The 69,040-nt window shown below is 52.3% G+C and overlaps 3 protein-coding genes across 7 annotated transcripts in view; 1 reads left to right on the top strand and 2 right to left on the bottom strand.

The window, feature by feature from the left end:
* Samd14 (sterile alpha motif domain containing 14) overlaps positions 1-3,658 on the top strand; it is a 15,383-nt gene extending 11,725 nt beyond the window's left edge. For both annotated transcript variants that reach the window (XM_075991029.1, XM_075991030.1), the window contains 3 exons: positions 1,058-1,177; positions 1,259-1,414; positions 2,133-3,658. In XM_075991029.1, the coding sequence (XP_075847144.1) occupies positions 1,058-1,177; positions 1,259-1,414; positions 2,133-2,288 (432 nt within the window). In that variant the 3' untranslated portion in view covers positions 2,289-3,658. The remainder of the gene's footprint in view (positions 1-1,057; positions 1,178-1,258; positions 1,415-2,132) is intronic.
* Positions 3,659-3,851: 193 nt separating this feature from the next.
* Pdk2 (pyruvate dehydrogenase kinase 2) lies at positions 3,852-18,020 on the bottom strand. 3 transcript variants are annotated; one of them, XM_075991027.1, is made up of 11 exons: positions 17,745-18,020; positions 15,969-16,110; positions 9,056-9,127; positions 8,525-8,709; positions 7,611-7,700; positions 7,349-7,426; positions 6,387-6,463; positions 6,189-6,287; positions 5,987-6,094; positions 5,448-5,561; positions 3,852-4,933 (listed from the first exon to the last, which is right to left on the bottom strand). In XM_075991027.1, exons 1-11 carry the CDS (start codon positions 17,860-17,862, stop codon positions 4,793-4,795), a joined length of 1,224 nt encoding a protein of 407 aa, XP_075847142.1. In that variant the 5' UTR covers positions 17,863-18,020; the 3' UTR covers positions 3,852-4,792. The 3 variants fall into 3 exon arrangements, with proteins under 3 accessions (XP_075847142.1, XP_075847139.1, XP_075847141.1); XM_075991024.1 differs by having other exon boundaries at positions 17,728-18,008; XM_075991026.1 differs by lacking the exon at positions 17,745-18,020 and adding an exon at positions 17,342-17,519.
* A 2,950-nt stretch (positions 18,021-20,970) lies between these two features.
* Positions 20,971-51,495, bottom strand: Itga3 (integrin subunit alpha 3). 2 transcript variants are annotated; one of them, XM_075991023.1, is made up of 26 exons: positions 50,826-51,477; positions 43,381-43,508; positions 42,905-42,984; positions 40,684-40,933; positions 38,830-38,916; positions 38,238-38,445; positions 37,618-37,814; positions 36,127-36,215; positions 35,887-36,023; positions 35,641-35,727; positions 34,699-34,766; positions 34,463-34,599; positions 33,780-33,929; positions 33,595-33,692; positions 33,208-33,355; positions 32,923-32,991; positions 32,320-32,399; positions 32,163-32,240; positions 30,707-30,809; positions 30,363-30,545; positions 30,078-30,200; positions 29,314-29,427; positions 28,225-28,323; positions 23,417-23,542; positions 22,915-23,057; positions 20,977-22,249 (listed from the first exon to the last, which is right to left on the bottom strand). In XM_075991023.1, exons 1-25 carry the CDS (start codon positions 51,017-51,019, stop codon positions 22,947-22,949), a joined length of 3,144 nt encoding a protein of 1,047 aa, XP_075847138.1. In that variant the 5' UTR covers positions 51,020-51,477; the 3' UTR covers positions 20,977-22,249; positions 22,915-22,946. The 2 variants fall into 2 exon arrangements, with proteins under 2 accessions (XP_075847137.1, XP_075847138.1); XM_075991022.1 differs by lacking the exon at positions 22,915-23,057 and having other exon boundaries at positions 20,971-22,249; positions 50,826-51,495.
* Between the last annotated feature and the right edge of the window lie 17,545 nt (positions 51,496-69,040).

Below are 69,040 nucleotides of genomic sequence, written 5' to 3'. Positions count from 1 at the left end.
GGGTCATAACAAGGGCATATTTCATCAGGGCTTGGACTGGGACAGAGGTTTTTTTGGGACCTTCACGTTGCTCCATAGAGCCTCCTACTCATTCACGACTTCCATCTTCTCTCTTGGTTTTGTTCATTCATTGGCTCATGCATTCATGACCGTCCACACTGCTTTCCTGCTCTCAGCGCTCCTGTGGGAACACTGAGCCCCCACTGCTCACTCCGTCCCAGGGCCCCTTGTTTCTTACTGTTCTGCCTGAGTCAGATCTGGACTGCAACATCAAGAGCTGGCCTCCTGCATGGTGGGAAGTTCTGGAGCTAGAGAGATGGGCAGGACCCGTGCCTAGAGCTCTGAAAGCTTCAGACCCCAGGAAATGAGAACCATCCACACCAGCAATACTAAAGTCCCCTTACATTCCCAGACTGCTAAATACTTCACAGAGCCCAGGATACATGTGTGCCTTTAACTGTGAAGCAGGCAAGGCAGGCGTTAGTATCTGCACTGTACAGATGGGCAGATGAGGTCCAGAGAAAAGGGACTTGCCCACAGATGTGTATGGTGCCAGGGCTTAGGAGAATCATCAATCATGGGGTTCAGGGGAGAGACCCTTCTGATATGCAGCTTTGTTCTTTAGCTACCCCTACATCCTCCCTCAGCCCCTCCCTTTGTGCTGGTCCCAGGGGACACACATTGAGTGAAACACAAGTCCTCCCAGAGACCCAAGGCCACTAAGGGTACCCGCCAGTCAGGATGCAAGAGGCCTAGGAGAGGCACACATGACACAGCCTTGGGGGAATCCTGGAGGGCCGTCCGAAGGCAGCAGCACCTAGCCTCCTCCACTCCTGTTAATTATTCTGCCCAACTTAACGCTAGTGCCATGTCCTCTAGGTAGCCAGCTCCCCCCTAGAGGGCTCGGGTCTCAGTCGGGTCACAGCCTCTGTCTGGCTGCTTAGTTCTGGGCTCATGATCAGGAGCATGGACCAACTGCTGGTGGCTAGTCCAGTATTTCAGCTCGGGAGTGGCAGGGGGTGAACTTGCGCCTCAGCACACATCCCTCTCTGTTCAGGAATCCACCCTGAGTGATGACTCCACACCTCCCAGCAGCAGCCCCAAGATCCCCAGTGGTCCTCGGCAGGAGACCAAGTGCTCCTATCCTTACCACACGTTGTCCCAGTCTTCAGATGAGGTGAGCCAAGCTAGGCCTTGTTCCTGCTGGGGACCTGGCCAAGAGACTGGGCTCCCTTAACCCTCCCCATCTCTACCACAGTTCCTGGACGAGTCCCTCCCTACTATACAACACTGGACTAGCCAGCAGGTGGGCCAGTGGCTGTGCAGCCTCAACCTGGAACAGTACGCCGCTGAGTTTGCTGCCCGACAGGTGGATGGGCCGCAGCTCCTGCAGCTGGATGGGAGCAAACTGAAGGTAGGTCGGAGTGCAAGGTTAGCAAGATTGAGGTAGCCTTAAAGCATAAGGACCGCCCCCCCTTTGTCCTGACTTTTGGCCTACTTGTCTCCTGAACTGATCTGGGATTGCCTCTGTCTGGCCACTGACCTGGCTTCTGACCTCTATGCAAGGGTCTGGTCCAGTCTTTGCAGTGTAGTTATGATGCCCCAGTCTGACTTAAACTCAAATCCATCACTTCCATTTGACCTTCTAGTTCCAGTCCGAGTGTTCAGGCTGACCTCACCCTTTGGACTACCATCCAGTGTTGGAAAGCCAGGCCTCTTTCCTGGCCAGCTCCATGCCATGTTCAGTCTCAAAGCCTGGTGACAGGAGCGTGCTAAGGCTACAGTGAAGAGAGGTGGTTTCCAACGCTTGGACATTCCTGGGTTTCAAGACCAATCCCATAGCAAGTGAGGAGAGACCTTGCCGCCTTGCAGTAGGACCTTGAGCAAATCATTCTCCATCTTGAGGACATCAGGAGATTGGGTAGGGTCATGGCACCTAGGTTGAGGATCCAGAGTCAAGGATGGGGCACAAATGGCTTAGTGCCATTGTAATCTCTATGGCCACTTGCAACCCATTCCTCTTAGCTAATCCCTAGGCAAAGGCCATACTTGGGAGCACACTCGAGGGGCTGCAGGGAGTGTATGGGAGGAGTGTTCTGGGCCTCTTTCCTTCACTCTGGGTTTCTTCCCAGAGCCTGGGGCTTAGCAACTCGCATGACCGGGCACTGGTGAAGCGGAAGTTGAAGGAGCTGGCAGCGGCTGCTGAGAAGGAACGGAAGGCACAGGAGAAGACTGCACGGCAGCGGGAGAAGCTGCGGCGCCGTGAGCATGAGGCCAAGAAGAGCTAGGAATGGCTGGCGGGGCTGGAACCCCGGCGCACTTGCAGCCACCTGCACGGGCCTCACCAGGGAAGTCGGGTCTAGGCACCAGGTTCTTGGGGCACATGACCCCTCTCACCCTGTTTGGACCAAGTCCTCTGGAGGGAGATCCCAGGGAGAAGGCCCAGTAATAAACCCAGTTTCGAGGACTTGTTTGGCATAGAGTTCCAGGGGGAAGCAGGTGGCAGATGATGAGGGCAGAGGCCAGGAATGCAGCAAATCTGGAGCCCAGAGGAACCTGGTTCAAGCAGAACCTCTTCCCTCTGGTTACAGTGGTACTGAACAAGGAAGTAAGCTGGCAGGAGAGGCCCTCCATGACCAGGATTCCTAGGCTTAGAGAGAAGCCTGGGCATCCCGACAGGAGACAGGGCTGTGTCTCCTCAGCTCTTGAAGGTGGCTGTGTGGTGGGAGAGCAGTTCTCAGAGAGGCCGGTGGGCACTGCAGTAGTGGCACTCAGGGTAGATTCTCAGACACCTCCTCAACGGAGAGAAGAGCGGGCAGTGGAGGGTAAGCTGGCCTCTGTAAGGACTGCAGAGCGGGGACAAGGGGGTTCTTCTCTTTCCCCTTCACTACCCTGTAGGTTCTAGTGGGCGGGGCGACACTGCTCCTCTCCCACTGGGTCACAGAACTAGAATCCACTTCTTCACAGAGTGATTCAGCCTCCTCTGGGGACAGGATAAATGGAGGCTGTTGGGGACACAGGACATTCTCCCCACTAGTGCCTAGGTGGCACTTAACTGGTGACTTTCATCACCCTAGCTGGGCAGGGGCACACTTGGAGGGTGGCCTAGAAGCTGCTAGATCAGAAGGGTCCATCAGCTCCCAGGTTCCCTGGGTGTGTCAAGGCCTCAGTGGGCCTAGAACTGACAAACATTGCTAGCTCAGGTTTGCTAGGTCACAGGGAGGACTGGGCCAGCCCTGGGTGGGTCTGGCACGTGTCCTTTGTAGGACACGTTCAGAGATGGAGGGTCCCAGGTGCCATGCTGACCCAGCCTCTCAGGTGCTGGTCAGTTACTGCTGGGCCCAGGAGGTTTCTGAGGAGAAACCTCCACCCCTCCCAGCTTCCTGGAGGGGTGGACAGGACCTGCATGCTAACTCCCTCTCTCCTGCCTGGGGAAGCAGTTGAAGGCCAGGGCCCTGTGCTTGGGCTCAGTCATCTGCACTGGGAGAGGGGCCTCAGAGGGAAACTAAGGTATAAGGGCATTGGCATCTATCTAGACTGGGTGGGGAGGGTGGAGGCCCTACTGTCCCTAAAGCTGTCAGGAGCCAAGTGTGCCCCACCTGCATGTGAAGGGGAAGATGGTTCTCAACTTCTTTCAATAAATACCTACCATACACCAGTGAGGTTTCTGTCTGGGACGAGGGACTAAGCTCTGCCTTGAGCACCACTGGGCAGCCGTCTGCCAGCTGATGACTCTGCCCTATGCTATACTAGGCTGGGTCGTGGGTACAGCTGGCCCTGGAGGACCAGCCTTCACAAGTGTGTGTGTGTGTGTGGACTCACCCTCCCGCAGCAAGACAGCCAGACAACAGTGTCATTTCATCTGTTTACTGTGGATGTCACTGTCACCATCCCAGCCACTGGGAGGGGCACACAGCTTTAACCCCTGTGTGCTGAGGGGAAGGGGGAGGCGTCTGAGATTTTACAAAACTGGCTATGTACATAGGATATCTTAGGGATGGGTCACCTGTGCACACATGGTGGGCACGGGGGGGGGGAGGTCTAAAGCGCAGGCAAGATAGGGTGGGTGTACACTGGGCAGGGGAGTGCATGTGAGGACATGCTGGGCAAGGGTTTAGGAAGTGGCACAAATATTGCCAAGATCGTCCTGGAATCCTGGTGGGGCAGGTTACTTCTGGGCTTTCCCAGGTGCCGCTAATTTAGACGTGGGCCTTAGGTGAAAACCACCACCCACTCTCAAGTTCCCAGCTGCAGCCTTGGTGTCCAGAGTAGAGGCAGAGAGAGGCTGCAGGACCAGGTCAAGGGTGCACCCCTCCCTCCATCCTCTCTCCAGACCTGAGGACACTCCATCCTTCTTAACACGGACACAGGACACATCCCAGTATACCTGTCCAGAGCGTGGGCATAAGGCAAGCGGAGCAGCCACTCGGAAGGCCAGGACTATGCAGGCAGTGAGGGGGACCTGGGGTCTCTGGTAGAAAACTGACAGCTCCGGTCTTGGGAGAACTGCCATGGAGAAGTGTCTCTGGGGCACCCAACAGGTAGAGCCATCCCCAACCCTCAAGCATCACCATGGAGACCAGACTCCAGGGAAACACCCTAGGTTTCTCCATAGAGACAGATTGGCACTTAGGGACCACCACAGATGGGTCACTGAGATTCCTACAAAGACAGACCTGGCCATTAGGGAGACCCAGCTTCACCCTCTGTACCCCAGGGGATAGGGAAGGTCCCTGTGGTGGCTGGATTCAGAGGTGGCAGCATCCTCCCAGGAGCCAGGGAGAGAAGGCCCCTAGCTGACCCGATACGTCGATGTGTTCTTGGGCTCTGTGCTCGGCACACACCAGTCACCGGCCTCCTGAATGGTCTGGTAGTGACGCCAGGCAGACTTGTTGTAGACAGGCAGACGCTCCACTGAGTCCGTGGACAGGGCCTAGGGAGCACTACCATCAGCCTCCTGCTTCCCCATTCCTCAGTACGCTACCCTTTCCCACCTGGGCCCTGATGATCTCTGCCCTTGGCATCCTAACCCACGTCTCAGTCAGCCCCATACCAGACACTAGCTGAGACAGGTACCCCAGACCTAGAAATGTCCCTAAAGGGTCTGAACTTTCTACATTTTGCTCTGGTCCATTCCAGACAGCTGTTTCCTCAAAGGACAGGGAGGTAAAAAGGAGAGAGGGAGGAGGTTGGGCTGTGTGGTTTCTATCTTTCACCAAGGCACATTCCTACTCCATGGAAGGCCAAGATCTGTAAGCCCCTCTTTCTTCCAGCCTGAGTCCCCAGAAGAGGGGTCCTACTCACAGACCCTAGACCCCTGACATTCCCTACCATGTTAGTTTAAAGTTAAAACACTTGAGGAGCCAAGGCTTAGCTCAGAGTCTGGAGCCAGGATGAGGGATGGGTAAAAACCTGCTAGCAGCAAACTTGCCCTCAGTGGGCCTCACCTTGAGATAGATGACGGCGTCTGTCCCAAAGCCCTCCATAGAGAAGAGCTGCAGGTCCCCTTGGAAGTACTTGGCGTAGAGACGGGAAATGGGGAGTCCATACCCAAAACCAGCCTGCAGGTTAAGTCACAGGTTATAAAGTGAGCCAGGGATGCCCAGCTAGGGACAGGCAGGGGTGCTGGGGCACGGGTGAGGAAGGGACATTTCTGGAGCAGACGGAGGTAGATGGTAGGCAGGGGAACTTCAGAGGAAGTAGAGAGGGAAGCTGGACAGGAGAGCTTGACCCAGAGGCCCGAGCCCCTTCCCTAAGCCCACGCTGCCTATTCCACGGGAGTTGGGACAAAAGTGCTAGCAATTAGCAATGCATAAAGAAAGAGGGAAGAGAGAGCATTGGGGAGAAGTGACAGCTCAGTGGACAGACAGATGGACGGATGGGCAGATAGATTATCAGCAGGCAGGGGGCAAGCAGTAGAGAGATGGAAGGCCTGGCTTCAGGACTGTCACCACACAGTCATGGGTGGGGGAGGAAGCCATCTCACCAATGGGGTACCCCCAGTGCCAGGCTGAGGTGTGGGGGCTGTGGAGTACATGTAGCTGAAAAGCCTCTCGATCTTCCTCAGGGGGACACCCCCACCTCGGTCACTCATCTGGGAGACAAGGAACATGTGAGATGCCCTCCAGGGTTACAGTCTCCACTCCTCACCCTAATCCCCATGGCCTCCCAAATTGAGGGTCCCATACTTTGATGGACAGATCTTCTTCACCCAAGGCCACCATAATCTTGATAGGGGGGAGAGTGAGGCTGGACTCGTGGCTTTCCACAGTGGCCCGCATGGCATTCTGGGGAGGGAATGAAGGACACGGTAAGGGAAGTGCTGCTGAAGCTGAGGGCCTAGGGCTGGCCCTCCCAGTCTCCCCTCAGAAGGGCAGCCTTCTTACCTTGAAGAGCTCAAAGAGCATGTGGTAGAGGTGGGAGGGGACGTAGACCATGTGAATGGGCTGGGTGGCATTGGTGGCTGCGGGAATCAAGACCAAGGACAGAAGCACAGCAGGGTCCACAATCTTATCGACAGGGCGACCCTGTAGCCCTTGTTCCTTCAGAGCAGACCCCCCCCCTCAGCTGCAGCTAACAGGTGGCTGTGTACCTTCCAGACCCACCCCCACAGCTGTGGCTAACAGGTGGCTGTGTATCTTCCAGAACACCCCCCCCCCAGCTGTGGCTAACAGGTGGCTATGCACCTTCCAGACCGATCCCCCAACAGCTATGGCTAACAGGTGGCTATGCACCTTCCAGACCGATCCCCCCACAGCTATGGCTAACAGGTGGCTATGCACCTTCCAGACAGATCCCCCCACAGCTGTACCTAACAGGTGGCTGTGCACCTTCCAAGCTGCTGTAGCTAGTAATGCAGGTACTGGCCGCCCAGAAGCATCTCTTAATTAAGCCACTGCGGTCTGTGGAGGTGTCCCTTCACATGTCATTCTCCCTGGCCTCTGTCCTCTGACCCCACATCATGTCCTTCACTTACAAAGAATGTCCTTGTTCACGCACAAGGACAAAGACATCAGCCTATCACTTACAAGACTTTGAAATTAGCTGGTGGATTTGCATGCTCAGTAGTAAACTGCCACAGGTCCCGACCTCCCCAGTACCAAGGACGTCAGCTCTGCAAGGGCAAGAGCTTGCCTGTCTTCTTTACATGATGCACGTGTCAAATGAAAAGCAGTTATCTAGCAAATTAATAATACAGAACAGCTCCCCTCTAGGGGAGTTTGACCCTCCAGCTCCCCTGCTCTAGCCTGTCCCCAGTGCTCTGAAACACATGCACGCGCTTGTGTGCGTGCACACACAAACACAAACACACAAGCACGCATGCACACACATCAGCTCATTTGCTTACCATTAATTTCCTGGATCTCTAGGTCAGGTGAAGCCATGTAATACTTATCACATAGGAGCTTGGCCATGTCGTAGGCATCTGGGAGGAGAGGGAACCACTCAGGTTAGGGGTGGCTGGCCCATAATGCATCACCAACATGAAACCCATGGGGACATACCCCTACCCACTGGGAATGGGTCACCTTCTGTCCAGGTTATATGGGAAGGATCCCTGGAGCTCCTTTATGGGCCAGGTCTATGGTGTGGGAGGTGGGAGGGCTCACCTTTCACCACATCAGACACGTTGCAATTGGGGTCAATGCTGCCAATGTGTTTGGGGTGAGCCGGGTTGGTACTTCCATCAAAGATGAGGGCTGTGGAGACAGAAAGGCACTGCTGGTTAGTTCACAGGGCCTAGCCCTCCGATTTCCCAAATGTTGTACCCATCACCTCATCTGTAAGCCTCTGTCCACTCCATGCTAACCATGACCCTCAAGTCCGGTCTTTCCCCACCCAGCTCAGGCCTCCTAAGGCCTCTATACCCCTAAGCAGTCCTTTTATAGGCTTCTCCCACATCACACCTTATTAAATGTATAGTTTGGTTTTTTTAAAGATTTATTTATTTATTTACTTATTTATTTATTATGTATACAGTGGTCTGCCTGCATGTACATCTGCAGGCCAGAAGAGGGCACCAGATCTCATTACAGATGGCTATGAGCCACCATGTGGTTGCTGGGGATTGAACTCAGGACCTCTGGAAGAACAGCCAGTGCTCTTAACCGCTGAGCCATCTCTCCAGCACCCCCCCTTTTTTTTGAGATTGGGTTTCTTTGTGTAGCCCTGGCTGTCTCGGAACTTACTATATAGACCAGGCTGGCCTCAAACTCAAGACATCCACCAGCCTCTGCCTCCCAAGTGCTAGATTAAAGACGTGCACCACCACTGCCTGGCTTATTTTTATTTATTTATTTACTTTTTTTTTTTGAGGCAAAGTCTCACTGTGTAGCTAAGCTTGGCCTCAAGCATACGATCCTCCTGCCCCAGCCTCCCAGGTGCTAAGATTAAAGGCATATGCTACCACACCTGACTTAAGCCAGTAACTCGTGGGGAGCCCTGCTTTCCTGTCAGGGGCGGTGGCCCTTCCCAGCATGCCCTGCCAGGACCCTTTGCCCTCTCCGAGGCAGCCAGAGCTCACTGTGCTGGTTGATGAGCATGCGGATGGAGATGCGGCTGAGGTAGAAGCGGTCCAGGAAGTACTGGATGTTCTGGTTGGAGACTGGGTCATCGCCGTAGGTGTCCTTGTACTCCAGCACTCCCTGTGCCATGGTAGGTACTACATCATTGTGCCGGTTCCGGATGGTGACCAGGGCTTCAGTGAACCTGCAGAGAGGGCAGTCTCAGGCTTGGGCCCCACGGGGGCACAGTGCTCAGCTGCCTTCAGCCCACCCTTATTCTCCCAGCTGCTCATCCATCTTCCTACCTGCAGCTGAAGGTCTGTTCCTGAGGTCAGGGTTCCCCACGTTCTCTTGGCATACTGATAACTGGAGTCTGCATGGCTCTCAGACAACCAGGATTTCCCACAAGCAGCCTGTCTCCCACTTTCTTAGGGTACCCCTGAAGGCAGGGGCCTCCTCCTGCACCCAGCTGGCATGCCATCCCTGGGGCCCTGACCAAGATGTCCTTGCCTGCACCCGCCTTCTTGTCCCTGAAGAGGGTGCTCACTCACTGGCTTAGGGTCCGTTGATCCTCTGGGTCCTTGTCCAGGAATTCCATAATGTCTAACAGACTCTGGACGTACCTGTGGGAAAGGAGAAGAGGCCTGAGCTCAGCTGAGACTACAGAATGCTCCCTCCCACCCCCTCAGATGCCATGGTAGCCAGCACAGAGCTGAAGCAGACAATCAACTCCCCATTTCATGGGCTCTGGGTCTCCCTGGCAACCTAGTAAGTTGTACAAGGAGACCTCGAATCTGCTGGTTCCCTTACAGCACATTTCTCTGCTTCAGAATCCTATAACAGTGATCGTAGGAGGGACCAGAAATCAGCCCCTGCTAGAGGCTGCATAGGACAGGGGACTGAGGCCCAACTGTACCAAAGGCCACAGTAACAGAGGGCTCAGACATCCACCTGCCTTGCTGAGCGCCTTTACAAAGATCCTGGCACCTCCCACAAGGAGATAAGGTATCTAGTGGACGATGGGTGCAACTGACAGGCTGGCTGGCACAGGGCCGCTCCCACAGTGATCTGGAAACTCTCTAGGGAGCCTCAGTTGAGAAGGGTGAGTAGGTGTGGCTAGTTCTGTCCTGAGGTAGGACCAGGGAGGCTTACTCTGCCCTGCAGGAGCAGGCCCTACTGTCTGCTCCACCTACTGGCTTGGCAGAGGGGCAGGGTCTCCTCTCCACTTGGGAAAGGTTAGTAGACAAGGCAGAGTCAGGGCACTGAGATTCTACATATGAGGTGGGCCTGTGGCAGTAGATGGTGCCAATTTGGTACCACTGACCCCTTGTCCCACTGCGCTCTGACTTTAGCTTCCCCTACAGATATGCCCAGCCTGTGTCTTGTTCTGGAAAGGCGGGAGTACCAGTTTCCCTCTGTTCCTTATGGCAAAACCATTCTGGCCTGAGGATAGGAGGGGCTCCCTGGAACCCTGTCAGGGATTGCTCCTGAGGCCCAGCAGTGTGTCCAGAAGAGAGGCCAGGTTAGGACCTAGTCCAAAGCACTCAGAGCTCTGAGAAGAGAGGCAGGAAGGAGCCCTGGAGCAGCATCGCAGCTGGATAGGAGTACAGCAAAGCCTCACGGGTATCCAGAACTCCTGCCACCTACAGAGCTGCCATTGCTCAGACTCTCACCTCAACCTCTACTCAGGCTCTCTTCTTTGTAGATCCTGCAGCTAACATCAAAGAAGTGCTGGTTCTGCTGGGTTCTAGTGTGGCCCCAGGGAAGCTGTGGGACTTCTCTGGCTTTGTCTCTGCACCAGAACGGTGGAAATTCTTATCCCCACCACACAGTGAGCACTCAGAATGCTGGTGGCTCCAAACCTGTCACCAGCTGAGTACAACCACTCAGCTTCACTCCTGCCTGTGCTTTAGGCTATGAGCCATGCCACACTTTAGGCTATAAGCCATGCCACACTTTAGGCTAGCCTGCACTGGGAGCAGGGACAGGCTTGGTCTGGGGCTCCACACCTCCTCCCTGTCCTTCCCAGCCAGAACCTAGCACGAGGCCTGTGGAAGTTGCTCTTCTTGCTTATTGGCAAGAATAGGAAGGATGAAGAGACCACCTTCCTGTCAGATTACACTCACCCTACCCAGGGCAGATAGCGCCATCAGGAGGACCTCAGTCTCCTTAGAGAGGCATGACGGCTGACTCACTGAGCTACTGCTGTGGCCTACACTGCTGCCCTCCTGGGCTCGTAGGCCCACTAGGGCCTCTGGTCACTAATGAGGAGGCTCGGAGGAAGGGGGTACTTGGGAGAGAAGCTACAAGCATGAACGTGTGGAAGAGGGAAGGGGAAAGAAGAGAAGGGAACAGTTAGAAGGTGGGGTCAACATGACCCCTGCTCAAGGTCCAGGGTGCATGGGAACAGAAGAGTCAGAGGCAGGAGGCTCTGGGCACACCCCGAGGTAGAAACAGGGTCCCAGTTTCCAAGCCCAGGCAGGACTGTGCAGTGAACTTCAGGGAAGAAGTGGAAACGGTTACATGGCCACCGACATGGAACATAGGGTACCTAGACACACCGACAAAGGCAGTGCTGTTGGGGTTGCTTGGGTTCACTGTGGAGACTCACATGTCTGCCTGCCCCTCAAAGGGCCATTTTCATGGGGAGTTATGGCTAGATGCAGTCCTGTGACCCAGGGGAGAAGACAGGGGGATTTTGTTCAGGGCTCTTGGTCTAGCCCTGAGGTACCACGGGTTTGGCCTTCCACATTACCTGGAGTAGAACTTGTATCCTTCAGAGAGACCCTGGGATGGGCTACTTGGGCAAGCTAAAGGCTAAGTGTGCATCCAGGTCTGGAGGGGGAAGGCCTAGGGACTAACCCATGCCCTCCTTGGTAGAATCTAGTGTTCCCAACCCCTCAAGATAACACAGAGGCACCCCCATCCATCCCCTAGACAATAACCTCCCGGGAGTGGAATGCAGGCCTGAGGGGAGAGGCATGCAGTGGAGGGAGGAGGGCATGCAGCCACCTGCAAGTAGTGTGTGGGAGTGGAGGGATGGCTGAGCCAAGGGAGTAAGCGTGCAAATGTGAAGACTGTGTATCTGTGGGTGTGGACCGGCATCAAAAGCTGCTGGGAACAAGAGCGTGAAGGAAGCCACGGCCACATGAGTAGCATGGCTATTTGCATGAAGGGAGAGAGGAGAAATGGCTCACCTCTGAAGTCACTCTGTGAATGGGCAGTGGGCTTAGGTTTGGACATGGCTGTTCCCAAAGACCACTGGGACGCACCAGCCCAAGGGAAAGACGGGGTTAACAGCAGGAGGCTCAGGGTGGGGTAGGACTTAGCTTTAAGAAATGCCTTGGGGATCACTACCTGTGGGACTGCTCATCAGCTACCTGGTGTGGGCCAGGAGAGACAGCTCCAGCTCCTGTGGGTGGGCCTTTGGCCTCCTATTCTGCCCAGGACAAGGGCTGTAGAGTGGGACTGGGGCTCTTCAGAGGCAAGGCCTGGGGTCTACACACCTCGTGGATAAACCAACCAGGAAGGTGGATGAGAGTGATGGCCATCCACACATACATACATACCCTTCCACTGAATCATCCCCCTCCACACACTCCTTCCAACACCACAAAACTCAGTGACGAGGGTGACTCACTGGCTGTGCTTCCTAGAGGAACCTTCCTACCCATCCAAGCCTCTTCAGGCAGTATTCCTCCTGAAAGGAACCAATGGATACCCCTCTGGACCCTGGTAGCACCAGAAGACGAATCATTGCTGAAGGTGAGCCCCCTTTCCCACAGATGTGTGTGGGAATGTGGAAATCACTGCCCTGCGGTACAACCCCACACAAAGTCTTTTTCCTGTCCCTTCCCAAATGCAGCCTCTGGGACCTGTGGTCTGGGTTTGAAGCCCAGATCTACCACTACTCCCTAACTGATCTTAGCCACGGCTCCCCACTTCCTGCACCTCCATCTCTTATCTGGAGATAGTGAGGAGAGATTTCCATGCTAGGGCAGGTCATGAAGACTACAGGACCACCTGAGCCAGCACACAGGATGGCCCCTGATGCTCCAACGACCTTGGATGTGTTGTCATCTGGCGGACCCCTTTTCCTCACTGTGTATTGCCTCTGAGACATCTGACATAATTATATCACCTTTCACCTACCAGTGTGACCTCCCAGAAGCATGGGACCATGGCTGGCACTGTCTAAATTCTAGATGTGTGTGCTGGCTAGTTTTATGTCAACTTGACACCAACTAGGGTCACTGGAGAGGAGGAAGCATTGGCTGAGAAAATGCCTTCATAACACCGGACTATAGAGAAGTCTGTAGGGCAATTTTAAATTAGTGGTTGATAGAGGAGGGTGAGGCCACCCTGGGCTGGTGGTCCTGGGTGCTATAAGAAGGCAGGCTGAGTAAGCGACGGGATGGAAGTTGGTACTGCCTTTCTTTAATGATGGACTATGATATGGAAGTGTCCATCAAATAAATCCTTTCCTTCCCAAGTTGCTTTTGGTCACTGTGTTTCATCGCAGCAACGGTAAGCCTAACGAAGACGACGCATTTCACACTCTCAGTAAATATGGAACCCTGAGAAACAGCCTGGGACACCACTATAAAGGCCAGGAAGCTGAGCCCAAGCAAGGCCACGTTGCTGTGCACCCATCAAGACTCTAAGTCACGAGTGTCAGACATGCTGTTGCCAGGCCTAGGGGGTAGCCCCACCTTCCAGTAACTGCCAAGATGTGGCCCCACTACTCCAAGTCTGAGCAGCTAGAGAACTGGTCAGGTTTATGTTGAACTGGGAATCATCATTTCAAGCACCAGCCGAGGCCTCTAGTGATCTATTAACTATGACTATGTATTAACTCTGCTGCCTGCTGCTCCCTCCCGTGACCCCTGTGGGAGGTTCTGCTCTATACTCAGCAGCCTCAGGCTAGTGGCCCTCTTTCTAGGCTCCCTGTGAAGAAGGGCCTGGCCACTCCCACCAGCCCACTATCCCAGTCACCTAGAGTGTACCCAATACTCTCATAGAAAAACACCCCAGCTCTGGGAATAATTCAGACCTCCCATTTACGCTTCTCCGGCTGTAGCTGAGGCCCACCAGCTCTGCAAACCCCCTCTGCAGCTCTTTAGTGTATCAAGATGACCAACCACCCCCTTGGCAAGCTCCTGGAGGCTGAATTATCCACTGGGAGGATGTTTTCTCTGACTCTGCCCCTCCCTGTCATGTCCTGGCAGTCCTTCCAAGCTTTGAGGGAAGAATAAGTCAGGCTAAGCCCTAAGATGTCTCAGGGCTCTCAGGAAGGGGAGTCACAGGCGGTCCAGCAACCCCCTGCCCTCCTCCTGCTTTCCGCATGGCACCCTGCCTGACTGCCTTAGGACAGCGCCTTGGGAGGGCTCTGAGAAGTCCTGTCATGAAGTCAGGGACCAGCTGGTGAGCCAGCCAAGCCAGTCAGCCGGACAGACTGGAGGAGGGCAGGGAGAACAGATGGTACCTTCTGTTCCCTCCCCACAGCTCTGCCACCCTGTGGTAAGACATGCAGACTGGCTCAGAGGTCCTGGACCTCCTGGTGCAGTGCTCAGTGATGGGTGACCTGGTTGGGTCATCTGAAAATCAAACGGCCCTCCACCCACCCCTTACCTTCTCAGTTACATTCACAGCCTTGCCTTTCTTTCCAGCTGTGGAGTATCCAAGTCCTTCCGCGCATCCATTTCAATTTTCCCATTTGTATTGTTTCGAAACATGTTGCCCAGGCTGGTCTTGAACTCCTGAATGCATTATCCCCCTGCTTCAATCTCCTAACCACTAGGAAAACAGGTACCGCCTCCACCCTGCTCAGTTTTCTCCATGACGTCAGTCAGCAGGCGCTGTGCACCTAAAGCACACCTGACCTTGTGTGTACAACCCTGTCCCTTACTGGAGCCCACCTCTCTAGAATAAGCCAGGGAGCTACACATCCCTGCACAGATGCAGTGCTGGAAGGGCACCAAAGAATCGCAGGGCATCCTAGCAGGGACTGTAGGAAAGAGGGTAAGGGTGGATGTGTTCTGTCTATGCTTCTGTGTTTCACGAGTGTCAAAATGGACATGCTATACTTCTGTAGTGGGAGATGTCACAATCAATGTCACTTCATAAACAAACAAAAACCAAAAAAACCTCTAACCTTCCCTGCTCATGACGACTCCACTTGTTTGCACTGCACTTTGTTTGCCCTGTCTTGGCAGAATTTCATCTCCCAGGAACACTGAGGGCTCCTCGTGGGAAACTTGCTGCGTCTTTGTGTTTGTGTGACACTGAGACCGGAACTCAGGGCCCCATCTAGAGCAGGCAGCTGCTTTACCACTGACCTATAGTCCCAGTCCTTTGTTCTTGTTGTTGTTTGGTTTTTCAAGACTGGGTTTCTCTATGTAGCCCTGGCCATCCTGGAACCAGCTGTGTAGACTAGGCTGGTTTTGAACTCAGAGAGATCCGTCTGCTTCTGCTTCCTGAGTGCTGGGATTAAAGGTGTGAGCCACCACTGTCCCACCTGGCCCAAACCAGCCCTTAGTTGATTTTGAGACAGGGTCTTACTAAGTTCCTCAGGTTGGCCTTAAAATCCTGACTGTCCTACCTCAGCCCCCAAGCTAGGATTATAGATAGGTCAGTGTCACTTAGTGCCGCCTAAGCTATTTCTCCACCGCTAGGGAACAACCCAGGGCTTTGGCGTGCTAGGCAAAGGCACATCTTATTACTGAGTGGCACAGTCAGCTGCTACTTGCTTAGACACGGGACAGTGTTGGGTCCATAGACGGGACTAACACAAGCTCCCAAGCCCCAGGGAAACCTTGGTCATTCCACCTCGCAAATCCTGAAGACGAGATTTCTGTCCGATTGCCACAAAAGCCCATTGATGACCAGCCAGGGACACGCCCAGGGACAGACACACCTTTGTTTATAATTCATGTGAAATTATTGGCTAGTGGCCTCCAGTTACCAGCTCTAGACAGAGTTCTGTGCCTACGACTACCCGTAATAAACTTTTGATCCCTGCCCTTGGAACGCTTTGGGAAGGGACGGCTGTGCTGCCTGTGTTTAACTGGGTGCTTCCCCAGTATTCAAGACAGTTAGATAACTGTCTTGCCACTTGGATAACTGCACCGTCATCTTGTTTCTTGTTTTCCCAAGTTACCTGGGCAAACAGGGGCTTGGGCTCCAGGAGCAGGTCAAGGGTTACTGCTGACTGTAGCATGACTCTCGCTCCCGGCTGGGAAAGCTGCACTTTCTTGGAGGAACCCTAGTTTCCTAGGGAAAGCAGGACTGTGAGACACGGCCTGAACTTGACCTTTGTCCCTGCTCAGGCTGAGCATTTCCACGTGTTCCTGGCAACTCCCCAGTCTCGTGGAGCCCGTGTGCCTTGCCTCTGCCCTTAGCCTCTGACCCAAGAATCGAGGAACACGATGATAACGGAAGGGCGATGAACATGAGGGGCCTCACCAGCTCTGCACCAGCTGCACTGAGGGGGTGCCCAGCACCCGGTCGGGAAGCAGGTTAATCTCTTTCATGATGTTGGCCAGGCGCACGGGCAGTTCCTGCCGGAGGAAGGTGAACGAAGTTTTCTCGCAGGCATTGCTGGATCCTGAGGGTAAGAAAGGCGTCGATCAACAGCTGCAAACCATGGGAACTGGCATCGCGTGGAGCCTTCCCAGAAACCCCACTACCCAGGTTGACACGTCAGTGTAGGCAGAGACTGCTGGGAACGAACCAGCCCTCTTCGCCTACACTCCAGGAGCAGTAGTATCTACTGACCCTCAGCAAAAACCCCACTGCCTTTAACCAGGGAGACAAGGTACGCCTGGGGCACATTCTGAACTGTTCTGGCCTAAATCGCATCGCGGTTCTTTCCATCCCTCTAGGGAGGCATCATTTCAGGGGACTGACCCAGGGCGCAGAGGGACCTAAGAAATCCTTCCCTCCCTGGGGTGCTGTGACAAGATTCCCAGGACTGTAGGAACACTCAGCATTATCCCGGAGGCAGCCCATTTCATCTAGGCTGAAGAAACAGATGGATGCCAATGAAGGATTGGCCATGTTTAATGACCATCTGTGAAGCAAATGGGGACCTTGGTCCAGGGTCAAGAGGGACAGGCAGTGGAGGAATGAGAACTGTTAGCCTAGAGGCAGGAGACCTAGGGTCAAAACCGGGCCTTGCTTCTGCTACCCAGAGTATGCCGGCATCCTTTTGAGGGGCTCGGTGTTCCTCACACAGGAGGACGGACTCCTGCAGGTCCCTTCAAGCTGTCATTCTTTGCTGGGGCTGAAGGATTTCCCTTCAAGCAAAGCTCAAGATTCCAAGAGAACAGGGAGAAACAGAGGCACTTCCTGGAAAACAGGTGCCCAAATCTTGTCTGCCACCTCCCTGTCTTCCTGTCTGTGACGCAGCTGTAACCTCAGCCAACTCTTGAAAGACCTGGGCCCACTCCTGATCGCCAGCTGGCACCATGGGAATGCCATGTAGACAGAGAGGGGCACACCATGTCCCCATCCACCACTTGGCACAGCCTTCTCCTGCCCCAAAGCCACCCCCAACCGCCAAAACACTGGTAGCGAGTGATCTCCAGAAACCCAGGCACGGCCATAGGAGGGTGTAAGCCACCTGACTAGCTCATGGTAACTCGGGCTCTGCTCAGCTAGGAAAGGTTGCCAGGCCAGAACAGATTTGATCTTCAAGTGTCCTTGCCCAGTGGGCAGCGGCAGTTGGTGGAGGCTCACCACTCAGGGGAGCTCCTCCAGCCAACACCTCCTACTCAGAGGGCCCCCTTCCCAGCTGCCCTAGGATTTCTCGCTCGCTCAGTTCAGAAGTACCCCACCCTTCGGGAACAGCACAGGTCTTCCAGACGACTGGATCTCCCTGGTACTCCCAGCAGCACGTCCGTCCCCTATTTACTTCTGGTCCCCACTCTCAGTAGCCAAGATCTCCCGTTAGCTCTATCACGTCTGGATGGGGCCCTATATCCTCAGTGCCTCTTACTCTCCATAGCCCCTCCCAACGCTTTCCTCGAGCCCCCATTCTTAGCAATAGTGTGAAGGGGGCACCCTTTAACTCTTTCTGGGCAGTCAGGCTTGCCTCGCCGTTTACCCATTCCTGTCCATACTCTTCCAAACCAACCCTCCTGCCACCCAGAATCTCTACCTCGGGCGTTAACCTGTCATTGCCAGGGTCTCCTCTTCCCCGCCCACCGCCCCCGGTGCCCACCTACGCTGACTCCATACCGAAGTCTAGAAACTGCTTCATGGACAGCGGGGACGGGGAGAACTTGCTGAAGTGCTCGATGTACTTGGGCGCCCCGGCTAGGGACGCATTCTTCCACAGCGCCCGGACCCAGCGCATGGCGACGGCACCCGAGGCTCTGGCTCGGCTTCTGCGGCTGTCCCGGACCTGAAGTAGCTGGCACCAGCCCTCCGCTTGGCCCAGATCGGCCCGCAGAAGCGCTTCGGCCACCTCCTCCCTATCCCTGCCCTGGTTGTACCTCCAACGCCTAACCAATCGGTTTGTCCCTGCGCCCTGACGTTACCAATGGCCGCGCACAAACAACTCCGGGAGGACCAATAGCCTTGCGCTTCGACACGTGGCTCTTCTCGGGACCCACCCCCTTAACCGTGTTGGTGCTGGAGGTGGCCTGTTGTTTTCCACGGCTGTGCTCAAGTCCCGCCTCTGGCCGCTAACTCCCCTAGACTTCTTGGGGGCGAGCTCCGGGTTAACCCCTTCCTTCCCAGAGTCCCGCTAACCCTTCGGTTGGCCTTCTACACTTGCCTTTCCCTAACTCCTTTTCCCGTCTCCTCCTTTCTCCCTCTCCTTTAACCCTTTCTTCCCTGCCTTGTCTTTTTCCTAAAGGCACCTGTTTCACCTGTCTTGATTCTCACCTGTTCTGCCATAGAAGCGCTCTGTGGTTTCCCACTCCTATGATGGACCCAGAATAAACACTTGCAAGTCTGTACTAGTCTATCCTATATGTGTGGAACCTACTGGCTTTCCATAAATATCCAAGTAGCCCGGGAAAAAGGGTCATTTTCTTTTCTCATGTGAAAAACATCCAAAATTGGGGTGGGAGTGTGGTTCAGAGGGTATGGCATTTGCTTAGCACAATATTGATAAAATAACAACAAAAACACCTGGAACCAAGCCTCTCAGGACTAGCGGAGGAGGAGGCAGGAGCTACTGCCAGTGTTCATTTTAGGGAGTTCCATTTTATTACTACCTAGTTTATTTGACTGAACATAAAACCTTGAACGTCTTGGACAACCACCTAAGAAGGCAACCTTCTTTGTACCTAGCCTGAGAAGGTAACCATTTGTGTCGCTGACTTCCTTACTACAAGTCTTCCCAGCCGGTGAGGCATTCAGGAGCTAGGGAGCTCAACCGCAATATTCCTAGCAGCTCGGGCCTCTTTCCCCACAAAACGTCGTGCGCCCTCTTTTGGTAAGACGTGGTATGTTTCCCACTCTTTGGGCCTACAGAGGTTCCTTAGTTCTCTGCGTTTTGACCCACCCTTAGCACACCCCCTGCTAAGAGTTGACTTTTGTTCCAAAACAGGGGCTTGGCTTAGAAGCGCCTGGTGTTACTCTTGGAGGCTTGAGGCAGGGGCATTTCATTTCAAGACCCACCCAAGGGAGAGTGAGTTCCAGTACAGCCTGGGTAATTTAATGAGCTCTCAAAAAGTGGGAGGAGGAATCGGTGCTAAACTGGTGATCACTCAGTGGTAGTGTTTTCTAGGATGTGCAAGACTGGCCTGATGTCCGCCCCCCCACACACACACACTACAGTCTATAACTGTAGCCAAGAAAAACAAGGTTTCATTGTGGAGAGTGTAATGCTGTGTGCCAGGCATCGTTTGCCTGGATTATGTCTTTTAATTTTTTGTTTTGTTTTCGAGACAGGGTTTCTCTGTGTAGTCCTGGCTGTCTTGGAACCCACTCTATAGACCAGGCACTTAAAAAAAGCAATATGTGTTGTGGGGGTGCACACCTTTAATCCCAGCACTTGGAAAGCAGAGGCAGGTGGATCCCTGAGTGTGAGGCCAGCCTGATCTACAGAGAGAGTTCCAGGACAGCCACAGAGAAACCCTGTCTTGAAAAACCAAATTAAAGTATGTGTGTATGTATGTGTAATATAATATAATCTGTATGTATGTGTGCCTGAGTGAGCTTATTTATACCACGAGCAGGCAGGTATCTGTGGAGGCCAGAGGGAATCTCATTACCTGGGATTGGAGTTACAGGTGGTTATGAACTGCCTGATGCAGATGCTGGGAACCCAGCCCAGGTCCTCAGCAAGAGCAGTAGGCACTCTTAACCACTGAGCCATCTCTCTCCCAGTTCTGCGTTTCCCCCTGCTTTCTGGAGCCTTCCCAGTTGTCCTAATATCTGCTTTGGTCCATTTGTTACTCATATCTCACATTCCCCTGTTCCACTCCCAAAGCAATCTACCTGCTGCCTTGACCAGCATCTAATCTAATCTCCAATCCGTGGACAATCCGAGCTGTTTTTGTGGCAGCGGGGTTGGGAGTGGGGGTGTTTCTGACTCATTTTTCTCAGCTTCCTGTACCTATTCTTCAGGTCTTTGGCTGCTTGGCCTTCTCCTCCTCTAGGAAGCCTCCTTACATGCCCCCTTAGGTCTCCCGATCTTAAGACATGAGAGCGGTCCACACTGAGGGTTAACTGCTGATTCATGTGTCTTTCCCACTGGACTTTGGTTTCGGGAGGGCACAGGTTGTATCTGACCTAGTCATTGCTTTATCTCTAGCCCTGGGCACAGTGCCTGGCATGTAGTAGAGAAGACAGAGCGAAAAGGAAAGTGAGGGAGGCAGAGTGGCCCCAGGCTTGTGTACAGGGATCCTTAGACATCTGCCAGCCCAACAATGAGGAAGCAGTGGATGACAAGGGTGAGTGCTTTATCAAGGGCCAGGCACAGAGTATGAGTTAACTTTCTCTCTCTCTCTCCTCTCTTTCTCTCTCTCTCCTTTCTCTCTCTCTCCTCTCCTCTCCTCCTCCTCTCTCTCTCCTCTCTTTCTCTCTCTCTCCTCTCCTCTCCTCTCCTCCTCTCTCTCTCCTTTCTCTCTCTCTCCTCTCCTCTCCTCCTCTCTCTCTCCTCTCTCTCTCCTCTCTTTCTCTCTCTCTCCTTTCTCTCTCTCTCCTCTCCTCTCCTCCTCCTCCTCCTCTCTCTCTCCTCTCTTTCTCTCTCTCCTCTCCTCCTCCTCCTCCTTCTTCTTCCTCTCTCTCTCTCTCTCTCTCTCTCTCTCTCTCTCTCTCTCTCTCTCTCTCTCCAAAGCCAGTTTGTGTGCAAACCTGATATCCCCAACTCTGGGCTTGAATTAAAATTCTCCATGCACAGTTTGCAGTAGGGTGCTAGATCCATCGTCCAGGGATCGACTAGGGGAGGTTATCACCCCTCTAGCCTGAACCGAGACAAGTCAGGACCGCTTGGGGGAGGTGCAGAAGCAGCTGTACAAACTTGGAATTGTTTATTTATTTTAGTGAGAAGCCCATATACAAAGAAGGTACAGGGTAGGGGAAGCTGCTATAGTACCTTGGAGGGGCAGAGCTGGGGAGTGGGCCTGCCTGTGGGCGGGGCTCAGGGAGCAGACCTGGGAATCAGCCTCCACTACTAGAATGGGGATGCAGCTCCTAGGGGAGGGGGAGGGGGAGGTTTCTCAGAAAGCCATGGACAGCTAGCTCAGAATGCCATCTCTGTGGTCAAGGGGGCGGAGTGAAGTCCGGCCAGCTGAGGCAGGGGTTGGCCTCTCCCCTGCCCTACATTCAAGTATCACACCCCACATGGTCTTGTGGGGTCTCCAGGCCTTGCTCAGGCTGAGGTGGCCAGGATGGGTCAGAAGTATGTCCCCTGCATCCTGCCAGTATCTGCTGGGCCAGGATTGATCCCCTGCTCTCTGAAGGATGCTACCCTGCTCCAGGTCAGCCCCAGCACAGTGTGTCCAGGTTGTCCATGGTTTTGCTTTGTTCCTCTGGGCTGCGTTTCTTGCCAACTCCATCTGTAGCCAAGGTTTTGGAGATCCATTCATAAAGCCCATTCTGGGGACCTGCTTTTTTAAGTTCATTGCTCTTGGTCTGAGCACACAAGTCACAGAAACATCCCCTACTCTTCAGTGGGTGCCAGGAACTGCAGCTGGGCCCGACTGTGTCCTTGTCGTCAGTAGTTTTATTCTGGACAGAAAAGTCAGTCCAGGGACAATGGCTCAAGGGGTATATGGTGTGGAAGAGAGATGTCACCACACCAGGGACCTTTTCCTCCTGGCTCCCAGTAGAGGTGCTTTGGCTTGGTTTTGGCACAGACAGAGGCTTGGTCGTGGCATCTTCCATGGTATATCTGAACAGGCCCTTAGCAGTAGGCCCTGTATGTCCAGTGTCCAGGGCTGTGCTGTGCTCAGCATCACAAGGTCTTGAAGGAGAGTCTAGGGCCCCAGAAAACATTCCTGCACTGAAGAGGGATAGATGCCTGAGCCTACTGGTGCCAGCCAATTGTGTGGCCCCTTTTGGACTGTCAGAGTCATAATTTATGATAAATAGGAAGAAAGGAAGAATTGGGAATGGTGGCAGGGAGGATATCAGTAGTATCGGTCCCGAATCTGCCAGCTGGTGACCCAGTGCTTCTTGGTGGGTAGGGTGCTCCCTGGAGGCGGGTAGCGCTCCTCCTCCCGAATACGCACTGCATGGTACTTGGGCATGATCCGGTAGTATCGGGTCGGCTTAAAGAAGTCACACTGGAGTTCAGGCAGAAGAGAAATTGTGTCAGTATCCAGCATTCAAGTGGGAGACGATGCCCCCCCAACACACACACACACACGCACACGCACACACACCCAAACATCCCAACCTCAGTATGAGATGGGAGGATGAACATCCCCACCTCAGGCCCAGAGGAAGGAGGAGCTGAGGAAGGCACAGAGGAGAACAGAGGCAGGTGGAGACCAAGCAGATGCAGAGATTGTGGGCCAGGAAGACAGAGTGATCCCAATGGCCAGTGCTAGGGGTAGGTGAGACAGTTATCCTAGGGAGAGGTGTGGGACAAAAAGAGCTGGTCTTTCTCTGTTCTCTCCTTCCAAGTGAGAGGGGGACAGGGCTTAGAGTCATTGTGGGCATGCCTGGGGATCAGACGGAGGCGGGGTCTAGCCCTGACTGTTTCTCTTTTTCAGTCCTTCAGAAAGCAGCATGCTCACTGGAAGGATTTTCCAGCATGCTCTTGGGATTTTAAGCTCCTGCGAGCCAGGTGTAGGTGGGGGTCCAGGGGGTAATCAGGGTGGCCTGTGCTTTGAGGTGGTAGACAAGTGAGATCCAAGCAGGCCCTAAGGCAAGAGGAGCAGACAAGACAGAATCAGAGGTCCCAGCCAGCTGGGGTTGCGGAGAGGAGGCCCATAGGCCATGTTACCCAGGTGGGCTGGGGCAAGAAGGGCGCCCCCCTCAGTAGTCGTCGGTCAGCCTTTCTGTCTCTGACGGCTGGCTCTTCATCTCAGCTTTCTGCCTCTTAGCTTCATACAGGGCACGAGTGCGGGCTCGCTTGAAGAAGCCGCACTGGAGGGAGGAGGTGGGGATGGCCATCAGGGATGCTGGCAGACCTGGCCATCAGTACTCAGAAGGGGAGCTGGGGCTTAGAGATGGGGACCTGGAAGGCTAAGTCCTGGGCCCAGCCTGGTGGGTGGCCAGACGCCAGAGCAGCCTGCAGTTCCCGAGGAGGAGGCGTGGGTGGCACTGGGAGCTGTGGGGAGGGGCGGGGAGGGTCTGGGAAAGGGCAGCTGACATGGAGGTGAGGAATGGGATGCAGAGCCGTGGGATGGAGGGAGGGGGTGAGCCATGCTGGCGCTGGCTGGCGGGGGGGGGGGGGGGGGGGGGGGGGGTGAAGTGCAAAGCCCCGCGAGGCTGGGAGTCTCTACCTTCCACAGAAGGATGATGATGAGCCCTAGAAGCAGCAGCCCGGCACTGACAGCCACAAGGACCAACCACAGCTCAATCTCAGCAGGCAGCTCCTCCACCAGCTCTGAGTCAATGTCCACTGAGAACTGCAGAGGAGAGAGATGAGACTCAATGGGGCCAGCCTGCGGAGACCAGGGTTCAAGACCCATGACTGTTATTTGATCTACAGCCAGTAGGGGGCGATCAAGGACTAGAAAAAGCCCTGGCAGGTCCTTGTGTCCAGTTTCTTAGGCACAAGTTTAGCCACGGAGACTGCCTCAGATCTGGTAGGTAGCCTGGCATCTGAGTTTGTGACCCACACATCTGGACTTGCATATCAGCTCTGGTCCTGGTAAACTGTGTGACCTTGAGGTAGCAATTCCATTTCTCTGGAGCTTTTGCGTGCTCTGGTAAAGAGGTCTTTAACGGCTACTTTACAGTGTAGCAGCATGGCCCAAAGCATGCATTCGGGAACCAGGCTACTTGGGTTCAAGTCCAACTTTGCTATCTACCGGCTATGTAGCCCTGAACAAGTTATGCAACATCTCTGTTATTCATCTGTAAACTGGGGATTATAATTCCCTACTCATAGGCTGTTAGACAGGATTAAACATGGGTAGTATGAATAGATTGCTCAGAGTAAAAAAAACAAAACAAAACCACAAACAATGCACAGCAAACAGCATAGGTGTGTTCACGCATGCATGCGTATATTCGGGTTAAATAGCCCACACCAGAGATGCTTTGCGACCAGAAGTGCTTCAGATTTGGTATTTTGTTTTATTTGTAGCTCAGAAAGTTTCAGATTTTGCAGTAGAACTTCTCTAGACGACTATGCTTGATTTTCACTTCTTTTAAAATTAGTTTGATTTTTAAAAAAGCATAACAGAAAATTAAAGATTTCCAGTAATTTTCTGCTCTGGATAAACCCACCACCACAGTGAATAGTGGTTCATGCCTGCTGGTGACCCCAGGAGGTAAGAGATTGGGAGTTCAAGACCAGCCTGGGCTACAGGTGGCCCTACCTCCAAAGAACAAACAAACAAGCTGGGCAGGGTGGCACATGCCTTTGATCCCAGCACTCTGAAGTAGAAGCAGGGGGATCTCTGTGAGTTTGAGACCAGCCTGGTTTACATAGTGAGTTCCAGAACAGTCAGAGCTACATAGAGTGACCCTGTCTTGTGAATGAATGAATGAATGAATGAATGAATGAATGAACGAACAAATAACAAAAATGCATAGTAAGTCTCTGCGCTGAATTTTTTTTTTTTTTTGAGAGAGAGGTTCTTGTTATATTAGCCCAGCCTGGCCTCAAACTCTTAATCCTGACTCAACCTCCCAAGTGCTGAGATTATACCCATGGGCCCTCCCCAGCTATCTCTATATACTTGATACATTTGCCCCACCTTGATGGGGTCATACTATATGCACACCTCTGCAAGCTTCGTCTTCCCCATTTTTTTTATTACTATCATCATCTCTCCCTCGCAATTGATAAAGGCCAACTTGGTCTCTTCTGAGGACCGCACAGTCATTGTAGAAGTGGACCACATTTTATCGAGCCAATCTCCTACTGACAGACATTTAGATGGTTTCCCACTCCCAGCTCCTATTAACAGTGCTCTAAAATACCCCCATATATTCATCTTTGCATGCTCGTCCGGTGAGCTCCTTGAAATATATGAGCATGTGTTAGATTCAAGGGAATGGGTGCTTTAAATTTTAATGAATATTGACAAATGCATCTCCACAAAGGAGCCGCCAATTTATCCTCAAGTCAGTAGCGTTTCCCACCACCAACCATCGCCAGACGACATTTCTCTTTTTAGTATTTTCCAATCAGATAGACAAACAACCCGTTTGCTATTTTTGTTTTTCTTTAAAAGGGTTTTTTGATTGCTTGTTTTCTGAGACACTTTTGTAGCCTTGGCTGCCCTGGAACTTGCCACGTAGACCAGGCTGGCCTTGAACTCACAGAGATCCTTCTGCCTCCGCCTCCAAGAGTGCTGGGATTATTGTGTGTGGGTCTGTGCGTGTGAATGCAGGCTCCCATGGAGCTCGGAGTAGAGTTAAAGCTGGTTGTGAGCAGCCTGACGTGTGTGCTGGGAACTGAACGCAGGTTTCCTGCAAGCATGGTGCGCACTCTTAACTGCAGAGCCCTCCCTCCAGCTCCTTAGTTCTCTAAGTGTAAGTTAAGTATTTGTATTTCACCTCACATATACTTTTATACTGACGTGTTAAACTAGGCCCACACTCCGTCACGTTCCTTTGGAACTTGTCTTTTCAGCTCGCCTTTCGTTGTACCTAGATTTACCATTTCATAAAGACTAATTTTTCAGATTCATCCTTTGTGACTTTTGGCTTTAATAAAGTTAAAACCACTCCTGGTGGCTCACGCCTTTAGTGCCAGCACTTGGAAGGCTGAGACAGGAGGACTGCTCCAAAAGTTTATGACTAGCCTGGGCTACATCGTGACATATTTTGTCCCCAAAACAAATAATGGTGCAGTGAGATGCAGGTAAGGACGCTTGATGCCAATCCTGACAGCCCGAGTCTGCGTGCTCAGCCACATGAGGTGGGAGAAGAGAATCGACCCTACAAGAGTCCTATAGCTTCTGCGTGCACACTGTGGCACACACATGCTCCCTCTTCATAAAAAATACAATTTAAAATAAAAAAATTTGGAGCCAAGGACCAGTGGCACACACCTTTAATCCCAGCACTTGAGAGGCAGAGGCAGGCGATCTCTAAGTATAAGGCCAGCCTCGTCTACAGAGTGAGTTTCAGGAAAGTCAGGGCTATACAGAGAAACCCTATCTCAGAGAAAAAAAGGGGGGCTGGAGAGACGGCTCAGCCCCTGCTCTTACAGACGTAAGTCTCAGCACCCACAGGGTGACCCACAACTGTCTGCTAACTCTTGTTCCAGGAACCACACCCTCTTCTGGTCTTCGAACGCACTGCATACCCGTGATACACATGCATGCAAGCAAAATACTCATACACAAGAAAATAAATTTTTAATTAAAAACCAAATACATAGTTCACTCTCCCCATGGTTAAGGGTTACTATTAAATTATTCTGTTTTCTCTTCTGGAACACACTTAATTCCAAATTTTAAATACTTCATTTAACCTCAAGGCATTTTGTTGGTGGTGTGAGGTAACTTGTCTTTCTTGCTCAAATATGTTCTAACTCTTCTAATATCTTGAACTCTTGGTCCTCCTGCATCATCCTGAATCCTGGGATTATAGACCTGTGCCACCACGACCTTTCTTCTGCCCTCACTGAGAATGCATCTCAGAGCTGGCGAGAGCGTCAGAGTGTTTTCCTTGCAGACGGATGACCTCCACATGGCCACCATAGCATGCCTGCCTCTCTCACCCACACATTGGTATAATAAATCATTTCCTTTTTTTAAAAAGGCCAGGCATCGTGACACATGCCTTTAATCCCAGAGGCAGAGGCAGGGGCAGGAGGATCTCTGTGAGTTCAAGGCCAGCCTGGTCTACAAAGTAAATTCTAGGCCAAACAGGGCTACGTCTTCCGACCCAGTCTCAGGAAGGAGGAGGCAGTCTTTAACACGGACTGCATTTCCTGTCCCTTGTCCCTTTCTCCACTCTTCTTCATTGCGTGGAGTCGGAGTGTTTCGGCAAGCTCCCCTTCACCCCGCGCTATGTATCTCCTGTGTGTTTCCACTAACATCCTTTCCACAACAAATTCTTAGCAATCTGTCATAATTCTTCCAGCTGTCACTTAGAACATTTCCCCCCTTTGGAATTTCCTGAATCTGACTTGGACTGGAATAACTTGAAAAGATCTGACAAAGAGAGACTATTGGCTTTTTCTCCCTGCCCATAATTTACTTTTGTTGTTGTTGTATGTTTATTGTTAAATGTTATCCCAATGGGCTCTCTAGCCATATATACAAATGCTGTTCTTGTTCAGGATTTGTTTGATTGGTTTGAGTTTTTGTGAGACAGAGTCTTGCTTTGTAGCCCAAGCTGTTCTTGAACTCCCAGAGTTGCCCAGGCGAGCCTCAAACTTGAGTTAGTCCTCTGTAGCAGCCTCTAGACTACTCCTCCATGATCAGCCCTTTTAAATTTATTTATTTGTTTGTTTGTTTGTTTTTCGAAACAGGGTTTCTCTGTGTAGCTTTGGAGCCTGTCCTGGAATTTATGCTGTAGACTAGGCTGGCCTTGAACTCACAGAGATCCACCTGCCTCTGCCTCCTGAGTGCTGGGATTAAAGGTGTGCATCACTATGCCCAGCCTCCTCTCTCTTTTAAAATTGTGTGTGTGTGTGTGGTGTGTGTACACATACACGCGTGCCCTTCTGGAGGCTAGAGATCAACGTTGGATGTCTTCCTCTGTCATTCTCTATCTTTTTTGCCTTGAGGCGGGGTCTCTCACTGAACTGGTAGCTGTTTGGTCTACACTGGCTGGCAGCAAGTCCCCAGCTTTCCTCTGCCTTCCCTGGCCTACAGCCTGAAGTTTCAGGCATGTAGTTAAAAGCTTTTAACTAGGTGCTCGTGAGCTGAGGATCCAAATCCAGATTTTCATGCTTGTAGAGCCACCTCCCCATCCCCTCACTTTTAGTCTTGAGACAGAGTATCAGTAAGTTAAATTCACTCTATAGCCTGGGAAGACCCTTCATGACCCTTCTGTTTTGTCTCCCAGAAACCAGGATGGCAGGCTCATACATCAGGCCCAGCATCGGCGTTCTCTTAGAGATGCCCTGTGCTGTGTGGCCTGGCCTGAGACCGCTGCTCTTGTTAACACACCCACTCACCCATGTGGTCTTGTTCTCCATGTTGATGGTAGGGATGCTGGTTCGTAGGAACAAAGTGGCCCAGCCATCTACCCTGACTCTGTCAAAGTCTCTGTAGTCCTAAAGGAAGATAGAGGGGTCAGGGCTAGCAGCTGAAGCCTCTCAGCCTCCCTGCTTCAGTACCCTGCAAGGCCCTGCATCCAGCCTCTTCACACACACACACACTGCATGTCACTCACTCCTCTGTGCACTGGGTCCTGTGCTGATGCTGGGACAGCAGAGACGGGGAAGGTCACAGTCTAGGTCAGGCTCAGGGACTAAATCTACCCAGCACCTGTTTCTGGCACATAGCCACACCCCCGTCATTTGCCTAGGTGACGTCTGTGATCCCATGTTGGAAACTGAGTATTTATCACAGAAACCAATTACACAGACCAGAACGATTGAGTCTAGTCCTAAAAAAAGGTGACACTAGGTAGCAAGGGAAGGCTGGCATGAGAGTCACCATAACCTATCCAGGCAGGACAGATGACCCTTGCGACTTCTGAGGAAGTTCTGTGCAGTGTGGAAGCAGAGTGGACTCCAGCTGCTGAAGCTACACAGGATCTCAGGGGTGAGAAGTGAAGGTCGATGGAGACCTTGATGGCTGAACAGGGAATTCACACACACAGAGAGACAGAAAGAAAGCAGGCATCCCAGCAGGGGGGCCCAGAGGCAAAGGCACCGCGGTAGAATGTAATGGACACACGAGAGGTCATTTTAGAAGCTTTATACATGCACACACAGACACGCAACCATTACACGGATATGGCCTACACCAACAGACACACAACTGTGCAGAACATGACACTGTTTTACACCACACACATACACACACCACACACACACCACACCACACACAGCACACAGACACAGCACACACCACATACACACACCACACACACATACACCATACACACACACCACACCACACACACAGACACACCATACACACACCACACCACACACAGCACACAGACACAGCACACACCACATACACACAGACCACTGGCTGTCACCGACCCTCCCTGCCATTCTCCTCATCCAGGAGGAGGACAGTGGAGCACTAACCTCGATGAAGGTGCTGTTCCACACCCGTGCCTTCACAGTCACGTTGGTGACGTTGGAGGCATCAGGAAGGGGGCACTCCAGCCACACACAGCGGGCACGGCCACTGGCACAAGTCTGACGTGGACAGGAGACAGACAGACATAAGACTGCCTGGCTCTCCAGACCTGATGCTGCCTCTGCTAACCTCTACCCTTCTAGACCTCATCCTACCCCGAGTGACAAAGGGCTTTGTACATTGCTTTGCTCAAGTGTGTTCCTCTACTTCTCAAACATACATTCAAGGTGCATTCTTGTGCTAAACTCATCTCAGGGAACACGAATAGGAGCATAGACCCTGCTCAGGCTGCCAAGTCCCAGCCTCAGAAATCTCCCCCAAGCCAGGTACTTTGCGTGTTGTCAGTTGGCTTGGGATACCCCTTCAAGCTCTCTAGCCAGTTATGCCTCCCCTGGGTCCCCATGTTTGCTTCTCAACCTCTTCCTGCGTAGGGCACTCTGCTCTACACTCTACCCCAAATGCCCAAGCAAAACAGCCCCCAACAGGGTGTGAGGCCTTGGAATCCAGTCCGCAGCTCCCCTTTGAGTCCACTGTGATGGATCCTCCCTGAGGCCTGGCAGGAGACTCCTGAGGCCCAGGTCCACAGCACCCCTTTAGACCTGTATCTCTGTGTGAGTGGTCTCTGGTTGCCTTGCTTCGTGGGCCCCTGATGCCCACTTGCCTTGTGACAGACTGTGTTGTCCTGCCCACCTCTGCCCTGGTCACTCACCAACAGAGTCTCAGATTTGGCTTTTTTGGCAGCAGCCAGTGTGACAGGTGGGGGGCCCTGTTCTCCCCCGGGATCCAGCTGTCTCCGCCTGCGCTGTGGAGAATGTGGCTTGTCTCCGGGGTCCTGAAGAGGGCAGAGATTTGTTGGGGAGGCAGAGAGAGAGAGAGAGACTAGCTGATGGGAGACAGGGGAGGGGACTGAAGTGGCCGGGGGGAAGACACTGGCTTTCCTGCCCTCTGGCATGCAGATAAGGTGTCCATGGAGCATCCCCACCGATGAACTCACAGAGAGAGTAAGGTTGAGAGGGTTGACGAGGCTTCCAGGTGGCTGGCAGGGCCAGGACCCATTGCTATGGATGATGATCTCCGTGGGGTACAGCAGCCACTTGCCATTGGCGACTTCATAGGGCCATTCCAGACCTAGGACCAGTGTGCCCAAAGCCGCCAGCCCGTCTCCCACTGGGCTCACCTGTGGGCACACATGACCTGTGTGTCATGATTACCAATTTTTGGAAAACTCTCTACAACTCAACAGCCCTCAACCTGCCCAGTTTTGAACCCTGTACGCAGAACAATGTCCCCCTTGCCTTTCATAAGCGCCTCCAGCCAGGACCTCAGAGGTGCCCTTACCTGGAATTCGTATTTCAGGGGACTGCCCACATCCTCCACAGTTTTCATGCCAGCCTCACCCATTACTGTGCCACCGAAGAAGCTCTGTAGCCGATGTGTCATCCTAGGATAAGAAAATGACCTGCATCAGGGGCTGGAGAGATGGCTCAGTGGTTAAGAGCACTGACTGCTCTTCCAGAGGTCCTGAGTTCAATTCCCAGCAACCACATGGTGGCTCACAGCCATCTATAATGAACTCAGGAGGCCACAGCCCTGCCAGAGGGGACTGCAGTGCTGAAGCTGGTTGACTATGGGTCCCCTTAGGTATAAGCCTCAGTTCTACCACACACCAGTTGTGTGGCCTTACACAAATTACTGATCCTCTCTTAGCCTCAGTTTCCTCGTCTGTAAGGTGGAGCTAGCAATAGCTGGCACAAGGCAAGGATGCAATCAATAAGATGTCTACTGGGGCCGGGCGATGGTGGCGCATGCCTTTAATCCCAGCACTTGGGAGGCAGAGGCAGGCGGATCTCTGTGAGTTCGAGACCAGCCTGGTCTACAGAACTAGTTCCAGGACAGGCTCCAAAGCCACAGAGAAACCCTGTCTCGAAAAACCAAAAAAAAAAAAAAATGTCTACTGGGCTCTCAGAAAGGTGGGGGAAGGGTTGAAGAGATGGCTCAGGGGTTATGAGCACTTATTGCTCTTCCAAAGAACTGGGGTTCAGTTCCCAGCATCCACAGCATGGCTAGCAACCATCTGTAACTCCAGTGTCAGGAGCTCTGACACCCTTTCCTGCCCTTCAAGGGCACCAGACACACATATGATGCACACACACATGCAGACAAACACGCATACACATAAGATAAAGTGAATCAAAGACAAAAAGAGCTGGCTAAGGAGGTGGCACAGTGGGTAAAGCGCTTGCTATGCTAGTGTGAGGTCCTGACTTCAAATCCCCCTAGAGCCCACTTAAAAGCCGAGTATGGTTGCAGACATCTGTAGTCCAAGTGCTCTTAACGTGTGGTGGGTAATGGAGACCGGAGGGTCCCTGAGGAAACGCTAGTCAGCTAGCCTGGCACACACTTTCCGGTGTATGCAACGGCCAACAGCAAAGAGACAAAGTGCCTCATAGGCACTTCTACATGTGTTCCACAGCATGCACATACCTGCATTCTCACATGTGTACATGCAAACACTCGTCATACATATATGCACATACACACAGATAAATATCCAGAAAATAAAGCAGAAACATTCAAATGAAGGGCAAAGACCACCCCCCTTAGCCCCAGGTGTTAGTTCTGCCCTTGCCACCTGCCTTGCAGGAAAAAATAATACAACTCTCATGGTTATTAGGAAAAGATGACCCAGGAGGACACCAGACCAAGAGAAGTGTCAGAGGGGCTTAGGAGACACCTTGAGGGTAGGGAGGCCCTGGCTCAGGCACAGAGGACTAGGGGACAGCGCGGTACCCACAAGTTGAGTGAGGCCTGGAGCGTGTAGTCCACCTGCAAAGTCAGGGTCATGGGCTGCAAGTTGTCCTGGTGACTTGACCTGAGGAGAAGACGCAGGCGGTAAGGAGACCAGGACATGAGCTCTGCCCTGACCAGACTAGCTTTTCAGGGTCACTCACGTGGAGAGCTGCAGCTGCACCTGAAGGTCCCTTGTGTGCAGGGTCACCCCAATGACCTCAAAGGCAATGAGCAGCTCCATCTAGCACAAGGGTCAGGGTAACAGAAAGGAGCATTGAAACACAGCAGGGGGCTATGGCATGGCAGAGATCTAGACAAGGGACCTCCAGCCCTCCTCCTCCTTATCCATCCCTGGTTCCATGTCTCTTCTTTGGGTGACATCATTGCTACTGGGTGAGGGTGGGGAGGTCTCTGCTACTTTGTATAACCTTAAGCGTGTTACTGAAACTTTCTAAGCCTGTGCTTCCCACTCTGTGAAATAGCTTTTATATCAGGGGAAATTGAGATGTGGCATCAGATAAGAGATGGCATTAGGTGTAGCAAAAGAGCCAAAGAGGTCTCCTCGCTTGCACCTACCCTAGAATCATGCATAGTTCCCTACTGGCTCCATTTCTTAGTCCCTTGCCCTCTTCTCACCCCCTGCTCGGCCTTCCCCTCCTCCACTTTGGTTCTTTGCTTCAAGAAATCCCATGAATCGGGCAGGTAAGACGGCTAGGAGCTCGCCCGAGGACCCTCCAGGAGTGGAGGATGTGGCCGGGTCTCACCCTCTGGTTCCGTTTGAAGGGGTTTCCTAGCTCACACAGGATGGTCTCGTTAGCTTGGCAAGTCCCGGACTGAGGAAAGAAAGTAAATAAAGTCAGGGTTTTGCTAGTCTTCCGTCTACTACGGAGCACGGGTTGAACTCCTAGAGGTTGTGTAGAAGTAGTCCAGTCTCGGAGGAGGTCAGCACACCACAACAAAGGATAATTCATATTATACCGTATGCCCTACGCATTGGGGGTGCAAATAGGAAGCCAGGTTTGGGCTGAGCCTGGACGGTGGGTACTCACTGGGCGCACTGAGGACAGTAGCAGGGCGGGTGGCACCTCCAAGGTGAGCAGTGCCTCGTGGGCATCTTCCCCAGCACGCTCGTGGCTCGGCATATTGGTCACATTGATGCTCAAGAACAGTTTCTTGGTGTCTCTGCTGTACTGGAGCCTGAAGAGAGGAGCACAGAACTAAGCCAAAAGCTCCACCTCCATTAGGCTCCGCCCCTCGTCCGGGGCTGGGAAAGCCACCGCTGGGCCAACCAGGCTGATCATTCAGTCTTAACAGGGCACATTAAAGCCCCTCTCCCCACATCCACCCTAATCCTGGCCAGTGAGGCCTCACCCCAATTCCGCCAGCCAATGAAGCCCCGCCTAGCCTTTGACCAATCAGCATCCTCCAGATACCACCTGCTTAGAGGCTGCAGTTGCTCAGACACGAAGGCCGCTCGCATCTGCAGGTTACTGTCGCACTTGTTGTCCGGCCCGCACTCCTTCTGGAAGTGGACCTGGGGGCAGTGGCAGCTTTGAGGGGACTGCACCCCCTATTACCGTCTGACCCCACAGCCCTCCTGGCCAGGGTAGGCTCTGCTCACCTCAGTGTGGTTCTCCAGAGCCTGTGCCTGGTTAAGAACTGGGTAGGCATCCAGAGACCGCATGCCCAGCTTCAGGCGATCGGGCATGCGCAAAGGTAAGGAGTAGTTCATGGCAATAACGATGGGACGGAGTTTATCACGGACATTGTCCTGGGAAAGAGGGTGAGGTGAACCCAACCCCCAAGATGGATCCTCCTAGCTTGCTAAACCCTAGCCAGACTAAACCCCAGGGGGGAGCTAGGGTTCTCTCTACCCTGAACTCCCAAGTTAAGCTGAATCTGCACTAATCCAATCACCAAATTGAGTCCTACGATCTTGTACTGCCCCAAATCCCCTGAGATAGCACTTTTTCTTCCCATAGATGGGTGTTCCCCTTTACTTCACGGATCTCCAGGTTCTCTTCCCCCGACACCATGAGCTCGTCCTGAGTCGGGGACACATTCTTCAAGACTGGACCAGAGCCAAGACCTCTTTTCTAAGGTAATAAGCCCTGACCCCATCTCCACCCCGGGGCTGATCCCTCTCCTAACATGTGTGCGGCCACCATCCCACCAATCCCCATCCCCCATTCCTCCCCAACCTCTGTCTTTGGGGATACCCCTGTTCCTCAGCTTTGACGTAGAGGACACTGGCCACCTCTTCCAGAGATCTCAGAGGCCACATCCTGCCCTACAGTTCCTCACCATCAGTAGTAATTCCAGTGTCTGGCAATGCGTCTCCGGCATGGAGAAGAAACCATGAAACACAGCTGATTGGCTGCTGGCAAATCGGAGCCTGGGGGGCCGGCGGTCCCGGTCAGCCTCCAGTGTGTACGCCAGGGCTGCAGACAGACCCGGCAGTCAGTAGGGACAGTCAGTAGGTGGCCAGGCGAGCATCCCCCACCCCACCCCCACCTGAGCACCCTGTGCCCAGAACTCACTAATGTTCCGCCTGTAGTTGGGGTTCCCAGCACTCTGGTTGTAGGCAAAGCACAGCTCCACCTGAACACTGTTGGGAGGACGCAGAGCAGGGCCTGGTCACAGTGGGAGGGACAGCCATGTCCTACTTCTCCCTCTTGTGCTAGGCAAAGGGGACTCAGGACCCTTGTGGGGGGAAAGTCAGGAGCAAAACTGGGGCGTCTACAAAGCTGTGGTGACTTCACCGTTTCTAAAGGTCGCCAGTGGGGAAACTGAGGCCCAGGGAACAGGATTTGTCTGGGTTATTAGGCAACTGGTGGCCCAGCCCAGGTCTCGGGACCTCCGGATCTTCCTTTTGTCCCCCATCCCCTGCTGCTCAGCTCACTGTCCCCTTTTGCTATCAGGCTGATATCCACAGAAACCCTCAGGTCCCTATGGTCTTTACTACTTTGGTCTTTACTACTTTCTTCGCAACTTTTTGTTTTGTTGAACACTTGAGGTACAGCATCCTGTGCTTAGAGCTTTTTTTAAAAAAATATTATTTCATTTAATTATCTCAAGAACTCTGTGAATTAGTCATTACCGTTTATATGTTATCTGAGACTCGGACTAATTATTTGCCCAGGGTGAGTCTCATTCCCCACACCCATGCACCTAAGAGCATTCCTTTCCCCTTCCTCCCAGCCCTCACTCCTCCGAGTCCTCCCTGCTCTCCCCCAGCAATGAGTGGCTGGGCTTTAAGCCAGATGGTACGGAGCTCCAGTTCCTAACCCTGTGCTCACACATTAGCCCCTGCAAGGTACTCTGACTTGAAATGATATCGGAGAGGGGAGGTATTGCTGGCCCTAGACTCCAGCTGCTGATGCTGGGGTGTCAGGAGTGTCCAGAAAGGGCTTGGGGCCTGAAGCCTTGCTGGCCTGCCTAGACATAGAAGTGGGGAGGAAGAACTGGGGTGACAATCTCACCAGGAGGTCTGTGTACAAAGCGAGGGGTCCAACACAGCTGGCCTGGCCACCAAGGTCCTTTGAAGAATATTGATGACAGGTCGAGCCCTATATTAACAAGAAAGTGGGTTGAATTAGTATTTCCTGCTTACCCCAGGCCAGGGCTGGGGCTCAGTTTTCTGTGGATCACTGCAGGTGGGCAGGGCTGAGGCTCATACAGACGAGGACGGAGGAGAGGCATGCCCTACCCACAGACTCCTAGCTCACCGTAGCAGCACAATGTGGTCTGACAGGCTTCCCACTAGCAGGTCTGGATAGAAGTTTTCATCCACATCCATCTTCCCACTCAGAGAGTAGCCGAAGGTGGACAAGCCAGGCAGTCCGAGTTTCTCTCCGTGGATTATCTGAAGCCAGGAGGAAGTGGAAGGGACTGGCTCAGAACCATGCTTGGAGGAGGAGGCGGCCCTGGGTGATAGGGGTATCTGACTGGTCATTGTGAACTCCTACCTGCTGGGGCTGCCTGAGGAGCCCCCCGGAGCTGCTGTGGTAGATGTACACCGTGCCCAAGCCCTCAAATGGGGCTCCCACAGCAATGTCTGGGGAGGAAAGACAGGGCAGAGTCACCAGGCGTTCCAGGCTCCATAGCCCCTTCACTCTCTGCTGTAGACCACTGAGCCCAGTGTGGCAGTGACCTCACACTGGCAGAAGTATTCAGAGCAACAGGGAACTTCATAGCTTCAGAGCTCTGGTGGGAATGGAGGTTAGGGAAAGCGGAAAAAAAAATCTTCCTCAAAGTCAGACAACAGATCAGTGCCTCAGACAGAGCTGTGCCCCGCGTTCCCCAGCTTAATCCAGTTTCCCACTTCCCTTATTCCCCCATCAATCACTTCTCCAGACACCCTGGTTCTCCTAATGACATTTACTCTCAAGACCAGAAAAGAAGCCACTCCCCACTGGTAACTGCCAGCGCTCACAGCATCCATTCCACTTGAGCCTTACAAGAATGCTGAGGGGGTATCTGTTATTATTTATCCCTTTATAGATGAGCAGACAGAAATCCCGAGGCCACACTGTCAGGAACCTGGATTATAACAATACTACAATGCTCAGTACAGTGGACCTTCAAGTGTCAAGACTGTTAAAAAGCTAAGCAGTGTTTCCTCAAACTCGACGCATTTTATGATCCTAATCTTTGCCAGACTCATCTGCTACATTTGATCTGAGAAGGCCTATGTAACCATAAAGGAAGTCAGGGAGCATACGTGGACCCTAAGCTGAAAACACAGATCCTTGCTTCGGTGGGAAGTGCTTGCGCCTGTTGGCTGACATTTCTCACATCCGCTTCTGCCTCTTAAGAAGCTTTGCCTTCCCTTTAGTTCTCAGCTGTGTTCTGGGAAGCTGAAGTTGTCAGAGAACTGATGTGTGGCGAGCTAAGTGCTCCCTCAGTAAACCGGCTCACTAAAGTGTCCTCACCATGACTTCTCCCCGGGTCTGACTGTATTGTTCTCCGGGTCCCACAGAGCATCTGCAAGGCAATGCCACTAAGGTGCCCTCTGTCCCCATCCTTTCTCATCACTTCATATGGCAAATCTCTGATCCTACCACACCCCTCCAGAATCACCCTCCAAAGTGCCAAGCCTTCATATAGCATCCTTGTTCTAACCATTTCTCTGGATACCTCCCCACCCTACTCTCTCCGTGACCCAGATAGAAAAGCCCCATTTACTCTGCCTGGCTTTCAGAGCATCCGCCGGCCTGTCCCCAGCGTACACTTCAGTAGTGTATATTACATTGAAGTTCCTATGCTCAGGCTGATGCTATTTGTTCCTCTCTTCCGTGCAATCTCAGCCCAACCACTTATGGCCCACTCAGGCGAGCCTCTGCAGCATCATCTGCACAGCCTCTCTAGCATCCCTTTGAGTTGTGAGTCCTGTCAAGCCTGGGATGCAATTGGTGCTCAGTCAGTGGGGGTGCTGAAGGAGGGGTACAGGCTCATACCCTGGAATCCATCCTGGTTGATATCACCAATGCTGGCTATAGAGATGCCAAAGCCAGAGCGACTAGGGCCGTGAAGCAGGAGGGAAGGTTGATCCGGGAAGGACGTGCCCGCCTGGTTCATGAAGACATAGACAGCACCCCCTACCTCCTCTTTCCGTTCGAAGTAGTAGGGAGCGCCCACCAGGAGGTCCTGCCACCTGCGCAGAAGAGTGGGAATGGGAGTGTGAGGTTGGCCCCTGCATCCATTTAATGAGTATGATTTTGCTGGGGCCCTGCAACCGAGCAAATGACACACCCGACCACAGGCCACGAAGAAAGCCCACAAGACCCATCAAACAGTAAACTCATGTTATGGAGAAATCATGCAGGCAGAGACCACAGCCGAAGAAGCTCCTACCCCATTGGCACCTTACGGATGATAGGCATGAAGGACAGGTACAGACAAGCAAGCATGGGTGTCATGCAAATGACATGCAGATGTCCAGACTCCCACAAAGTGTGATTGCAAGACGCTGCACACAGTGAATGTGTGATGCAAAGCTTCCTTCTCGGACCTAGCCTGCCACCCCCCCACTTTTCTCCCTGGTCCCAGAGGATGTCCCACGACCCTAGATTCTCACCCATCATTGTTCAGGTCTGCCAGAGCAATGGCGCTGCCAAAATAAGCGCCCACCTGCGTGCCCTCCAGCACCTGCCTCCTCCGCAGGTCTCCACCTGACTCTTGGCTCAGCAAGAAGACAGCCCCCATATGTTGGTGCCGTGGGGCACCTGTCACAACAGTGATGTCCTTGGGGTGGAGGATGGCGCTGCCTACCTGTACCGTGTACCCTGGGATGAAGAGGAGGTAGGTGTTCAATCAAGGACCCAGTAAATGTGTCCCCTTCTATGCTGGACCTATCCCCCCATAGTTGCCCATCCTCTATTAGCTCCTATTCCTCTGTGCCAGCTGAGCAAAAAAGTGGGCTCTGGGGGCAGGGTAGCCTCCCTCGCGTACCAGACTTTGAGCTTCACGACACAACCAACTTTGCATCTGGAAGCCTTGGACCAGAGTCTCCCATGCAGGTGGTACTCAGTAAGTGTGTGCTAATTGAGCTAAATGCCACATCTTCACTGCAGTCTCACCCCACAGCACACCAGAGGTAAAAGGGCTAGTATGTTAGGGATCAAGTTGCCTTCCCCCATCCTCCCAGTGGGCCACCAGCACCAGTTTACCAATATAGAGGTTTCCTTGGTCCTCGGAGCCCTTGTAGCTATATTCAGATAAATCCCAGTCCTTCCGCTGAATCATGTAGCTGTTTCCTGCAGAAAGATCAGGGAAGAGGAGCAAACACTATGGGTCACTACCTTTCCCCTCTACCGTGCCCACCTCTGTGAACAACACAATGATCCCTTTCACATGTGAGCGCCACCACCTCTAAGTCACTGCCTTTGTTTGCTTGTTTGTTTCTTGAGACAAGGTTCTTCTGTGTAGCCCTGGCTGTCCTGGAATTTACTCTGTAAAGCAGGCTTACATCAAACTCAGAGATCCGCCTGCCTCTGCCTCCCAAGTGCTGGGATTAAATTATGCACCACCATCACCTGGCCAATAAATCACTTCCTCTTTAAGAATTTTGTGATGAGGGAGGGAGCATGGTTGGAGAGATGGCTCAGTGGATGAGAACACTGGCTGCTGCTCTTCTAGGAGACCAAGGTTCGATTCCCAGTACCCACGTGGTGGTACACAATGGTCTGGAACTCCAGTTCCAGGGGATCAGACAGGTCTTGAGCTCATGATCCTCAGGCCTCAGTCTCCCAAGTGTGGGCATGTACATTACACCTGGCTTACAAGATCGTAGACGTGGGTGTTTTGTTGTCTGTACACCACCTGCATGTAATGACTGCAGAGGCCAGAAGAGGGCATCAGGTCTTCTGGAACTGGAATTACAGACAGTTTCTAGCCACCTAGGGCGCTGAGCCGCCTCTCCAGCCTTTTAAGCAAATCTTGGGACAGTGAAAGCTTCTATGACCTCAGAAGGGCAGTCCTGTGTGTATTGACCTGAAGCATGGCTTCTCGCTTATGGTGAATGAAAAGTGGGAGAGCAGAACATTTCATTTGACCCTGTTTGTTTTTAAGACGGTAAATAGTAAAATAAGGGGCTGGAGAGATGGTTCAGAGGTTAAGAGCCCTGGCTGCTCTTCTGGAGGTCCTGGGTTCAATTCCCAGCACCCTCGGTGATTCACAACTGTCTGTAATGAGATCAGATTCCTTCTGCTGCTACTCATGAAGATGGAGCACTCATATACATAAAATACGAGAATAAATAAATCTCTTAAAAATCATTAAAAAATACTAAAGTAAATGTGGAAGGAGTCCTAAGACACTGTGGACATTGGGAAATGGGATGAGGGAGGGTGGGGGAGAGGAGGGGCATTTTTAACTTTTTTCCCTTCTCAATTTGTGGTACTGAAGATTGAACTTAGACCCTCCCACAAGCCAAGCTAAATGCTCTGCCTCTGAACTCGGCGCTGTCCACCCCTTTTATCTTGAAACAGGGTCTTGCTAAGTTACCCATGCTGGGTCTGAACTCATTGTATATCCTAGGCAGGATTATGGAGGATTATATCCTCCTGTCTCAGTCTACAAGTAGCCCGGACCACAGGGTAGTGCTACTTTTTTGTTGACCATTTTTGCTTTTAATTCTAACAAGTCCTAAACTGGGATTTTAGTGTTCGCACCAGAAGCGTGTTTGTAACAGTTTCCCAGCTGATGTCAGACAAGCCACAGTCCAATCTAGGTTTCCCTATTTCTCTCTCTCCCTTCCTTCCTTCCTTCCTTCCTTCCTTCCTTCCTTCCTTCCTTCCTTCCTTTCTTCTTTGTTTTTATTTATTTATTTGTTTGTTTGTTTCTACGACAGGGTCTCACTATGTAGCTCTGGCCGTCTTGGAACTCTCTGTAGACCAGGCTAGCCTCAAACTCAGGGTTTTCACCCTGGAATTGCAGTCTCTGCCTCCCGAGATTAAAGACTTGTCCCAGTGACTCAGTGGGGCTAGGGGTTTTCTGTTGCCCCTCCTTTTCCAAGCTCCCACCTTTCCAGTTGTAGGCACCAGGGGCACCGAAATACACGGTGTTCTGGGTGAAGCCACCGCTGGTGCCCAGCTGGCACATGCCGGTCTGCAAGTAGTCGGTGTTGCTGTTACACATCTCGTTGTGGTAGGTCTGCCAGTCATCGCCGGGGTCCAGCTGTAAGTCGTTGCCACGCACATAACACTTGCCCACCATACGCCGCTGGTCTTCTGTGCCAGACCATAGCACCTGAGTGTAGCGATGGGCACAGACCTAGGGACCCACAAACACACACACACAGCTTTAGCCGGGATCAGGGAACCCATGGCAAGCTATGTCTCTCACCCGGGGCACTCCTCGCTTGGTGAGTCGAGGGCCGAACAGAAACTCTGGCTTCTTTTTTTTCCTGTGGGGCTACTAAAACTTGTACCCCCTTTCCATTATTGAGAAATCAAGGGTCAGGAGCAGATCTGGAGAAGCTAGGAGCCATAAATTTGGGAGTAGCTTAGAGATCTTGGTGAAAGGAATTGGAGAAGGGTGAGGGAATGTGGGGCTTTGGCTCCTGGGTCTAAAAGGAGCTATTTTCAGAGAGATTAGGGGACTCACTGCTCTTGTCCCCAGATGACCCTGTTGTTTAGTGAGAGGATCATTTAAAATAATAATAATAATAGCATTAGTAATAGCAGTGAACAGTTATCGAGTACTTACTATATGCCAAGCACAAGTGCAAGCTCTTCTCATATAGTAACTTTTAAATTCATTTTTATCTGATTTTTTGTGTATAGGTGTTTTGTCTGCATGTATGTCTGCACCATGTGCATGTTTGGTGCCTGCAGAAGCCTGAACAGGGCCTCAGATCCCCTGGAACTGGAGTTACACACTGTAGTGCGCTGCCATGTGGGTGCTGGGAATTGAACCCCACTCCTCTGGAAAAGCAGCCAGCACTCGTAACTGCCGAGCCATCTCTCCAGCTCTTATATCATATACAGTTACTGGGAAATTCAGTGGAACAGTACAGTTAATTTAGGGCTCATCATGGCTTAGCGTTTTCAAGGTCCTGGGTTTGATCCCTAACAAAGCCAAAACAAACAAATTTAAAAAAAAAACCCAAACTATAAGGTAAAAAAGGACTCTGAGCCAGGCATGGTGGCACCCACCTTGAATCCCAGCACGGGAGAGTCAGAGACAGAAGCAGGTGATCTCTGAGTTTGAAACCAACCTGGTCCTCAGAGTGAATTCCAGGCAGCCAGGGCTAACAGTGAAAGCCAGCTTTCAGGGGGTAAAAGTGTTCTGGATTAGCCTTTGGGCTACACACTATCTAGGAAGAGGTGGCATCTTGTTTATTTGCCTTCTCTGTCACGTCACAGGCGCTAGCCGTTCACAGGAGCTCATCCTTAGGCACTGCTGAATTTCTGGTGCTCGGAACACAGTCGGCGCTAACTAAACATTTGCTGACTAGTGAAGGTGGGTAAGGAGCTAATCCTACAGTCTACAATCGCTTAAACAAACTTCTAGACTCACGCCTACAAACAACAGGGGGTACAGAAGGGTGGTCTGGGAAACTGAACTGCCAACCTCTATCTTACGAGGGTGTTCAAAGGGCAGAAATCACAACAGCGATAGCTATAGGAGTGGTGACTGCCCACAGGTGGCTCAGAGAACTTTCTGGAGTGATGTAAAGACGTTCTGTTTCATGGGTGTTACTGTGGTCAAAGCTCATAAAAAATTACTATCTGCCCTTTTCACTCTATGTAAAGTTTATATAAACCTAAGTAATGTCAGCCTGGGACACAGAAATTCAGATCCCCAAGGGCTGACATTAAAGAATTGTCACCAACAGAAGGTGACAATTGATAGTAGGGAGGGGCACTCAAATCAGTGCCAGGGTGAGCCAGGGTCACCAGGGCTGTGCTCCTTCCGGCAGCCAGCCTCCCAGGAAGGAGTGCCTGCCAGCACCCAGTTGCCTAGGGCGCTCTCTGCCCTTTCCTCCTCCGCATTCTCTCTGCTCTTTCCCACAAGTGGTGAGCATCCGTGCAGGTCACACAGTACCCACCCCATGCCCAGCCTTGGAAGAGCACCAAACAACCCTCTCCCCATAGTGCAGGAATCAGGGAACACACAGGCCCGTGAAGACATGAGGCTATAGAAAGACATTTGCAAAGGCCCCAGCCATGCACAGAGGGTCCCCTACCACCCTCTGCTGTCCTCCTGGCTCTGGAAAGATGATCCTAAGTGTTCACTTACCAGCACTCTACCTGCGGGGCCCTGGCTGGCCACCGTCACCCCAAGCCACATGTCCTCAATAATGTGATGGTCGGGGTCACCTGCAGGAAAGGGAGGGCTCATGAACTAGGGTCCCTCATTCCATTATCCAGTGCCCAAAGTCTCCCAGGGGCAGCCCTCCCTCCTCCCTATGTCCTGCCTGTCATTGCTCTGAGCTCACACTATATGACTTCCTGTTTCTTCTGCTCCTCTTCCCAGATGAACAAGAAGCAGGCCTGCTTTGCTTTGTCTGTTTTTGAGTCAGGGTCTCCATATACATCTTGGGCTAGTCTGAAACGCACTAATGTAGCCCAGACTGACCTTGTTCTTGCTGGCCTTCTGCCTCAGCCTCAAGTGTCAGAATAATAGGCATGAGCCACCCTGCCTTGCTAACAGGCTAGCCTTGTGGTCTCCTCTTTGGGCTCCCTTTGCCAGGCTCCTGACTTAGCTCCTCTCACTTTTCTCTGAGATGTCCATCCGTTCACAATCGTTCTTGAGGGCGGTGAGGGGGCACAGGTACACGGCGCCAGTCCGGTTGGTGTAGCCGTCAGCCACGGCGAGGTCCCGGGGAGCACCAGCCAGAAGCCTGGGAAAGGGAGGCAGATGGGCCAGACTTTTTAAGCCTCCCTCCAGCCAACTTGCAAATCCACACTCAGTAAGCATGGGCTCCATACCATGTTCTGGGGATGGGACATTAATAAACCTCAGCCCTGGCTTCCAGGAGAGCCTGTCACGGGGAAGGCGGGCCAGGAAACACACACTCGGTAAGCATCTCACAAAGACAGCATGGAGGTCTGTACACGAGGTGCCCTGGCCTGAGTGTGAGGACAATGTCTCAGAGTCACCCAGTGAAGAAGGGAGGAAGGGCACCCGAGACAAGGATACAATATGTGCTACGGCCAGGAAGCATGAGCAAGCCAGTGATTCAGACATCAGCCCTCTGTACAACCAGAACCCAGGAAGCCATGACAAAGGCCTTAGAGGAACCACAGAGGGACCCCAGGCAAGGCAGTGACAGAGTCAGATATGGTTTGGGTCTTTTTTTTTTTTTTTTTTTTGAGACAGGGTTTCTCTGTAGCTTTGGAGCCTGCCTGGAACTAGCTCTTGTAGACCAGGCTGGTCTCGAACTCATAGAGATCCATCTGCCCCTTCCTCTGGAGTGCTGGAATTAAAGGTGTGCGCTACCACCATCCGGTGTGGTTTGGTTCTTTCCTTCTCCTCTTGAGACAGGGTTTCGTGGAGCTGAGGCTAGGTTACTCCCTGTTCAAAGATGACCTTGAGCTTCTGATTCCCCACCCCCACCCCCACCTCCACCTTTCAAATGCTAAGGTTTTCAGGCGCGCGTCCCCGTGGTCAGTTTTACTTAGTGCTAGGAATTTAACCCAAGGCTTTCAGAACGCTAGGTAAATGGTCTACCAGCCAAAGGACATTCCCAGTCCCAGATCTGAGTCTGTGAAGGAATCCTGTGGCCTCAGAGGTAAAGGAAGATGTGAAAAAATGGTAGCTCTGGGTTCAAGTCCTGGGGGCAGCAGAAAAGGCAGAAGAGAGACTCTGTGTAAGGATGGGTGAGTTGTTGGAGGCCTGGGTCTCTCCTCTTGAAACTGTTGAGCATCCAGCTCTAAGAGGCACAGGTTTCTAAGTGAGCTGAGTGACGCCTCCATTTGCCCCACCCCCACCTTGAGACAAGCACACAGGTGTGGGGCGTGGGGCTGGTTACTAACTAATGTGGCCCAAGAGCAGAGGTCCAGTGGCTGAGAGTGGACAAGAGCTACCACCTTGTCCCCAGAATCCATCTTTAGGGACACCAAGAAATTCCCACAAGGGGGCTAGAACCCTGGAAGCCCAGCCCACACCAAACTTAGGCAGAGCAGACAGGAGATCGGCCCTGAAATCCTATCTCAGACGACCCTCAGGCATTTGAGAAAGAAGATCCTTCTTACACTGTCTCCCTGTAGCCTTTTAATATTCTGATTAGACCCTGCCTTCTGTCACCTTCCTGCCAACTCAGCCTCCTGGGTGGCAGAGCTTCCCAGGTGCCCCTCTGTTTAGCCCAGCAACACCGTGGCCCTGAGGCTCCAAGGCTCCAGGTCTCTTGCCAGGCTGGAAGTGCTGAGCAAAGGCTGTGCCTGCAGCCCTGCTTAGGACCTGGGAGCGAGGGCAGCAAGGAGCAGGCAGGGCAGGACCCGGGCATGCTGGGGCCTGGGGTGCCTCCGCCTACTGGGAGTCAGGAATGCATTGCCTGGAGGTTCTAGGAAAGGGGTGGACCTTTGCCTGCACCTCACAGCTGCAGCTCAGACATCACCCTCCCTGGCTGTGGGGCAGAGGCAAAGCTTCTCCAGCATCCCGAGCGCCCTAGGGAGGGGTCAGGGAGCAGATATAACAGCCCAGCCAGGCCATTAGCCAACTTACGTTCAGGCTAGGGAGGGTACCTGCCTGACCACCTTGGCTCAACACAGGCACACACCCAACCCCCAGGCATGCCATGCTTGACAAATGAGAGAAAGAAGCTGGGGCCTGTGGGAACAGCTCAACCTGGGAGCTGGGCACCCGTTCCTAAGAGGAGCGCTGTGGCAAGAGTCTCGAGTGTCTGATCTGTAAAATGGGAAGCCCAGCTGACACCCCTACTCCAGGGTTTGGGGGAAACAAATGGGCTCTCTGAGAAGGCATGGTTGGTGTGAGCACTGTCGCTCTGGTTTTTTTTATGGTACCAGGACTGGCCCTAACTTGACTCCAGACTCTCTCTGGGGACTCAGGAATTCCAATACCGCAGGTTAGGGAACCTGAAGCAGAGAGAAAAGGACAGACTACTTCATTGTTTAGAAGGAGGAAGGGGTGAATAGAAGTAGGACTTTCACATCCTGAGGATAGCAGGCAGCCACTGGGGGAGGGGAGGGAGAGGCTGGCATCCGCTCATCTGAAAAGGAGGCTCAGACTTGGCTGGCAGTGGGGTCTGCTCCAAGGAGCTTGAAGAGCTGGAAGCCTCAGTGGGTGGACAGGGGACCTGGGGAGCACGCAATGTAGTGGACGCACCGCCCTCCCGGCTGCCACTGTCTTGCCCAACTCATCTCGCAGGAGGGCACTGAAGAGCAGGATCTGCATGCCTCCTGAATCTGTCTCAAGGAGGGACCGAGGGACCCCTCCTCTTAGCTGCGGGAGGTATGGAACGGGCAGAGGCAAACACAAACTATGGCTGGGTTAGAATAAGACTCCGTACAATCTTCACATTCCTGTCCTTGTCTGGTGCCAGCCTTGTGCCCACTGATGGGGACTGGGAAGGGGCCAATTCCCTAATCCCCAGGCTCCGCCCTCCTGAGAGATTCCACTGGGAGCTCCCCCACATCCCCTGGAGTATTTTTAGCTCCTACTTGGCCCGCTCAGAGGCCCTTTAAGGCCCTCTGGCTCCCAGCCCAGAATGCAATGGTCTACAACCAGAGGCCTGCATATGGATGGAGGGAGGGGTTCAGAGGATAGGGTCCACCTTCCTCCTACCACAGCCAGTATAGGGAAGGTCGGGGTTGGGAATCCCAAGGCTGGGACAGACCTTACCGGTATGTGAAACGAAATGTAAAGTATTACGTATAAATGAATAGCAGTTCATTTATACTCTATATCAATAGAGTCCTGTTGGGTCCAGGTAAAAAATGAAACTCTAAAAGCTGACCTCTCCCATATCACCACTGAACCCAGCCCCCATCCACAGACAGAAGGGGCAAAGGCAAGTGGGATGCCTAGCTCTCAGGAGATAGGAGCTCCCTCTCCTGGAGTCAAAGCTGGGCAGGGGGGAGTGGAGAGCACCCCTGGAAGCAGATGGGTGAGTGAAATGGAAGATCAAGGGATCTCAACAGCGGCCTCCTCATCGTTTCATTTGGCTCCAACTAGAAAGCCCCACCTGGCCTCTGGGAAGCCCCTGAGCTCCCAGTGCAGGGAGTAGGACTCTTCACCTTGACTAGCCCTCAATATCTCCATTCCTCCCAAGCAGTTCAAAGCTAATAGAATAACTGAACAGAAAATGGCAGGATCTGAAAAGGCTGGGGAATGGCACTCAAGAGAGTTCAGGGCACCGGGCTGGCTCACCCCAAAGAGGAAGAGGCCCTCGGGACTCCGGGGGTGGAGTGATGCTCACAGAAAATCTATTCGATTCAACTTCAGTTCAGGAAGGTGTGTGGTGGCTTCTATGGGAAGATTTCAGGGAACCCCCAGGCCTTCCTTGGGGTCGTGGTTGCTGTTCCCCTAGGCCAGGCGTAAGGGCAGGAGGGAAGGCAATAGCCGCTCCAGCCTGAGTTGGGGGAGGTCAGTTCCTGGATGCCAGCTCTATGCCCCGCTGCCTGATTTAGCCACCTCCCCAGAGGCTCGTCGATGGCGGCTGAAAACTGCAGCCCTCGCCATCTTCCCCAACCCCTCCTCATGCTGCCTACCCAGCCCCCCTCCCCTGGTGACTCAGCCCTAGAACCAGAGCAACAAGCTGGAGGGAAGAGAGAATGAGAGAGATGAAAGGGTGAGACCTTAGCAGGGCTGTAAATGAAAGAGAACAAGACTGATTTTCTTGTTTCTCCTCTTTCCCTGACTTTTCAGTAGGTGTTCCATATTTGACCCGTATGGCATTCTTTGATTTACTGCAATGGACATTTCCTTCCTTTTTTTTTGAGACAGAATCTTACTATGTAGCCTGGACATCCAACAAACTGCCAATCCTGCCTTCCCCTGAGTCCTGGCATGGCAGGTGTATGCCACCCCACGGGATATCAATCCTTCTTGCTACTTTCTTTTCTGCAAGATCAACCCTCCTCCACCTCCTGCCCATTTCAAAGCCTTTTGGCTTAGAATGGACACTGGAGAAAGCCAGCAGAGAAGGATAAACCACATGTAGGCCTTGTTCCCACAGCCACAGCTGCTGTGCCATTTCTGCTGGCACGAGCCATAAGGGCTGCCAGGAACCCGCCCTGCCCAGGGAGCATGTTTCAAGAGAGCCCAGCAGGTAAGCCAGGTCCCTGCCTACCTCAGGCATGACCTCATTTCCAGGAGTCGCTCCCTCCCAAGTTTCCCAGACACCCTCATTTTCAACAGCAAAAGGGAGAGGGGGCTCAGAGGAAACAGCCAATTAGGTCAGGTCAGAAAAAGAGGGAAGAGCAGGGTAGGTGCAGGGAGGCCTAGGAACCACCTCTCAGATGAGCTGCTCTTCTCCCTCTAAGGGGACTTTATAAAACATCAAAAAGCTCAAGGTGAAGCCAGGTGGTGGCGGCACACGCCTTTAATCCCAGCACTCGGGAGACAGAGGCAGGTGGATCTCTGTGAGTTCGAGACCAGCCTGGTCTACAAAGCGAGTTCTAAGACAGCCTGAGCCACAAAAGAGAGACCATGTCTCAAATAAGCCCAAAGCGAGTGCTCTGCCTGGATTCCCACTATCATATACTAAGTGCTGCAAGCATGGGCTATGGGGGTTATAGAGGTGAAGGTTGTAGCAGCAAAGAAAGTGGGACTGGAGAGATGGCTCAGTGGTTAAGAGCATTGCCTGCTCTTCCAAAGGTCCTGAGTTCAATTCCCAGCAACCACATGGTGGCTCACAACCACCTTAATGAGGTCTGGTGCCCTCTTCTGGCCTGCAGGCATACACACAAACTGAATATTGTATGCATAATAAGTAAGTAAGTAAATAAATAAATAAAAAAGTGTATCTTGGATTTTTATACAGAAGCTATGCTCTCCCTTCCCCGGTCCCCCAGGAACAAAGTACAAATCCATGATTGTGCATATACTCTCAGAAGCCCCTGAACAGCTGGCAGACCCCAAAGGAAGAACCATGAGCCACCCTTGCTCTTCCAAGGGGACTCGATGCTGACAGAACCCGAGGCTTCAGTTTGACAGATTAGTCCCCTAGAACACTTGGGCAGCTGCTCACATCTGGCTACACAGCTGGCTGTAGTGAATCCCAGCTGCCGCTAAACCCAAAGGGCTGGAGAGCTGAACTCAGTCAGAAGGACAGAGCTAAGGTACAGAAGCAGCTCTAGGCAAGGCAGAGAAGACCCATCTGGCCAGAACCACCTGCCCTGGGAGCCCCATCAGTTCCAGCACTCTTCCCCCAGCTGCCTGGAGAGGAAAGCAGAAGTCTTTCACTTGGCCAGCTTGGGTAGGACCCACAGGAGGGAGAGGTTCAGCTCCATCCCAGTCTCAGCCCCTGAGCCTCTAGTGTGCGCTGGAGAGCTGGACCCACCGGGACCGTTCTAGACATGCTACCTCATTAAAGCATCACTAGCACTGAAAACGAAGGCTCAGGTGTTAGAGACAGAGCCAAGGCAAGACAACAGGAGCAGGAACAGGCAGCTTCTCCCTTTACAATGTCAAGGTAGCAGGCCAGCAGAGATAGGAAGGAGGAAGGAACATAAAGATCCAGGTACAACCTCATCTTGCCGGAAACTGGCCCCTGGGAAGGAAATATCTTCCTCAAAGCCACAGAATGGGGGCGGGGGGGGGGGCGACTGCAGAATTGTGTTTTGCTCTTTTCAGGGCTCTTCTGTGTCAGGTCAGACCGTACCCCTTCAGCTTCAGAACATAGGGAACTATGTTCTTGTCTAGGACAGGGGAGGACAAGGCACTGTCAGAGAGCCTCAGCAAGGCAGAGGGTTAAATCTGCCTGGCCAGGTCAGGAAGGGTGTGGTGGCCCTACCTTCTGCAGGGGCCAGGTAGGGTAGAGGCTAAGTCCAGGTGGGCAGTACCGATCAGGGGCTGGGCCGGCAGGGCAGAGGCAGACTGAAGTAAGCTGGACTTTGAACATTCCAAACTTCCTCAAGTTTTTACACGCCCCAGCCAGAACTGAGAGTGGTTTCAACACTCTTACCTTGACCGTGTCTTTTAATTTAGTAAGTGTCAGAGGCCAGGTAGGAGTAAATGCCTGGCAAGCCACCTGACTCAAAGAGGTAGAAGGGGTCTGTGTAATCGTCACTGTCGTCCCCTGGGTAGCCTCACCTCCTCTGTGCTCTCCCCACCCCTCAGCTAGTCAACCTCAGCACACAGAACCCAAGTAGGGAAACCTCAGACGCCTGGATATGACCCGTTGGACTTGAGTGTACCAATGGAGGGGCAGGTGACTGGACACAATCTCCTCCCCTCCTCCACCCCGCTCCACTAGGCTCTTCCCGCTTCTCGCAGCTGTTGCAAAGGAGAGGCGAAGAAAGAGAAAACACCATTTCCCTCTTCAAACCAAAACAAACACACTCAGGGCTGCTGATTCAACATGAATCTGTGGAATGCAGAGAAATGTCTGGTGGGAGTACCCCACCGCTTCCGGGTGGGCTCTGGCCTCTGAAGCTCAAGACAGCGCCTCCTCTGTCTCCTACTGTTTGTTCCTCTAGGGGTCAGAGGGAGTCTCTGGACAGCTCCAAATGCCCAGCTACTTCATCACCTCACCCTGCAATGCCAAGCCCTTGAGAAGCGGTCCAGCCTGGTTCTGCAGAGGGCGTGGCTGCTGTGGCCACAGACTAAATGAAAGATGTAATGGGGGCTTAAACGCATAGATCTCGGGTTCTCCCCAGGCGGAGGGGACGAGGGGTGTGATATGTATTTATTTCACAGGGTTCTCCCAGCCCGGGAAAGAAACTAATGTTAGGTACTGGATTCTCGAGGTACTGGAAAACAGAGACCCAACTTCTGCTCTCCGAAGAGGTCTGAAGCATGGAGCGGCCGCGTCTAGACAGGTTCTGGCCAGGTCAGCACTTGCTGTGATTACTGCCCCCAATCCTCCACTTCCCGCCAAGCCCCACACCCGCCCCCTTAATACTGGCTCACAAGGAAAGGCCAGCAGCAGCAGACCTGGAAGTCAGTGGGCCCAGGGCTCCAACTCAGCTTAGGTCAGGCATCAGCGCACATACCCTCCGTCACACCCCGTCTCGCCGCCGCCAGGCTGACTTACAGGTAGCGCTGCTGTCGCTCGGTTTGCCGATGGAGGGCGACCGAGTAGCCGAAAAGGCTACCCGGGTTCACCGCCTCCTTCACCACCAGGAATCGGGTGTCCAGGTTGAAAGCGAAGGCTACCCGGCCGCTAGCCGCCACCATCAAGGCCAGGGCGCCCAGCATCCAGCCAGAGTCGCGGGGGCCGGGGCCCATGGCTGCGAGCGTGAGCCGGGCCGGGCGAAAACACAAGAGCGCTCAACACTGGGGGTGGTGAACGGTTCACCTGCTCCAGGCGCCGCCAGAGGACACCCGAGCCCGCAGCGCCACTGCGCTCGGAGTCCTAGGCAATTTCTTGCCCTAGTCCAGCCAGCTTCACGTCTGCTCCGGGGTGGTGCTTCTCCAATCCTCTCCAGGTCCGTGGATCTACTCTCCCGCTGGCTGGGTGGACAGGTCACCGTGCCCGACTTTGGGCACCCGGCACCCTAGATGGTCCCGGCCGCGCCCCCTTGGTGGTGTAAGCTCTTTGGATCCCAGCTAGGTGGAGGATCTGAAAAGGCAAACCCTCGACCGCCAAGAGGGCAGGAGGGAGGGATTCTCGCCAGCGCGTGCCCCGCCTCTCCACTGCCCAGCCCTGCACCTCCCCACCTTGCGAGCCCAGCCCGAGCTCCGCTTTCCTTCCGGGGAAAGAGAAAAGGTCCCCGCTCGGCCGCCGCCTCTTAAAGGGGCAGCGCCGCCCCTCCCTCTCCATCATTCCTACCCTGACTCCGCCCTCTCTCTCAGACACCTGTCGGGAACCCTTAAAGCCTGGATTTCCCCTCCCAGCGGCTTGCTACTCCCTGGAAGCGTCGCCCTCAGCGCAAGACGGATTGGACGGGCGGGGCCGGAGGTGGGTTTTGCCTGGCTTTTAGCGGCGGCTGAAACTGAAGAGGCGGTTCTAGGCAAGGCCACTACCACGGTCCGGACTGGACACACCAGGCACTGGCTCTTCGTTGAACTGTCCTCGGTGCCCGGCTGCTTGGAATGTGGACCTCCGCCACGCTGCGAGTCCCTAAGAGGTGACTGTGGGTCTCCGGACTTTCTTCATACTCAGAGCCCTCGATGTTAGATATGGAGTAGTATTTATCGTGCCCACCCGCCTGCTCTTATCCTGATCCCAGCCGGAACCGGCTCCTCCGTAAAGCCAGACAGATATATTTAGCGGTGGTGATGATAACCCATCAGTAATTGTAATTAGCAAAGGGAAGCTTTTGTCTCTAGGGGCTGTGACTGGGACCTCAACTCCCATAGTTGTTCTAGGTGGTGCCGGCTGCAGACAGGTGGGGTAGGCTCAAAGATCTCATTATCCGGGAAAGAATCAAACCGAAAGAGAACTCCAAGAGATCATTAGGGACTTTTTAAAGTCTAACTTAGATTTCCCCTGTTGCAAAACCAAGACTCATTTTTTCTGAGCATCGTTTTCTATATGTTCTTATAATAAGAAGAAAGCACCCTTTGCAGCTGGAACTATGCTAACTGCTTTACAAATACTACTTTTTCAAGTCAGTTTTTATTACCTGCCACACACACACACACACACACAGCAAGGAAAACAGGAAATGGAGCCATCCAATAGGATTCTGCTCGGGTGTGTGAGAAGCCAGTGCATTCTGGGTCCAATTTGCTGTCTCCACAGCGTGACCTTAGAAGAGGCTCATTTCCACATAGATGATCTTATGCCTTCACCCCAAAGGTGCAGCCCTTAGAGACAGCGCTGCCTTTTACTAATGACAGTTACTGAGAGCTTGTCATGGTCACCACTATGTAATGGATGCAAACCCGGGTCTGTACCTATCACCCTATTTACATGTGGGAGCAGGGCTGTCCCTACATCAGGCACAGCAGTTGTGTTTGAGGGGTGCACCTTTGTAGACACAGCCCTGGAGGAGGTGTGGGGGGAGGGGGACAGCTCTTCTTACAGAAAGTAAGTGTGACTTCTTTGCAGCCCCAAGTGCCTGCACTGGTGCAGGAGCAGCCAGGCAGAGTCTGGGGTTAAAAAGAAGTGAGAGCAGAGTGAGCTGCTGGAAGACAGTCTAGGATTATTAAATCCCCACACCAGGCGTCAAGGTGTCCTCTGCTCTAAGATGGGAGCACCAAGGCTCAAGTTGGGCGACCTGGCTGAGGCCACACATTAGGATTCCAATTGCACAGTATCTAACCTCAGAAGCCGCCCGTAACCATTATGCTAATGATCAACACTTAAGGACAAATCAGATTTTGGTGAGATTTGGAGTGGCAGGGCCTCTCCTTTGGGAGTGTCCTCAGCCATTACTTAGTACTTCCCTTCCTTTTGCCTGGCACAATGAATTCTAACTAGAAGCCCCACCTAAATGGTTAAAATGGTAACTGCTAAACAATCTGTCTTCCTTTAGCTTTGCAGATACCAGAAGATCCGATGACCTTTGTAACATTACTCCCCTTGTCTTTTCCTACAAACTAATGTATATTTACTACGGCACTGTTTAGCTCGTGATAAGTAGCCTGCCTGTTTTAGGAACTAGTCCCAGGAGATAAAGTGAATTGCAGTGTTCTGGCCAGAGGGGGGGAAGAAACAAAGCAAACACACCAAAAAACCCCTGAGATGTTGCCAGGTGGTGGTGGTGGTGGAGGCGCATGCCTTTGATCCCAGCACTCGGGAGGCAGAAGCAGGCAGATCTCAGTGGGTTCGAGGCCAGCGTGGTCTACAAAGTGTGTCTAGAATGTGCAGTGGTGTGCATAGGGAGGCCAGGACAACCTTGTGGGATCGCTGCTGCTTTCCTTCTCCTTTGACGTGAGTTCTGTGGTTGAACTGAGGTCATCAGGCTTACATAGCAAGTGTTTTACATGCTGAGGCATCTTGCCAGCCTGCTATGACATCTACCATGTAGCTCAGGCTAGCCTCTAAAGATTGGCTTTTGAACAGCCAGCATCCTTAACCAGTTAGGAGCACAACTTTAGAATCAGAGCCCAGGAAGTGGCCCCAGTCTGACTTCATAGCTCACCAATCCTGTGAAAGTCATCCTTGTTTGCCTCCTGAGGGAAAAAACTTCAGGTGTGTATTTGGATGTCCAAAGCCACACAAACCATGGCAAGGGAGTAAGGCAGACCCTAGACTGGATGCCACTGGCCACAGCTGTGCTTTAAGGGAAACTCCAGGCAGATGTTGTTTGGCCAGACATACCTAAACAAGAGCAGCTGTGATAACAGTTTGCTGGGTGGCGTTTGGGAGAGGACATTTGTCCCTGGTTGCTCTTAGAATGGTATTAATCCGCTCTGTGACTTCTAGAGCTACCCGGCCTCTCTCAGGCTTTGACTCATGGTCCCAAAGCTATCAGAGGTTTAAGAGACATCTGGGGTCAAGGAACAGGAAGCTGAACGGGAAGTCGAGCCATTGCATTTGCCCTCCCTTGGTTCTTGGCCTTATTCCTAGAAGAGTGTGTCAATAGCCAGGGCCAGGAGGGCCAGGGTGGACACTTGGTATAGACAGGGGTCCTGCCCAAAATAGCTTTACGTCATGTGGTGATGACAGGTGGGCCCCACGCCAGGCCTTATCTCGTAAACTGTCCCAAACAGGAAGGACCAGCATGTCCGATCTGGGGACCAGGAGCAGGAAAGGGATGAGGGATGGCATTTCCAGTCCAAAGGAGTGTCCAGAGAGAACGTGGGAGCAGGAGCTGGGAGACTGGGAGAAGACAGACCCAACTGAGGAATGTGGGTAGTGTCAGACAGACCTACGGGGAGGGGTGGACTGGAATGGAGGAGCCGTGGACTGTCTGAGCCTGGCCTGGAGATCTGGAGAGAGGACTCCCAGTTCCATGCCATGGGGCTGAAACTCTTTGTACTGAAGGATTTTATCTTGCCGGCTTCACCATGACCCTCCAGTTGACTTTACACTGTCAGCTCACCCCCAACCACAGTGAAAATTCCAGGTTATCCTCCTTCCTGGCTCTGAAGACATTTGGGACCTGCTGCCCCGAGAGACAGCCTCTGTGTAAATAACAAAACCCTTCATGCTTTCGTGGTTCATGAGTGGTGCTATCCATCTTGACATTTGAATGAAGCCTTCGATGAGATCCCTCGGCCTTTGCAAGTGACTACCATAACGTGCAAACTGTGCGTTCTATGCAGGAGCCAGGGAGGCTTCTGGGAGAAAGAAAAGGGGGAGGGGAGCCAAAAGAGAGACAGGCCTAGAGCGGGAGACCTCGAGAGAAGAAATGCAGAAGTTGGCCTAACTTAGGGTAAAGTTTTCCCAGCTGGAACAGTGACAATGTCAATATTCTCAGCCGGCGGCTTCCGTTCCTCTTGGAGCACTTACTATGTTCGCCGCAGTGTGACTACATAGCTCCAGCCAGCTGCTGCAGGAATAACAAGGACACATAGTGGCCTGCTGCTGGGAGTGAGTGCTGGCTAGCAAAGATACCTTCCTATCCCAAGCCATGGAGCCCCATCTCGAAAGCAGGAAGGCTGGAGAAAACATTCTGTTATTAATCTCTGCCAGCATCCCGTGTGTCTCAAGGCTCCTCAGATCTGCAGAGCTAAATGGACCAACTCTGCTACTGAACCTGAATTCAGGTCACCCTCTGACTCCAATAGAAGATACAAAATTCTTGCAGGGGGTTGGTGATGGCTGAGTATGATTAGGTTTATCAGATTTCCTTTTCCACTGACCCAGACTCAGCCTTCTCTGCCTCAAGCCTTAAGGCAAAATCCCTCTCAGCCTCAGCTCAGACCTGAGTCCCCTACTAGGACTAACAAGGGTTTCATCCGGCCCCCTCCTCTGTCTTTTTGGTTTGGAGCCTAGCCATTTAACAACTGAGCCATGTCTCCAGACTCCAGGAAGCATTCTCAAAACTCAGCATCAAGCAGGCTAAACTGCTAGTGTCTTGTACCATAGAGCTTATGTGTATGAGGTGAGGGGGCTATTAGAAACAGCATGTTTATTGTATAAAAGAAGAAAGAAAACAGAAATGAAAAGAAAACCAGAGAAAGAAATAGACCATATTCTGCTTACAGCACACACTGAGGTTGTCATGTTCGGGACTGACACAGAGGGGCCAACATGTAGGAGTGGAGCCAAGGAAAGACAATGAAAGGTAGGAAGTTGAGAGCTTGAGGCTGGCCTGGTCTAATTGGTAAGTTTTAGATCAGTCTGGTCCTCATAGGGGAGACCCTGTCTCAAGAAGAAGAAAATAAGCCATTCAGTGGTGGCTCATGCCTTTAATCCCAGCACTCGGGAGGCAGAGGCAGGCAGATCTCTGTGAGTTCAAGTCCAGCCTGGTCTACAAGAGCTAGTTCCAGGACAGGCAAAGAAGAAGAAGAGGAGGAGGAGGAAGAGGAGGAGGAGGAGGAGGGAGAAGGGAGAAGGGAGAAGAAGAAGAAGAAGAAGAAGAAGAAGAAGAAGAAGAAGAAGAAGAAGAAGAAGAAGAAGAAGAAGAAGAAGAAGAAGAAAAGGAGGAAGAGGAAGATGTGAAACTCGCTAAACAGGAGCAGGGGAGGGGTAGGAGGGAAGAAGGGTATGTGAGGGAGAGAATGGACTTCAGGCAGAGGTGGCGAGGGTCCTGATGTAGGATAACTAAAGAGGAAGGGGCTCTGTACATCAGTGGGCAATGTCCCATTATGGGGCCCTAGTACATTACCCCAAACAAGAAAACGTCCCTGACAGCTGACTGCCTCTCATTCTTCCAGCCTCTTCTAGCAGGGTTTCTTCCTAGTGCCTAAGGGACAGCCTGTGTCTACACTGGTTTGACCCCAGGTCCCCTCCTTTCTTGTCTGGCTCCTGACTCTAATGGGCTCTGCCACACTCTTTATGTAAAGTCAGGATGGCACTTTGAAAAAGAAAGGCTGTGGGCCCACCGACTGAGTCCCTTCCCTGTGTGTGTGTGGCGGGGCATGGCAGGGCCTGTGGTGAGTCTGTCTTTCTTTGTACCGCCAACTTCCAAATAATGACATGGGGGCTTACTAATAAGAAAGCTTGGCCATTAGCTCAGGCTTGTTCCACTAGCTCTTTTAACTTAAATCAACCTGCTTTTATTAATCTACGTTCTGCCACGTGGCTTGGCTACTTCTCCTCTGTATACTCTATGTCCGACTTCTTCAGTGTCTCCCTGGCATCTCCTTTTTTCTTCCCAGAGTCCTCTCTGTCCAGAAGTCCTGCCTATTCTCTCCTGCCTAGCTATTGGCTGCTCAACTCTTTATTAGACCAATCAGAAGGCGCCTTAGGTAGAGACACATCTTTCCTGTATACACAAATACTCCACAAGTGGGGGGGGAGTGGGGGGGCAGGGCTAACTTTACTTGGCTCTTACTGGCCAAATTCTATGCTTGCGTGGAAAATCTGAGCAGGTGGGGACTCTATCCACCACTCCCACCCTTTTTCACTAGAGATGGAGGATCCCTACACAAATGTTCACTAGGACACATCTGTGAATGGTGTCTTGTATGTTTCACTAGAGATGGAGGATCCCTACAGAAGTGTTCACTAGGACACGTCTGTGAATGGTGTCCTGTATGTTATTGTACACTCCCACCTGTCTGCCTGTGTGACTACACTTCTGAATTTTTTATGTTCCCATGGAAAGGGAACTACTATTTACTGAGCATGTATTATGGCCTGGCTCTTTATATGTGGTCCCTTCTAAGATCCCTGGGACACAGAGGTGTCACTCAAGATGCAGCAGTTGAGAGCGCTCTCCAACTTGTCTGGAGCCACCCTGAGGGCTCTCCGACTCCAGATCCTTTTCTCCACAATAAGTTCCTCAGGAACAGGCTATGTGAGGTTTACCTGCCTTTGCCTATCCTCCTGTCCGTGGCTGATTGGTACAATGGGTAGAGAATGGCCTGGTGGACAGGAGGGTGGCATCTGGCTTGCACAAATACACGCTCCTGGTGTGGCAGTCCGTCTAACTAACGTGCTTCATTTTACCTTACTGGAGGCAGAGGTCCTTGTGGCTTCCCAGTGACTTGACTTGTTATCTTTGTGGGAATCTCAGCGCTTTATTGTTACACTATGAAGGGTCACCACAGGCTCTGCTTGAAGAGCTGGTCTCCAGCTTGTGCTGCCTTTCTGGAAGGTGATGCAAACTTTAGGAGGTGGTCCTAGCTCAAGGAAGTAGGTCACTGAGTGCATCATCTTGTCATCTTGGGGCTATAGCTGGCCCTAGCCCCTTCCTGCCCCTCTGCTTCCGGTCTGTGATGAGGTAAGCTGCCTGGCTCTGCCACGTGTGCCCACTGTGATGATTCCACCCCCCTCCCCCAGCCCAGCAGCAAAGGAGTCATGTGACCATAGCCGGTGCCCTTCAGAGTGTGAAGAAATAAACACTCCTTTAAACTGTTTCTCTTTCGGGTGTTTGTCACAGTAACCAAAAACTGAGCACACGCATGCAATAAAGAAATGCAATTATGTCCTCGGGCAGAAATAAAGATTACAGAACATTAAGGCTCATTAAGGCTCACCTGTACTCTCTGCGCTTGGGAGGTAGAGGCAGGAAGGCTGTGAGCTTGAAGTCAGCCCTGTGCTACATAGCAAGACCTTGTCTCAACAACAACAAAGGCAGAATGTGTGTGCGTGCGCATGTGCTTCCCCTCACCCCCACCCCTGCCCCGCGTGCTCTAGGTAGATTGTGGATTGATGCCTAGTGAGCTTGTGGCCTCGAGTTCTGTCTCTAGCATGACGAAAACCAATGCCACCCAAGTGGGAAAACCTATATCCATTTTGTTTGCTTTTGTGTTTTGTTTTTGAGACAGGGTTTCTCTACATAGCCCTAGCTGTCCTGGAACTCACTATGTAGACCAGGCTGGCCTCGAACTCACAGCAATCTACCTGCCTCTGCCTCCTGGGGATTAAAGGCGTGCAGCACCACACCCAACCATTGTGTCTCTTTGACAAATAGGTAAAAGTTGTCCCACTGGCTCTTCATTTTCCATGTTATGTATGTGTGTATAATGCATGAGTGCATACATATTCCATGTGAGTCCCGGTGATCAAATTCATGTCGTCAGGCTTAGAAGCAAGCGCCTTCGTCTGCTGGCCCATCTTGCTGACCCCTCCACTGACTCACTTTTGAGGCAGAGTCTCCCTATGTTGCCCATGCTATCCTTGAACCCACAATCCTCTTTACCTCAGACCCCAAGTAATGCGATTAGAGTCATATGACCCCACACCTGGATCTCATTGGCCCTTATTATCTGAGACCCTATGGTGGTAGGTCCTGAACTAGCTAGCACCTCACCCCAAGCGCCAGTCCTGTGGCTGTAGTAGTTGAATCTAAGTCAGTGAAAATCAGAAGAACTCATCTCCCTGGGCATCTCTTGGCTCCCTTGCTTTGTAGGTTTCCCAGCTGGGAGCCTGGGCCCTGCTCCTCCTGCTCATTGGTCCAGGGATGAAGACTGCTCCCCACTGATCTCCATCTGTCCACCCTTCCACCCCCACCTTGTGTGTTCTTTACACGTTCACTTCCACCCTCAGGAGTCCCTCACTCCCAGGTTGCTAGGGAACCACACTGCCTGGTGCCTCCTTTGCTCTCAGTACCCAGTCCTCTTTGCTACCTTGTGTTTTTTCCAAGCTTAGAAGTCACAGCCTCTGAGCCAGCCACCTGTCTGCCTTGTTCTGGAGCTGGGACTGCCCTGGGGTTATCAGGGCCATCTCCAACCACCCCAACCCTAGCTTCAGTCCCTCCATCTCTTAGAAGGCCCGTCTTGTCCTCCACCTGCAACTTTCTCAGAAGGACAGTCTGTGTCGGCTTTGGTGCTCGGGCCTGGCCTCTTTAGGGTGGTAGCCATTACCGACATGTTGATGTCCCTCTCCCTCCACAGCCTGCTCCTCCTGTCACCGTACTGTCCCAGCCTGTCCACCACCACCCCTCACACGTGACTACTCTGCCTGGAAGTCCCTTTGTCTACTGAACTGCATGGAAAAAGTCCTCTTGGTCTTCAAAATTTTTTGTGAGTTTCCACTCTCTGTGACTCCATCCCTCACCTCCACAGTCACTGGAAACTTCCAGGCCTTGCACTGACTTTGAGCTTGAGATGGCAGTGTAGTTACTGAGTAGTGGGACTGTGACCTTAAACAAGTCCCTTTACTTCCCTTAGCTTCAATTTCCTTATCTGTACATTGTGCACAAAGATACCAAACTCACAGGCTTGTTGAAGCTGCAAAAGCAGGGTCCAGTGATTGACACGCTAATGACAGCTGTCATAGTCCCTACAGCGACATCTCTATTTCCCAGCCCTGTGACAGCCCTTGACACTTAGCAGGTCTTCAACTTCCTACAGGTCTAGCTGGCCTTAGTCAGTCACCAGCTCCTACGGCTCTCCACCCACAAAGAAGGAATCCAGTGGAATGGTGGAAGAGGCTCTGTCTCTTTAACATCCGTGGCTGCCAGCCCCTCCTCCACCCCTAAGATCCTGTTGGGACAAAGGTTTTGGCCCAGTGGGTTGAAAAGGAAAGTCAGAATTTTGAGGCATGAGTTGCTCTGCCCACTGACTCACTTCCTCGTCCGGGCCTTCTCTGCATAACCTAGGGCTTGAGTAATACAGGTGGACACCTCCCCCATGCCTTCCTGGGGTCACCTGCAGGAAGGCCGTGGACATAGATCCTTCACTGACCTGAAGACTAGCTGCAAGCTGGTGCAGAACCGAGGAGGCAGCCATCCCAGGGCAGACTGATTGAGAAACAAACTCTGCTCGCTGTGTTCCCAGGAGCCTGGAACCGGCAGGCAAGGCAGAGTGGCCCCATGCCGGTTTCCAGCCGGCAGCCACAACTCACACCCCCCTCTTTTGGGCTCTGTCCCGTTAGAATCACAGCAAAGCCTCTGGGTTAGGTGAAGACCCGGCCTTCAGAGGGCTTCAAGATGCTAGGAGCCCCACGTGGCAAGGGTAGTCCTCCTCCTCCCAGGCAGGGAGGGGGCAGGATGTGACAGCATTGCCAGAGATGAGGGCCCAGGGCACACATGAGTCAGACCACTGAGAAGGGGGTGAGAGGAAGGGCTAGAGCCTGGGAAAGGGCGGGGACAATCAAAGATTTAGTGGGACCAGTGGGGCACGGGGCAGGGGCTCCGATGGGGATGGAGAAGAAGGTTTTACTTTCTGGCCCTTTTCTTCTTGCCCATCCCTCACCCAGCCCCCCCCCCCACACACACACCTTGGCCCACTTTCCTGAATGGAAGCGACAGATGAGGCTCAGAGGACATCAAGGCTACTCCCTCAATGGCAGAACTGCTCCAGGTGACATCCTTGGGATGCAGTGTTGAGGCAAAGCACAGCTCGGCACCATTACAGCGAAAGGGACAAGGGGCTGGAGAGGCAAATGTGGCAGAAACAATGAGGGGGCAGTAAGAGCAGGGTGTGCAGGGTCTACAGGGTCTACAGGGTGGCAGAAACAATGAGGAGCAGTAAGATGAGGGTCTACATTGGCAATCATGAGCACAGACACGCCTGGCAGCCAGGGTCAGGAAGCCCCGGGGGCTTTACTCAAAGGGTAAGGCTTCATTCAGTAGCCTCTACTCAAAGGGAACTTTATCAGGTTATTCCAGGCTACAAGCTGACAACCTGGAGATTATTCAGGGCACCAAGGAGACCATGCATGGATGGATGAAGGTAAGAAAGTGGGGGGGGGGCTGTAGTGATGCAGATGGACTTGAGAGCTGTTTAGATGAGGATGTGGAGCTGGAGCTGGTACCTAGTGGAAGAAGAAGAGACAAAGGACGAGGGTTGAGACATAGAAAGAAGACTGGGCAATGAGTCTGTGGGACCACGAGGGCCTCCAAGACAGAAATACAAGCTAGCAACCTGTCAACGCCCCGAATGGGGATGGAGACCGGAAGTCCAAAGTCCTGAGAGACCCTATGGCAGTCTAGACCAACACACCAGTGAAAACCCTTTCTCCGTGATGTTGATCAGGCTATACTGGTCTGGCTTCCACAGGAAGCAGCCAACATAGGACCCCCGGGTGTCAATCTCTGCAGGCCTTTCAATGCTGCCCTGAATCCCTCTCAGTCCTGGGTAGCTCTTTGGGTGGCCTGGCTGCAGCCCCAGTGCCTCCTCTTTATCCATTTATGATAACCTTGTTTTCCTGTCCACAAATGATATGCACCTGACCTACCAGAGTGTAAAGAGGACCAAGGCCCTGGCCTATCCCCAAGGGGGTGCAAAGGGAGGTGCACAACACACACACACACTACACATTAGACTTCAGGGCTCCAGAGGACAAATTGGGGTTGGACTAGGGAAGCCCCTGGCATCTGGCCCGAGGCCTACACTTCTCACCTGGACTCTGGGAAAACAGTCCCTTTGTTTTCCCCTAACCCCCGCCTGGATGAAACACAGAGCAAGCCCTTCCCAGACAGCATGAGTTCCCCCATAGGCCACCCCATCCATCTTCCCCTCTGTCTGCCACCCCACAGCCCAGCCAGTCAGGTGGCTCTGAATGCTCATACCTGCTCTTTGCTCTCTCAAGACTCCTGGCTTGGATACTCTCTGCTAAGGAGGCCCAGCCCTCCCCTGCCTGTTGACTGTGGCTCTTCTTTCACGGCCAATAGAAATACACTGTCCCCCAGGCTTCTTGGGCAACTCCATGGATCCTCCCTGAAGAAACATTTGCCATACTGGATCATCTATCAATTTGGGGCATATTTTATGATCTCTGTGCCTCACTTTTCCTATCTGTGAAATGGACTGAATTTAAATAAGGAATTATACCCTAGCTGTAGATCCACTCACCGTGGAGAGTTAGAAACGGCCCAGTGCCTTGCACTGTCATCACTGAACTAATGGCATTTTTATTTGAGATAACAGCGGCAACAGTGAGAGTCAGCGGCTGTGGTGGACTTGCTTCTGAGAGGCAGGATCTCCAGGAAAGCAAACTCAGACCCTCTCCCCATGCACCCTGCCTGGAGCTCTGACCACAGAACTCTACCTGGACTGGAGAGAGAGGACATGAATGAATCTTCTTTGCTCTATTGAAAACTATCCTCACTGCAGGCCACCACAGGTCCCATCGCGGTGGGACACTGGGTCAGGAAATAGATACTCAAGAGTTAGTGGCCACATAGGCTGCTGCCAGCGGTGCTCGCCCTGCCCCCCCATCACAGAGGAGCCCAGAAAGATTAAGTGCAGGACTCAAATTAAGACCTGAAGTCAGGAAAGGTCCTACAAGACTTTGTGAAGGGAGAAAATGGAGAGACGCTGACTGAGAAAGAAGAATGACAGTTTTTAGTGTCTGCAACTATGTATCCTTTATTCGCCACAGAAAACCTGGGTGGTAAACCATGTTAACCCCCTTTCCCGGAAAGGCAGCAAAGGCCCTGACTGGGTCCGTGACCTATCCAATCCAGAAGGGGCATTCTCAATGGGTCTAGGGGCTGCTGGGTCTTGAGGGAAGGATCTGAGGATGGAAAGATTCCAGTTCTAGGCCAGATGCCCACTCAGACAGGGAGGCTGTGGGCGGGGCGGAAACAGCAACCAGAAGTCAGGGGCACGCGGCAAACAAGGGTGCCAGGAAATGACCCGGACCCGGGCCTTTCCTCTGGGCCCGCCCTGTGCCCCTGGCTGCCTGCCGCCCGCCTCACATTCCCAGTGCTCCGGCTTCGGGAGTAGAGAAGGCTGGGCTGGGGCCAACAGATGACCCTACATGGAAGGGGCGCTCGGGAAAGGGAGGGTCTAGAAGCCCAAGATAGCTCTGCCAGGCTTAGCTCCTGCCCTAGGTCCCTAGAGGAGAGACGCAGGGCAAGGTTCCAGGGATCTTGTCCCTTCAGCTTCAGAAGGGCCTATTATGGGCTGAACACAGGGGTCCTACTCAATGAACAGGTACTGCCTAAGGGTGCAACCAGCATAGGGTCAAAAGTGTTGGTAGCAGGTAATTGGACCCCAAGGTCCTGTGCTATCTGGTGACCCTGGGCGAGTCTTGGAGGCTTCCATCCTTCAAAGCAAGTTGCTGTCTTGGGACACACCCCACTACTTGGGCCCCTCCCAGCTCTGGCAAAATTGTCCCATTCTTTTACACACTCCCTAGCTTGTTATTTCAACGAAACACGCCGCGTTGCTCAGTAAATATATTTTGGTACAAATGAGGTGAGCAGTCATGGCGATAAGCAAAGTGGATGGGAGAACAGCATTGTGTTCGGAACAGGAGCCCTCTCGGGTCACAAGGCCTGAGATCTTGTACGTTGGCATTTCCAGCTGGTATTTCCTGGGGCGTTAGAGTCCCTGAGTTTTGTAAACATACAAGGGGAGAGCTGAATGACCACATGTAAAAGAATGCATTTGAACCCCTACCTCAAATCTTGCGTAAAAGTCACCTCAAAAAAAAACACCCAAAAACCAAAAACAAAAAAAACCAGATCAAAGACATAAATAGGAGGTCTAAGCCTATAAAACTCTTAAAACAGGGAGTGAATCTTTGTGATTTGGGCTTTGGTAATAGTTCTTAGCTATAACACAAAACCATAAGCAGCAACAACAACAGAAACCTCAACCAAGCATCGTTAAATTTTAAGATGGAAGTGTAGTGCTGCGGTAAAGTATAAAACTAAGCTCTGGCGCCGGGCTGCGGTGGCGCATGCCTTTACTGCCAACACTTGCGAGGCAGAGGCAGGACAGCAAGACCATAATATGTAGAAACCCTGTCTCAAAAAAATAAAAACAAACGGGGGGTGGGGGGGGAGGAGAGAGACGCTCAGAAGAAAGTGCTTGTAGAGCAAGTCTGGTGACCTGAATTTGGTCCCAGAATCCCATGTAAATGCGGAAGTAGAGAACCAACTCCACTTAAGAGTCCTCTTACTCTGCTCATGTGTTGGGGTATTCATGTGCGTACACATGCACGCACTCACACATACACACACTCGTGCACACACACACTCGTACACGCACGCACATATTCATACGTACACACACATACTCACATGCATACACTCACACACACGCACTCACACACACACACTCACACACACGCACTCACACATACACACACTCGTGCACACACACACTCGTACACGCATGCACACACGCAGGCACACACTCATACATACACACACATACTCACATGCACACACTCACACACACGCACTCACACGCACCAGCAACAACAGTAGACATATATTTTAAGAGTGGGCAACAAGTCTGAACAGACCTTTCCCCAAAGAAGACAGAGAAAGAGCCAATAAGCACACAAAATGACGTCAGGGGAAAATGCAGCTCAAAACTACCATTAGATACTACTCCTTACTCTTGAAGATTGGTAAAACTGAAGAGGTAGCTAGAGTTGATCTACATGGAGAGAGCTAGGGTGTAGCTCAGTTGGTAGAGTCCTTGCTTAGCATGTGTGTGTGGTGATGCATGCCTGCTCATGGGAAATACGACAGGAGGACCAGAAATGTATGGTCATCTTCAGTCACATAGTGAGCTTTGAGGCTAGCCTGCTGGGATACATGGACCCTGTCTAAAAAAAAGAAAAAGAAAGAAAGAAAGAAAGAAAGAAAAGAAAGAGAAGGAAAAAAGGAAAAAAATTAAGACCTTAAATTCTAATAGTAAGAATATTAAAAAAAAAAAGCCTGGCATTTCTTCAAAGGGTTGGGTAGAGAGACAACATTTGACTCAGCCTTTCTACCTGTAAGTCTATACCCAAGGAAAACAAAACAAGTCCATACAAAATCCTGGACATGAATATTCATAATAACCAAAATATGGAAATAACTCCAGTATCCATTGATAAATGGATAAAAAATATGGTAGACCCACACATGAAATTTTCTTTGATAATAAGGCATGAAATTTGATGCAGGGAGCTATAAGGGCAACCTTGAAAACACACTGTCCTTTTTGTTTTGTTTTGTTTTGTTGTTTTCAAGACAGGGTTTCTCTGTGTAGCTTTGGAGCCTATCCTGGAACTTGCTCTGTAGACCAGGCTGGCCTTGAACTCACAGAGATCCACCTGCCTCTGCCTCCCAAGTGCTGGGATTAAGGCATAAGCCACTGTCTTAGTCACTGTTCCTGTTATGCCCAAGTTTCTGGTCCCCAAATGAATTCATGATGCGTATTACATGAGGGGTTTTCAATATTCAAACTCAAGTTTGGACCAACACCTTTCCAGCACCCCAGCATGGGAGGTGCAGAGAGTGTGGCAGGGAGCCCTAGGAGGGCAGAACTTTTAAAAGGGAAACAACCACCATAATCAGGGGAGTTCATGTCCTGTAGTCTTGGGATTGGGTAAGGAGGGCATAGGGTAAGGTAGTTTCTGAAACCATTGGCCAGTTTGGGGGCTCAAAAACCTAACAGAGAGCCATTAATAACTGACAAGGTGTCCATCCTAGGAACATCTGGACCTCCTTAAATTTTATGGCCCTGCTCCTTAGTTCCTAAATTGGCTATTCTTCGGGTTCAAATTTCTGCTATCACTGCACATTTCTGGATCTGAGATCTGCCCCCCTGCCAGCTCATAATATGTCTTAAGATGAAGCCCCTTCATTAAAATGGAATTTGCAAAGTCAGGTCCTCACATTCCAATGCTGTGAAGAGACACCATGACCAAGGCAATGCTCATAAAAGAAAGAATTTACTTGGGGGACTTGGTTACAGGTTCGCTATCATCATGGAGGGGAGCAGGCAACAGGCATGGTACTGAAGAGAGAGAGAGAGAGAGAGAGAGAGAGAGAGAGAGAGAGAGAGAGAGAGAGAGACTGGGAGACTGGCCTGGCACTGGTTTTAGAAACCTCAAAGTCCACTTCCTCCAACAAGGCCACATCTAATCCTTCTAATCCTTTCAAACACTTCCAGTCCCTGGTGACTAAGCATTCAAACACATGAGCCTATAGGAGCCATTCTCATTCCAACCACTATACACACTGAACGAAAGAAGCCGGACACCAAGGCTGCTCATGCTATGTCCCATTTATAGGGACTTTATGAACAAGGTGACTAGCAAGCAGAAGACTAGGGACCCTCTAGGGTTGAGAGTGGAGAGTGACAGGGTAATGGGGTGGTGGCTTTGAAAGGTCCAGGGTTTTATTTTATTATTTTAGATGGGTTCTCACTATGTCACCTAAGCTGATCTCAAGCACTTGGGCTCCAGTGATTCTCCTGCCTCTGCTTCCCAAACGTTAGGGTTTCAGGCACACCTGGGGCTATGATCTCCATTTGATAGATCAGGAAACTGAGCCTTAGTTTACCAGATCTACATAATGAAATTGGGTCTCACTATGTAGCCCCAGGCTAGCTAGCCTCTTGCTTCCATTTCTGGGTTATGGAATTTAGGCATTTTGCCACTGTGCCTGACTCAGATTTGCCCAATATTACATAACAAGAATGTCTCCTGTCATTTGGGTTAAGGACAGCTTTGTACATAAGGAAATAAACCTGAAGAAACACAATGTTGTCATCTTTAGCACCCAAGCTCCACACTCGACCCAGCTCATGCCCTCACACATAGCTCCTTTAAATCCCCTAATAGAGCCAGGCAGTCACGGCACACGCCAGAGAAACCCTATCTCAAAAGACCAAAAACATACAAACAAATAAATAATCCCCTAGTGATCCTGCCAGGGAACACATTGACCGGCCAGTGAGGCAGGTGGCTGGAGCGTCCTTTATGCGCTCAGCTACTTGCTGTGCAAAGTGCCAGCGACTTCCTTAGAAGGCATCCTTGTCTTGTTGCCTTGATCTCAGGCCAGAGATGGATGAGAGCCATGTTCCCCTCCCAGCTCCCGATAGGCCAGTGAGGAGATGGGAGATGACCCGCAGAGCTCAGGGGCGAGCTCTCCAGGCCAAGGCCTTCTAGTAGGGTGGCAGTGGACACACAATACTCCGGGGGATAGGGGACAAAGAGTAGTTGGAGTTTATTTCTCTCCAAGAGTCGAATACGAGATGGGAGGACAGAAGATCAAGTTCAGAAAGAACACCCATTCCAAGGAAGTCTGTGCCTCCTTGAGATGGATGGTCTGGGCTCTCCAGCATGGAGAGAACATAGATCTTTCCTGTTGCAGGAAAGATAGTCACTTTTGCACACACACACACACACATGCATACAGACAGACAGACAGACAGACAGACAGATAGATAGATACACATTTGAGACAGGGTTTCACTGTGTAGTCCTGGCTGTCCTGGAACTCACTCTTTAGACCAGGCTGGCCTCAAACTTAGAGACCCACCTGCCTCTGTCTCCCATACAATGGGATTAAAGACATGTGCCACCACCACCTGACTTAATATATTTTTATAATTAATTTTTTAAAAAAGTGTGCCTTGGTGTTTTGCCTGCATTCATGTCTGTGTGAGGGTTTCAGATCCCCTGCAACTGTAGCTGCAGATGGTTGTGAGCTGCCACGCGGGTGCTGGGAGTTGAACCTGGGTCCTCTGGAAGCGCAGCAGTGCTCTTAACTGCTGAGCCATCTCTCCAAACCCTCAGCCACTTTCTTACACCAGCTAAGAGGCAGGGGGATGACTGAGATGGAACTTTTCCCCTAGGGCTCTTTTCTGTGACCAAACCGCTAATACTCAAGGTCCCATCACCCAGATCTTTGGTGCTCTCTCAGCGAAAAGGCAAAGGGGTGGCCACCAAGACCTTCTCTCAAAGAAAGGGCTTCTGGTTGCAGGAAAGAGTTGGCTGTTGGGGGGAGGGGGCATTATTCACTCCCCAAATATTTACTGACAGTGTTCCTAGAGCTGGGCCTATGGCCAAGGACCTGGGGTCAGGCCCTGCGTTTTGTCCATTACTCTTGTCTCACTCAAGCAGGCCCTAGGCACAGGGAGGGGACAGAGGGAGGCCGGAGCTCTGGGGTGGAGGTGGGGGAGATTTAAGGAATAGCAGCTTCTGTGGCCCACCCGCCTTGAAGGAATCTGGCTGGATCCCAAGGCTCAAGCCTGCTCTCTGGAAAGGTGGGGGAGTTGGGGCAGGGAGGAGCCTCCTGGACCAGGGTGGGAGCAGCAAGCAGTCTTGCTAACTCCCTACCTTGCCTTACCCAGCTCCCAAGAAAGGACTCCCCCAGGGCCAGGTGGGGTCAGACAAGCCTCTGCCTGCCTCACATCCTGGGCAGGAGGCAGGCCTTGGAGGCAGAGCAAGGGAACAAATACGAATCTTGACAGGAGCAGGGGTGTTGTTCTAGGCTAGCTGCCTAACAACCTTAACAATGGGGGTTTCTCCTCAGGGCATTTGGTTACACCTTATGTGACAGCCCTATGACACCCCAGAAATACCTGCTAGTGAGAGGTTGAAGTGCCCCCCCCAGAAAG

The sequence above is a fragment of the Microtus pennsylvanicus genome, chromosome 11 (genome assembly GCF_037038515.1).
Source record: "Microtus pennsylvanicus isolate mMicPen1 chromosome 11, mMicPen1.hap1, whole genome shotgun sequence".
Classification (NCBI taxonomy): Eukaryota; Metazoa; Chordata; class Mammalia; order Rodentia; family Cricetidae; genus Microtus; species Microtus pennsylvanicus.
The sequence above is the reverse complement of the archived record's forward strand: the minus strand, read 5'-3'. Positions and strand labels throughout refer to the sequence as shown.

Bases quoted from the DNA above. Each gene is read 5' to 3' on its own strand.
- Pdk2 (XM_075991027.1), bottom strand. From the start codon at position 17,862: ATGCGCTGGGTCCGGGCGCTGTGGAAGAATGCGTCCCTAGCCGGGGCG. The intron at 9,128-15,968 runs GTGAGGCCCCTC...CCTTTCCCACAG, and splicing joins GTGCAGCTGGTGCAGAGCTG to GTACGTCCAGAGTCTGTTAG. The intron at 6,095-6,188 runs GTATGGGACCCT...CTTGTCTCCCAG, and splicing joins AAGAAGATCTGTCCATCAAA to ATGAGTGACCGAGGTGGGGG.
- Itga3 (XM_075991022.1), bottom strand. From the start codon at position 51,019: ATGGGCCCCGGCCCCCGCGACTCTGGCTGGATGCTGGGCGCCCTGGCC. The intron at 32,241-32,319 runs GTGAGTGACCCT...TCTTCTCCTCAG, and splicing joins GTGCAGCTGCAGCTCTCCAC to GTCAAGTCACCAGGACAACT. The intron at 30,810-32,162 runs GTGGGTACCGCG...TTCTTATCCTAG, and splicing joins CTCCAGGCCTCACTCAACTT to GATGACACATCGGCTACAGA.